The sequence below is a fragment of the Oncorhynchus keta genome, unplaced genomic scaffold (genome assembly GCF_023373465.1).
Source record: "Oncorhynchus keta strain PuntledgeMale-10-30-2019 unplaced genomic scaffold, Oket_V2 Un_contig_6020_pilon_pilon, whole genome shotgun sequence".
Classification (NCBI taxonomy): domain Eukaryota; kingdom Metazoa; phylum Chordata; class Actinopteri; order Salmoniformes; family Salmonidae; genus Oncorhynchus; species Oncorhynchus keta.
In genome coordinates, this window is record NW_026288636.1 from 94,276 (window position 1) to 165,788 (window position 71,513).

General features: G+C 45.9%; 1 protein-coding gene and 1 long non-coding RNA gene across 4 annotated transcripts; one reads left to right on the forward strand and one right to left on the reverse strand.

Annotated features, from left to right (window-relative positions):
- Positions 1 to 38,414: 38,414 nt before the first annotated feature.
- Positions 38,415 to 38,940, forward strand: LOC127925644 (uncharacterized). Of its 3 annotated transcripts, XR_008121692.1 has the most exons (4): positions 38,415 to 38,561; positions 38,603 to 38,684; positions 38,767 to 38,807; positions 38,849 to 38,940. It is a non-coding gene; the product is annotated as an uncharacterized LOC127925644 (long non-coding RNA). The 3 variants fall into 3 exon arrangements; XR_008121693.1 differs by lacking the exon at positions 38,767 to 38,807; XR_008121691.1 differs by having other exon boundaries at positions 38,767 to 38,860.
- Positions 38,941 to 39,147: 207 nt separating this feature from the next.
- Positions 39,148 to 55,379, reverse strand: LOC118382218 (cdc42 effector protein 4-like). The gene is made up of 2 exons (XM_052510653.1): positions 55,083 to 55,379; positions 39,148 to 40,634 (listed from the first exon to the last, which is right to left on the reverse strand). The coding sequence occupies exon 2, from the start codon at positions 40,436 to 40,438 to the stop codon at positions 39,329 to 39,331; it is 1,110 nt and encodes a 369-aa protein (XP_052366613.1). The 5' UTR covers positions 40,439 to 40,634; positions 55,083 to 55,379; the 3' UTR covers positions 39,148 to 39,328.
- Between the last annotated feature and the right edge of the window lie 16,134 nt (positions 55,380 to 71,513).

Sequence of the window (71,513 nt, forward strand, 5' to 3'; positions counted from 1 at the left end):
ACACACATCATCATATGTAGAGTCATTAAACACACATCATCATATGTAGAGTCATTAAACACACATCATCATATGTAGAGTCATTAAACACACATCATCATATGTAGAGTCATTAAACACACATCATCATATGTAGAGTCATTAAACACACATCATCATATGTAGAGTCATTAAACACACATCATCATATGTAGAGTCATTAAAACACATCATCATATGTAGAGTCATTAAACACACATCATCATATGTAGAGTCATTAAACACACATCATCATATGTAGAGTCATTAAACACACATCATCATATGTAGAGTCATTAAACACACATCATCATATGTAGAGTCATTAAACACACATCATCATATGTAGAGTCATTAAACACACATCATCATATGTAGAGTCATTAAACACACATCATCATATGTAGACATTAAACACACATCATCATATGTAGAGTCATTAAACACACATCATCATATGTAGAGTCATTAAACACACATCATCATATGTAGACATTAAACACACATCATCATATGTAGAGTCATTAAACACACATCATCATATGTAGACATTAAACACACGTCATCATATGTAGTCATTAAACACACGTCATCATATGTAGACATTAAACACATCATCATATGTAGTCATTAAACACACATCATCATATGTAGAGTCTTAAAACACACATCATCATATGTAGACATTAAACACACGTCATCATATGTAGAGTCATTAAACACACATCATCATATGTAGAGTCATTAAACACACATCATCATATGTAGACATTAAACACACATCATCATATGTAGAGTCATTAAACACACATCATCATATGTAGACATTAAACACACATCATCATATGTAGAGTCATTAAACACACATCATCATATGTAGAGTCATTAAACACACATCATCATATGTAGAGTCATTAAACACACATCATCATATGTAGAGACATTAAACACACATCATCATATGTAGACATTAAACACATGTCATCATATGTAGTCATTAAACACACATCATCATATGTAGAGTCATTAAACACACGTCATCATATGTAGTCATTAAACACATCATCATATGTAGAGACATTAAACACACATCATCATATGTAGAGACATTAAACACACATCATCATATGTAGAGTCATTAAACACACATCATCATATGTAGAGTCATTAAACACACATCATCATATGTAGACATTAAACACACATCATCATATGTAGAGTCATTAAACACACATCATCATATGTAGAGTCATTAAACACACATCATCATATGTAGAGTCATTAAACACACATCATCATATGTAGAGTCATTAAACACACGTCATCATATGTAGAGTCATTAAACACACATCATCATATGTAGACATTAAACACACATCATCATATGTAGTCATTAAACACACGTCATCATATGTAGACATTAAACACACATCATCATATGTAGACATTAAACACACATCATCATATGTAGACATTAAACACACATCATCATATGTAGTCATTAAACACACATCATCATATGTAGAGTCATTAAACACACGTCATCATATGTAGAGTCATTAAACACACGTCATCATATGTAGTCATTAAACACACGTCATCATATGTAGTCATTAAAACACATCATATGTAGTCATTAAACACACGTCATCATATGTAGAGTCATTAAACACACATCATCATATGTAGAGTCATTAAACACACATCATCATATGTAGACATTAAACACACGTCATCATATGTAGAGTCATTAAACACACGTCATCATATGTAGAGTCATTAAACACACGTCATCATATGTAGAGTCATTAAACACACATCATCATATGTAGAGTCATTAAACACACATCATCATATGACATTAAACACACATCATCATATGTAGTCATTAAACACACATCATCATATATAGACATTAAACACACGTCATCATATGTAGACATTAAACACACGTCATCATATGTAGAGTCATTAAACACACATCATCATATGTAGAGTCATTAAACACACATCATCATATGTAGACATTAAACACACATCATCATATGTAGAGTCATTAAACACACATCATCATATGTAGACATTAAACACACGTCATCATATGTAGAGTCATTAAACACACGTCATCATATGTAGAGTCATTAAACACACGTCATCATATGTAGAGTCATTAAACACACGTCATCATATGTAGAGACATTAAACACACATCATCATATGTAGAGTCATTAAACACACATCATCATATGTAGAGTCATTAAACACACATCATCATATGTAGAGTCATTAAACACACATCATCATATGTAGAGTCATTAAACACACGTCATCATATGTAGAGTCATTAAACACACATCATCATATGTAGAGTCATTAAACACACATCATCATATGTAGAGTCATTAAACACACATCATCATATGTAGAGTCATTAAACACACATCATCATATGTAGAGTCATTAAACACACATCATCATATGTAGAGTCATTAAACACACATCATCATATGTAGACATTAAACACACGTCATCATATGTAGAGACATTAAACACACATCATCATATGTAGAGTCATTAAACACACATCATCATATGTAGAGTCATTAAACACACATCATCATATGTAGAGTCATTAAACACACATCATCATATGTAGAGTCATTAAACACACATCATCATATGTAGACATTAAACACACATCATCATATGTAGAGTCATTAAACACACATCATCATATGTAGAGTCATTAAACACACATCATCATATGTAGACATTAAACACACATCATCATATGTAGAGTCATTAAACACACATCATCATATGTAGAGTCATTAAACACACATCATCATATGTAGAGTCATTAAACACACATCATCATATGTAGAGTCATTAAACACACATCATCATATGTAGTCATTAAACACACATCATCATATGTAGTCATTAAACACACATCATCATATGTAGAGTCATTAAACACACATCATCATATGTAGAGTCATTAAACACACATCATCATATGTAGAGTCATTAAACACACATCATCATATGTAGAGTCATTAAACACACATCATCATATGTAGAGTCATTAAACACACATCATCATATGTAGAGTCATTAAACACACATCATCATATGTAGACATTAAACACACGTCATCATATGTAGAGACATTAAACACACATCATCATATGTAGAGACATTAAACACACATCATCATATGTAGAGTCATTAAACACACATCATCATATGTAGAGTCATTAAACACACATCATCATATGTAGAGACATTAAACACACATCATCATATGTAGACATTAAACACACATCATCATATGTAGAGACATTAAACACACATCATCATATGTAGTCATTAAACACACATCATCATATGTAGAGTCATTAAACACACATCATCATATGTAGAGTCATTAAACACACGTCATCATATGTAGAGTCATTAAACACACATCATCATATGTAGAGTCATTAAACACACATCATCATATGTAGTCATTAAACACACGTCATCATATGTAGACATTAAACACACATCATCATATGTAGAGTCATTAAACACACATCATCATATGTAGACATTAAACACACATCATCATATGTAGAGTCATTAAACACACATCATCATATGTAGAGTCATTAAACACACGTCATCATATGTAGACATTAAACACACATCATCATATGTAGAGTCATTAAACACACATCATCATATGTAGAGTCATTAAACACACATCATCATATGTAGACATTAAACACACATCATCATATGTAGAGTCATTAAACACACATCATCATATGTAGAGTCATTAAACACACATCATCATATGTAGACATTAAACACACATCATCATATGTAGTCATTAAACACACATCATCATATGTAGAGTCATTAAACACATCATCATATGTAGAGTCATTAAACACACATCATCATATGTAGTCATTAAACACACATCATCATATGTAGTCATTAAACACACATCATCATATGTAGACATTAAACACACGTCATCATATGTAGACATTAAACACACATCATCATATGTAGAGTCATTAAACACACATCATCATATGTAGTCATTAAACACACATCATCATATGTAGACATTAAACACACGTCATCATATGTAGACATTAAACACACATCATCATATGTAGAGTCATTAAACACACGTCATCATATGTAGAGTCATTAAACACACATCATCATATGTAGACATTAAACACACGTCATCATATGTAGACATTAAACACACATCATCATATGTAGAGTCATTAAACACACATCATCATATGTAGAGTCATTAAACACACATCATCATATGTAGAGTCATTAAACACACATCATCATATGTAGAGACATTAAACACACATCATCATATGTAGAGTCATTAAACACACATCATCATATGTAGAGTCATTAAACACACATCATCATATGTAGAGTCATTAAACACACATCATCATATGTAGAGTCATTAAACACACATCATCATATGTAGAGTCATTAAACACACATCATCATATGTAGAGTCATTAAACACACATAATCATATGTAGACATTAAACACATCATATGTAGAGTCATTAAACACACATCATCATATGTAGAGTCATTAAACACACATCATCATATGTAGAGTCATTAAACACACGTCATCATATGTAGACATTAAACACACATCATCATATGTAGTCATTAAACACACATCATCATATGTAGAGTCATTAAACACACATCATCATATGTAGAGACATTAAACACACATCATCATATGTAGTCATAAAACACATCATCATATGTAGAGTCATTAAACACACATCATCATATGTAGTCATTAAACACACGTCATCATATGTAGAGACATTAAACACACATCATCATATGTAGTCATTAAACACACGTCATCATATGTAGAGTCATTAAACACACATCATCATATGTAGAGTCATTAAACACACATCATCATATGTAGACATTAAACACACATCATCATATGTAGAGTCATTAAACACATCATCATATGTAGAGTCATTAAACACACGTCATCATATGTAGAGTCATTAAACACACATCATCATATGTAGAGTCATTAAACACACATCATCATATGTAGAGACATTAAACACACGTCATCATATGTAGAGTCATTAAACACACATCATCATATGTAGTCATTAAACACACGTCATCATATGTAGAGTCATTAAACACACATCATCATATGTAGAGTCATTAAACACACATCATCATATGTAGACATTAAACACATCATATGTAGAGTCATTAAACACACATCATCATATGTAGAGTCATTAAACACACGTCATCATATGTAGAGTCATTAAAACACATCATCATATGTAGAGACATTAAACACACGTCATCATATGTAGTCATTAAACACACATCATCATATGTAGTCATTAAACACACATCATCATATGTAGACATTAAACACACATCATCATATGTAGTCATTAAACACACGTCATCATATGTAGAGTCATTAAACACACATCATCATATGTAGAGTCATTAAACACACATCATCATATGTAGAGTCATTAAACACACATCATCATATGTAGAGTCATTAAACACACGTCATCATATGTAGACATTAAACACACATCATCATATGTAGTCATTAAACACACGTCATCATATGTAGACATTAAACACACATCATCATATGTAGTCATTAAACACACATCATCATATGTAGAGTCATTAAACACACATCATCATATGTCATTAAACACACGTCATCATATGTAGACATTAAACACACATCATCATATGTAGAGTCATTAAACACACATCATCATATGTAGAGACATTAAACACACGTCATCATATGTAGAGTCATTAAACACACATCATCATATGTAGAGTCATTAAACACACATCATCATATGTAGACATTAAACACACATCATCATATGTAGTCATTAAACACACATCATCATATGTAGACATTAAACACACATCATCATATGTAGTCATTAAACACACGTCATCATATGTAGAGTCATTAAACACACATCATCATATGTAGAGTCATTAAACACACATCATCATATGTAGAGACATTAAACACACGTCATCATATGTAGTCATTAAACACACATCATCATATGTAGTCATTAAACACACGTCATCATATGTAGAGTCATTAAACACACATCATCATATGTAGAGACATTAAACACACATCATCATATGTAGAGACATTAAACACACATCATCATATGTAGTCATTAAACACACATCATCATATGTAGAGACATTAAACACACATCATCATATGTAGTCATTAAACACACATCATCATATGTAGAGACATTAAACACACGTCATCATATGTAGAGTCATTAAACACACATCATCATATGTAGAGTCATTAAACACACATCATCATATGTAGAGTCATTAAACACACATCATCATATGTAGAGTCATTAAACACACATCATCATATGTAGAGTCATTAAACACACATCAACATATGTAGTCATTAAACACACGTCATCATATGTAGAGTCATTAAACACATCATCATATGTAGAGTCATTAAACACACATCATCATATGTAGAGTCATTAAACACACGTCATCATATGTAGAGTCATTAAACACACATCATCATATGTAGAGTCATTAAACACACATCATCATATGTAGAGTCATTAAACACACATCATCATATGTAGAGTCATTAAACACACATCATCATATGTAGAGTCATTAAACACACATCATCATATGTAGACATTAAACACATCATATGTAGAGTCATTAAACACACGTCATCATATGTAGAGTCATTAAACACACATCATCATATGTAGAGTCATTAAACACATCATCATATGTAGAGTCATTAAACACACGTCATCATATGTAGAGTCATTAAACACACATCATCATATGTAGTCATTAAACACACGTCATCATATGTTAAACACACATCATCATATGTAGAGTCATTAAACACACATCATCATATGTAGACATTAAACACACATCATCATATGTAGAGTCATTAAACACACATCATCATATGTAGAGTCATTAAACACACATCATCATATGTAGTCATTAAACACACATCATCATATGTAGAGTCATTAAACACACGTCATCATATGTAGTCATTAAACACACATCATCATATGTAGAGTCATTAAACACACATCATCATATGTAGTCATTAAACACACATCATCATATGTAGAGTCATTAAACACACATCATCATATGTAGAGTCATTAAACACACATCATCATATGTAGAGTCATTAAACACACGTCATCATATGTAGACATTAAACACACATCATCATATGTAGAGTCATTAAACACACATCATCATATGTAGAGTCATTAAACACACATCATCATATGTAGAGTCATTAAACACACATCATCATATGTAGAGACATTAAACACACATCATCATATGTAGAGTCATTAAACACACATCATCATATGTAGAGTCATTAAAACACATCATCATATGTAGTCATTAAACACACATCATCATATGTTGAGTCATTAAACACACGTCATCATATGTAGACATTAAACACACATCATCATATGTAGAGTCATTAAACACACATCATCATATGTAGAGTCATTAAACACACATCATCATATGTAGAGTCATTAAACACACGTCATCATATGTAGAGTCATTAAACACACGTCATCATATGTAGAGTCATTAAACACACATCATCATATGTAGAGTCATTAAACACACATCATCATATGTAGACATTAAACACACATCATCATATGTAGAGTCATTAAAACACATCATCATATGTAGAGTCATTAAACACACGTCATCATATGTAGAGTCATTAAACACACATCATCATATGTTGAGTCATTAAACACACATCATCATATGTAGAGACATTAAACACACATCATCATATGTAGAGTCATTAAAAACATCATCATATGTAGAGTCATTAAACACACATCATCATATGTAGAGTCATTAAACACACATCATCATATGTAGAGTCATTAAACACACATCATCATATGTAGAGTCATTAAACACACATCATCATATGTAGAGTCATTAAACACACATCATCATATGTAGAGTCATTAAACACACATCATCATATGTAGAGTCATTAAACACACATCATCATATGTAGAGTCATTAAACACACGTCATCATATGTAGACATTAAACACACATCATCATATGTAGAGTCATTAAACACACATCATCATATGTAGAGTCATTAAACACACATCATCATATGTAGAGTCATTAAACACACGTCATCATATGTAGAGTCATTAAACACACATCATCATATGTAGAGTCATTAAACACACATCATCATATGTAGAGTCATTAAACACACATCATCATATGTAGAGTCATTAAACACACATCATCATATGTAGACATTAAACACACATCATCATATGTAGACATTAAACACACATCATCATATGTAGAGTCATTAAACACACATCATCATATGTAGAGTCATTAAACACACATCATCATATGTAGAGTCATTAAACACACATCATCATATGTAGACATTAAACACACATCATCATATGTAGAGTCATTAAACACACGTCATCATATGTAGTCATTAAACACACGTCATCATATGTAGAGTCATTAAACACACATCATCATATGTAGAGTCATTAAACACACATCATCATATGTAGACATTAAACACACATCATCATATGTAGAGTCATTAAACACACATCATCATATGTAGAGTCATTAAACACACGTCATCATATGTAGTCATTAAACACACGTCATCATATGTAGACATTAAACACACATCATCATATGTAGAGTCATTAAACACACATCATCATATGTAGACATTAAACACACGTCATCATATGTAGAGTCATTAAACACACGTCATCATATGTAGTCATTAAACACACGTCATCATATGTAGACATTAAACACACATCATCATATGTAGTCATTAAACACACATCATCATATGTAGAGTCATTAAACACACGTCATCATATGTAGAGTCATTAAACACACGTCATCATATGTAGAGTCATTAAACATATGTATCATATGTAGACATTAAACACACATCATCATATGTAGAGTCATTAAACACACATCATCATATGTAGAGTCATTAAACACACATCATCATATGTAGAGTCATTAAACACACGTCATCATATGTAGAGTCATTAAACACACATCATCATATGTAGAGTCATTAAACACACATCATCATATGTAGAGTCATTAAACACACATCATCATATGTAGAGTCATTAAACACACATCATCATATGTAGAGTCATTAAACACACGTCATCATATGTAGAGTCATTAAACACACGTCATCATATGTAGAGTCATTAAACACACATCATCATATGTAGAGTCATTAAACACACATCATCATATGTAGAGTCATTAAACACACGTCATCATATGTAGAGTCATTAAACACACATCATCATATGTAGAGTCATTAAACACACATCATCATATGTAGAGTCATTAAACACACATCATCATATGTAGAGTCATTAAACACACGTCATCATATGTAGAGTCATTAAACACACGTCATCATATGTAGACATTAAACACACATCATCATATGTAGACATTAAACACACATCATCATATGTAGAGTCATTAAACACACATCATCATATGTAGACATTAAACACACATCATCATATGTAGACATTAAACACACATCATCATATGTAGAGTCATTAAACACACGTCATCATATGTAGACATTAAACACACGTCATCATATGTAGAGTCATTAAACACACATCATCATATGTAGTCATTAAACACACATCATCATATGTAGAGTCATTAAACACACGTCATCATATGTAGACATTAAACACACATCATCATATGTAGAGTCATTAAACACATCATCATATGTAGAGTCATTAAACACACGTCATCATATGTAGACATTAAACACACATCATCATATGTAGAGTCATTAAACACACGTCATCATATGTAGACATTAAACACACATCATCATATGTAGAGTCATTAAACACACATCATCATATGTAGAGTCATTAAACACACATCATCATATGTAGAGTCATTAAACACACATCATCATATGTAGAGTCATTAAACACACATCATCATATGTAGAGTCATTAAACACACATCATCATATGTAGAGTCATTAAACACACATCATCATATGTAGAGTCATTAAACACACATCATCATATGTAGAGTCATTAAACACACATCATCATATGTAGAGTCATTAAACACACATCATCATATGTAGAGACATTAAACACACTAGCATTGGATGTGCTCGTGGGAAGCAGAACAACTTGTGTGGTCGACAGGTGCAGGTGTAGTATTGCTGGTAGTAGCAGTACTACCAGTAGAGCTGGTATGTGTCTCTATGGAAGCAGGGCCTTACTTTTTTAAAACCTTAATTGGTTTTAGGTGAGTAACGGTTAATGTGATTGGGTGAGTAACGGTTAATGTGATTGGGTGAGTAACGGTTAATGTGATTGGGTGAGTAACGGTTAATGTGATTGGGTGAGTAACGGTTAATGTGATTGGGTGAGTAACGGTTAATGTGATTGGGTGAGTAACGGTTAATGTGATTGGGTGAGTAACGGTTAATGTGATTGGGTGAGTAACGGTTAATGTGATCGGGTGAGTAACGGTTAATGTGATCGGGTGAGTAACGGTTAATGTGATCGGGTGAGTAACGGTTAATGTGATCGGGTGAGTAACGGTTAATGTGATTGGGTGAGTAACGGTTAATGTGATTGGGTGAGTAACGGTTAATGTGATCGGGTGAGTAACGGTTAATGTGATTGGGTGAGTAACGGTTAATGTGATTGGGTGAGTAACGGTTAATGTGATTGGGTGAGTAACGGTTAATGTGATTGGGTGAGTAACGGTTAATGTGATTGGGTGAGTAACGGTTAATGTGATTGGGTGAGTAACGGTTAATGTGATCGGGTGAGTAACGGTTAATGTGATTGGGTGAGTAACGGTTAATGTGATTGGGTGAGTAACGGGTTAATGTGATTGGGTGAGTAACGGTTAATGTGATTGGGTGAGTAACGGTTAATGTGATTGGGTGAGTAACGGTTAATGTGATTGGGTGAGTAACGGTTAATGTGATTGGGTGAGTAACGGTTAATGTGATTGGGTGAGTAACGGTTAATGTGATTGGGTGAGTAACGGTTAATGTGATTGGGTGAGTAACGGTTAATGTGATTGGGTGAGTAACGGTTAATGTGATTGGATGAGTAACGGGTAATGTGATTGGATGAGTAACGGGTAATGTGATTGGGTGAGTAACGGGTAATGTGATTGGATATTCATTATTTGACTAGGTTACCTGTATTTGACATTCTCGCTGAACACTAGATGGTTGCTTTTTATTTTTGGCAGTAAAACGAGGATACTCAGGTGAGACAAACACCTCACCCAGACAGTAAAACAAGGATACTCAGGTGAGACAAACACCTCACCCAGACAGTAAAACGAGGATACTCAGGTGAGACAAACACCTCACCCAGACAGTAAAACGAGGATCACCTCACCCAGACAGTAAAACGAGGATACTCAGGTGAGACAAACACCTCACCCAGACAGTAAAACGAGGATCACCTCACCCAGACAGTAAAACGAGGATACTCAGGTGAGACAAACACCTCACCCAGACAGTAAAACGAGGATCACCTCACCCAGACAGTAAAACGAGGATACTCAGGTGAGACAAACACCTCACCCAGACAGTAAAACGAGGATCACCTCACCCAGACAGTAAAACGAGGATACTCAGGTGAGACAAAACCCTCACCCAGACAGTAAAAAAAAGAAAAAAGTGAATCACATTTTTATTTGGCGTACCCACGATGGCATTGTACATACCCCAGTTTAGGAATACCTGAACTAGAGAGAGAGAGGGAGGAACAGAGAGGGAGGGACAGACAGACAGAGACAGACAGGTAGAGAGAGAGGGCAGGAAAGAGAGAGAGGGGGGACAGAGACAGACAGGTAGAGAGAGAGGGGGGGACAGACAGACAGCGGGTCAGAGAGGGAGGGACAGAGGAGAATAAGACAGTCAGAATGTGTTTGTGTAATATAATATATTATAATAATCACCCAGGTCTCTCTCATCTGCTGCTGTCTCTCTTCTCCTCCTTCCTCAGAACAGAAAAGAAGAGTGGAGCAATGGAGAAGTGGAGAGGAACGGGTGAAGGAGAGTTGTGGAGTGGTGTAGGAACGGAGGAGAGGATGAGTGTGACGGGTGTAGGAGAGGATGAGTGTGACGGGTGTAGGAGAGGATGAGTGTGACGGGTGTAGGAGAGGATGAGTGTGACGGGTGTAGGAGAGGATGAGTGTGACGGGTGTAGGAGAGGATGAGTGTGACGGAGAGGGGTGTAGGAGAGGATGAGTGTGACGGAGAGGGGTGTAGGAGAGGATGAGTGTGACGGAGAGGGGTGTAGGAGAGGAGGATGTGATGTAGAGGGGTGTAGAAGAGGAGGAGTGTGATGTTGAGGGGTGTAGAAGAGGAGGAGTGTGATGTAGAGGGGTGTAGGAGAGGAGGAGTGTGATGTAGAGGGGTGTAGGAGAGGAGGAGTGTGATGTAGAGGGGTGTAGGAGAGGAGGAGTGTGATGTTGAGGGGTGTAGAAGAGGAGGAGTGTGATGTTGAGGGGTGTAGAAGAGGAGGAGTGTGATGTAGAGGGGTGTAGAAGAGGAGGAGTGTGATGTAGAGGGGTGTAGAAGAGGAGGAGTGTGATGTTGAGGGGTGTAGGAGAGGAGGAGTGTGATGTAGAGGGGTGGAGGCAGCATGGTGAAGTCACACTGTTATGGGCCCCTGGGATGGGAGGAGAGGACACACATGCACGCACAAAACCCAGTGTTACAACCTCTTCCCACTATTCATCTCTCTCTCTCCCCCTGACCCCCACACACATCCGTACCCAGTGATAGGGAGTCACACATGTGGTGAGCAGGGCAGGGTGTGTTTATGTAGCTGTGAGAGCAGAGATCTAGGTTCTGCTGCATGCCTGAGATGCCTGGGCTGTGACATGCTTGAGGGGTTTGGCCTCAGGGACTGGGGTGGCCCCTGTGTGTGTGTGTGTGTGTGTGTGTGTGTGTGTGTGTGTGTGTGTGTGTGTGTGTGTGTATGTAAAACTACTTTCTGGGCCTCCCGAGTGGCGCAGCTGTCTAAGGCACTGCATCACAGTGCTAAAGGCGTCACTACAGACCTGGGTTGGATCCCAGGCTGTGTCACAACCAGTAATCAGGAGTCCCCTAGGGCGGCACACAATTGTCCCAGTATCGTCCAGGTTAGGGGAGGGTTGGGCCGGGGGGGGCTTTACTTGGCTTATCGCTCTCTAGCGACTCCTTGTGGCGGGCCGGGCTCCTGCAGGCTGATCACGGTGTTTCCTCTGACAAATTGGTGTGGCTGGCTTCTGGGTTAAGCGAGTGGGCGTTAAGAAGCACGGTTTGGCGGGTCATGTTTCTAAGGACACATGACTTGACCTTCACCTCCCGAGCCTGTTGGGGAGTTGCAGCGATGAGACGAGAGGTAACAGCGCTCACTGTTTCCTCTAGTGGCCACTTTCCACAACATCTCCCGACATGGATGAACGTAGAATACTGACTTGTATCGCGGGTGACCTGCCTGCTCCCCTTGGGGTGGGACCAGGGGTGACCTGCCTGCTCCCCTTGGGGTGGGACCAGGGGTGACCTGCCTGCTCCCCTTGGGGTGGGACCAGGGGTGGCCTCTCTGTGTCTTATGGTCCCACCAGCTGGATGTTGTCTGGAGACCTACAGGGTTATGGCTATCATCAGTCTGTCTACCCAGGGTTATGGCTATCATCAGTCTGTCTACCCAGGGTTATGGCTATCATCAGTCTGTCTACCCAGGGTTATGGCTATCATCAGTCTGTCTACCCAGGGTTATGGCTATCGTCAGTCTGTCTACCCAGGGTTATGGCTATCGTCAGTCTGTATACCCAGGGTTAGAGCTATAATCAGTCTGTATACCCAGGGTTAGAGCTATCATCAGTTTGTCTACCCAGGGTTAGAGCTATCATCAGTTTGTCTACCCAGGGTTAGAGCTATCATCAGTCTGTATACCCAGGGTTATGGCTATCATCAGTTTGTCTACCCAGGGTTGTAGTTATCATCAGTCTGTCTACCCAGGGTTATGGCTATCATCAGTCTGTCTGTCTGTATACCCAGGGTTAGAGCTATCATCAGTCTGTCTGTATACCCAGGGTTAGAGCTATCATCAGTCTGTCTACCCAGGGTTAGAGCTATCATCAGTCTGTCTACCCAGGGTTATGGCTATCGTCAGTCTGTCTACCCAGGGTTATGGCTATCGTCAGTCTGTCTACCCAGGGTTAGAGCTATCATCAGTCTGTCTGTATACCCAGGGTTAGAGCTATCATCAATCTGTCTACCCAGGGTTAGAGCTATCATCAATCTGTCTACCCAGGGTTAGAGCTATAATCAGTCTGTATACCCAGGGTTATGGCTATCATCAGTCTGTCTGTATACCCAGGGTTAGAGTTATCATCAGTCTGTCTACCCAGGGTTAGAGCTATCATCAGTCTGTCTACCCAGGGTTAGAGCTATCATCAGTCTGTATACCCAGGGTCAGAGCTATCATCAGTCTGTATACCCAGGGTTAGAGCTATCATCAGTCTGTCTACCCAGGGTTAAAGCTATAATCAGTCTGTATACCCAGGGTTAGAGCTATCATCAGTCTGTATACCCAGGGTTAGAGCTATCATCAGTCTGTCTGTATACCCAGGGTTAGAGCTATCATCAGTCTGTATACCCAGGGTTAGAGCTATCATCAGTCTGTCTACCCAGGGTTATGGCTATCGTCAGTCTGTCTACCCAGGGTTAGAGTTATCATCAGTGTCTACCCAGGGTTAGAGCTATCAGTCTGTCTTCCCAGGGTTAGAGCTATCATCCGTCTGTATACCCAGGGTTAGAGCTATCATCCGTCTGTCTACCCAGGGTTAGAGCTATCATCAGTCTGTCTACCCAGGGTCAGAGCTATCATCCGTCTGTCTACCCAGGGTTAGAGCTATCATCAGTCTGTCTACCCAGGGTTAGAGCTATCATCAGTCTGTATACCCAGGGTCAGAGCTATCATCAGTCTGTATACCCAGGGTTAGAGCTATCATCAGTCTGTATACCCAGGGTTAGAGCTATCATCAGTCTGTCTACCCAGGGTTAGAGCTATCATCAGTCTGTCTACCCAGGGTTAGAGCTATCATCAGTCTGTCTACCCAGGGTTAGAGCTATCAGTCTGTCTTCCCAGGGTTAGAGCTATCATTCAGTCTGTCTACCCAGGGTTAGAGGTATCATCCAGTCTGTCTACCCAGGGTTAGAGCTATCATCAGTCTGTCTGTATACCCAGGGTTAGAGCTATCATCAGTCTGTATACCCAGGGTCAGAGCTATCATCAGTCTGTATACCCAGGGTTAGAGCTATCATCAGTCTGTATACCCAGGGTTAGAGCTATTATCAGTCTGTCTACCCAGGGTTAGGCTATCATCAGTCTGTCTACCCAGGGTTAGAGTTATCATCAGTCTGTCTACCCAGGGTTAGAGCTATCATCAGTCTGTCTTCCCAGGGTTAGAGCTATCATTAGTCTGTATACCCAGGGTTAGAGCTATCATCAGTCTGTATACCCAGGGTTAGAGCTATCATCAGTCTGTCTACCCAGGGTCAGAGCTATCATCAGTCTGTCTGTCTACCCAGGGTTAGAGCTATCATCAGTCTGTCTACCCAGGGTTAGAGCTATCATCAGTCTGTATACCCAGGGTCAGAGCTATCATCAGTCTGTATACCCAGGGTTAGAGCTATCATCAGTCTGTATACCCAGGGTTAGAGCTATCATCAGTCTGTCTACCCAGGGTTAGAGCTATCATTAGTCTGTATACCCAGGGTTAGAGCTATCATCAGTCTGTATACCCAGGGTTAGAGGTATCACCAGTCTGTCTACCCAGGGTTAGAGCTATCATCAGTCTGTCTGTATACCCAGGGTTAGAGCTATAATCAGTCTGTCTGTATACCCAGGGTTAGAGCTATCATCAGTCGGTCTGTATACCCAGGGTTAGAGCTATCATCAGTCGGTCTGTATACCCAGGGTTAGAGCTATCATCAGTCTGTATACCCAGGGTTAGAGCTATCATTAGTCTGTCTACCCAGGGTTAGAGCTATCATCAATCTGTCTACCCAGGGTTATATTATTAGTCTGTCTGTCTACCCAGGGTTAGAGGTATCAGTCAGTCTGTCTACCCAGGGTTAGAGGTATCATCAGTCTGTCTTCCCAGGGTTAGAGTTATCATCAGTCTGTATACCCAGGGTTAGGCTATCATCTGTCTGTCTACCCAGGGTTAAGGTATCACCAGTCTGTCTACCCAGGGTTAGAGGTATCATCAGTCTGTCTTCCCAGGGTTAGAGCTATCAGCAACCTGGTTCATCCTGTCTGTCTACCCAGGGTTAGAGCTATCATCATCGGCCCTTCTGTAGCTCAGTTGGTAGACAACCTGGCATCTGTTGTAGACAACCAGGGTAGTCTGTTCGGGACAACCTGGTTCATCTGTTCTAGAATGTATGCATCATGACTAGACAAGTCATCTGTTGGACAAAAGCATCTGTTCTAAATGGCATCTATTATTATTAATATATTATTATCACCAGTCTGTCTTCCCAGGTTCATCTGTTTAGACAGCTGGTTCAGTCTGTTTGTCTACTAGATCATCTGTTCTAGATAAGTCTCTTTCTGCTATTTGACATCACTAGGACAACCTAATTCATCTGTTCTAGACAACCTGGTTCATCTGTTCTAGACAACCTGGTTCATCTGTTCTAGACAACCTGGTTCATCTGTTCTAGACAACCTGGTTAATCTGTTCTAGACAACCTGGTTCATCTGTTCTAGACAACCTGGTTCATCTGTTCTAGACAACCTGGTTCATCTGTTCTAGACAACCTGGTTCATCTGTTCTAGACAACCTAATTCATCTGTTCTAGACAACCTAATTCATCTGTTCTAGACAACCTAATTCATCTGTTCTAGACAACCTAATTCATCTGTTCTAGACAACCTAATTCATCTGTTCTAGACAACCTGGTTCATCTGTTCTAGACAACCTGGTTCATCTGTTCTAGACAACCTGGTTCATCTGTTCTAGACAACCTGGTTCATCTGTTCTAGACAACCTGGTTCATCTGTTCTAGACAACCTGGTTCATCTGTTCTAGACAACCTGGTTCATCTGTTCTAGACAACCTGGTTCATCTGTTCTAGACAACCTAATTCATCTGTTCTAGACAACCTAATTCATCTGTTCTAGACAACCTAATTAATCTGTTCTAGACAACCTAATTCATCTGTTCTAGACAACCTAATTCATCTGTTCTAGACAACCAATTCATCTGTTCTAGACAACCTGGTTAATCTGTTCTAGACAACCTGGTTCATCTGTTCTAGACAACCTGGTTCATCTGTTCTAGACAACCTAATTCATCTGTTCTAGACAACCTGGTTCATCTGTTCTAGACAACCTGGTTCATCTGTTCTAGACAACCTAATTCATCTGTTCTAGACAACCTGGTTCATCTGTTCTAGACAACCTAATTCATCTGTTCTAGACAACCTAATTCATCTGTTCTAGACAACCTAATTCATCTGTTCTAGACAACCTAATTCATCTGTTCTAGACAACCTAATTCATCTGTTCTAGACAACCTGGTTCATCTGTTCTAGACAACCTGATAACATACAGTACAAGACCTCTCACCAACATACAGTACAAGACCTCTCACCAACATACAGTACAAGACCTACTCAAGACCAACATACAGTACAAGACCTCTCAAGACCAACATACAGTACAAGACCAACATACAGTACAAGACCAACATACAGTACAAGACCAACATACAGTACAAGACCAACATACAGTACAAGACCAACATACAGTATACTATTCCCTCTAACAGATATGCATCATTTTTACATGTACATTGTAGCTGACACTCTTATCCAGAGAGACTTACAGTAGTGATTTATGTACATTTGACTATCTGTTCATACTGGTCCCCCGTGGGAATCAAACCCACCACCCTGGTGTTGCATGTGCCATGCTCTACCAACTGAGCCACACAGGACCATGTGAGTATATTCGGTCATAGACACTGAATGTGTAGCAGACCCTGGGAAAATCTGTCTGGAGTACATTCAGATCTTCCTTCTCTCACCCCAACCTCAAACACACACACCCCTCTCTCCCTCCCTCAGTAAAATCTGTCTGGAGTACATTCAGATCTTCCTTCTCTCACCCCAACCTCAAACACACACACCCCTCTCTCCCTCCCTCAGTAAAATCTGTCTGGAGTACATTCAGATCTTCCTTCTCTCACCCCAACCTCAAACACACACACCCCTCTCTCCCTCCCTCAGTAAAATCTGTCTGGAGTACATTCAGATCTTCCTTCTCTCACCCCAACCTCAAACACACACACCCCTCTCTCCCTCCCTCAGTAAAATCTGGATTGCAGCAGAAACGGTATGTTTTTGAGCCATAAAACAGCACCCACAAACTCTGCAGGCAGCCAAGACAAAATAGGATCTGCTATGGGTGGAGGGGATTTTGGGGAGTGGTTCAGTTAGGTCTAGTATGGAGGAAGAGAATTGCACTCTAGCGAATGTAACATGCGTGTGTGTGTGTCTGTGTGTGTGTGCGTGCATGTAGGAGCGGAGGAGAGGGAACAACAGCCAGGCTAAAAACAGTTGTAAACTATCAATCATTTTGTTCCCCCATCCCCCACCTCCAACTCCAATCCCTTTCTCCTTCCTTCCCTTCATCCTTTCATCCCTCTCCTTCCTTCCTACCTCTCTCACCTCATTCCCTTCATCCTTCCATCCCTCTCCCTCTCCTTCCTTCCTACCTCCTTCCCTTCATCCTTCCATCCCTCTCCCTTTCCTTCCTTCCTACCTCCTCTCTCACCTCCTTCCATCCCTCTCCCTTTCCTTCCTTCCTACCTCCTCTCTCACCTCCTTCCATCCCTCTCCCTTTCCTTCCTTCCTACCTCCTCTCTCACCTCCTTCCATCCCTCTCCCTTTCCTTCCTTCCTACCTCCTCTCTCACCTCCTTCCATCCCTCTCCCTTTCCTTCCTTCCTACCTCCTCTCTCTCACCTCCTTCCATCCCTCTCCCTTTCCTTCCTTCCTACCTCCTCTCTCTCACCTCCTTCCATCCCTCTCCCTTTCCTTCCTTCCTACCTCCTCTCTCACCTCCTTCCATCCCTCACCCTTTCCTTCCTTCCTACCTCCTCTCTCACCTCCTTCCATCCCTCTCCCTTTCCTTCCTTCCTACCTCCTCTCTCACCTCCTTCCATCCCTCTCCCTTTCCTTCCTTCCTACCTCCTCTCTCACCTCCTTCCATCCCTCTCCCTTTCCTTCCTTCCTACCTCCTCTCTCACCTCCTTCCATCCCTCTCCCTTTCCTTCCTTCCTACCTCCTCTCTCACCTCCTTCCCTCCCTCCTTTCCCAGTTCCTTTGACCAGCAGGTTGTTTAATGTTTTCCAGATGTCAGCACGCCGTCGCCCTGGAAGCATTGCAACGTCCCAAATAACACCCTAGTCCCTATATAGTGCACTACTTTTGCCCAGGGCCCATAGGAACTCAGCCCAAGTTTGATCATGGAATTTGGCAAAAAATTCTGTTGCGTCCCACCAGGGGTTCCATAGGGGAACTCACTGGAAGGATGTGATCGCCCCCTAGTGGTGGAAAGAGAGAATAACAGTTCTGGGAGTGATGAAAAAAATGGCAATTAAAATTTTCCCCGTGTACTTTTACAGGTGGATGTCGAACACAACAAATATGTCAACGTTGCAATTACAACCAAATGTGATTTCCTGAGATCAGTCTGTCCCCCAAGAAGAGATCATAGCCTAAGCAGAATTATATAATAACCAATTCATTTACATTTACATTTAAGTCATTTAGCAGACGCTTGGAATTAAAATGTTTGCAACAGATCATCAGGGAGAAAAACAGTCAAACAACTCTAACATCCTGTAGACTGATCTAATGTTTCCATTGTTCCAGACACATCCCTATCCATGTATTTCCTCCAGAGTCCACTAGGTGGCAGAAGACAACAGTCAAACAACTCTAACATCCTGTAGACTGATCTAATGTTTCCATTGTTCCAGACACATCCCTATCCATGTATTTCCTCCAGAGTCCACTAGGTGGCAGAAGACAACAGTCAAACAACTCTAACATCCTGTAGACTGATCTAATGTTTCCATTGTTCCAGACACACCCCTATCCATGTATTTCCTCCAGAGTCCACTAGGTGGCAGAAGACAACAGTCAAACAACTCTAACATCCTGTAGACTGATCTAATGTTTCCATTGTTCCAGACACACCCCTATCCATGTATTTCCTCCAGAGTCCACTAGGTGGCAGAAGACAACAGTCAAACAACTCTAACATCCTGTAGACTGATCTAATGTTTCCATTGTTCCAGACACATCCCTATCCATGTATTTCCTCCAGAGTCCACTAGGTGGCAGAAGACAACAGTCAGAGAGGGAGGCTAAGGCCTGGGTGGAAGTTTTTATTTATTTTTAACCTTTAACTAGGCAAATAAGTTAAGAACAAATTCTTATTTACAATGACGGCCTACCCCAGGCAAACCCTAAGCCGGACGACACTGGGCGCCGCCCTATGGGACTCACAATCACAGCCGGTTGTGATACAGCCTGGAATCGAACCAGGTCTGTAGTGCTTCTAGCACTGAGATGCAGTGCCTTAGACCGCTGCGCCACTCAGGAGCATGTAGAGGCTGGAGGTTGATTTTGAATTCAACTTGATGATGATAATGATGGAATGTGAATTCAGTGACTTGGAGAACACCTGTAGAAATGCAGACACAAAAAGATGGTGAGAATTTAGAATTGCATGTATCTGCATCACAGGTGGCTGGTGGCACCTTAATTGGGGAGGACAGGCTCAAAGTAATGCCTCCTGTGATCTGCATGCCCAAACACACATACATTAAACCAAAATGACCTAAATACATACAGTAACCACCAATGGTTTATAAACAGTCAGACAGAACAAGGATCAATTAAGGCACTCCGTTTAGTATTGATTGCCATCGTCAATAACCATAATCAATACTAAATGTGTTTTAACTCAGGTCGTCAGAAAAAGGGCACCCTGTTCCCTATTTGACCAGGCCCCGAAAGTAGTGTACTACGTAGGGAATAGGGAGCAATGGAGGTTGTTGTCCTGATTAAAGAAGCAATAAAACTGGCCTTCTATTGACTAGTTGAGTGTCTGGAGCATCAACATTTATGGGTTTGATTACAGGCTTGAAACAGACTCAATCGGGGACATGTTAAAAATGTCAGTGAAGACACCTGACAGCTTGTCAGCACATGCCCGGAGCACACGTCCTGGTAATCGGTGATTTAGCTTGTCTGCTAGGCTCGTGTCACTGGGCAGCTCGCGGCTGTGCTTCCCTTTGTAGTCTGTAATAGTTTGCAAGCCCTGCCACATTAGACGAGCGTCGGAGCCAGTGTAGTATGATTCAATCTTAGCCCTGTATTGACGCTTTGCCTGTTTGATGGTTCGACGCAGGGCAGAGCAGGATTTCTTATAAGCTTCCGGGTTAGAGTTCCGCACCTTGAAAGCGGCCCTTCTCAGTGTAAATGTTGCCTGTAATCCATGGCTTCTGGTTGGGGTATGTACGTACAGTCACTGTGGTGACAATGTCCTCGATGCACTTATTGATAAAGCCAGTGACTGATGTGGTCCTCAATGCCATCGGAAGAATCCTGGAACATGTTCCAGTCTGTGCTAGCAAAACAGTCCTGTAGTTTAGCATCTGCTTCATCTGATCACTTTTTTATAGACCGAGTCACTGGTGCTTCCTGCTTTAATTTTTGCTTGTAAGCAGGAATCAGGAGGATAGAGTTCTGGTCGGATTTACCAAATGGAGGGCGAGGGTGAGCTTTGTACACGTCTCTGTGTGTGGAGTAAAGGTGATCTAGAATGTTTTTCCCTCTGGTTGCACATTTAATATGTTGATGTTTAACTGATTTAAGTTTCCCTGCATTAAAGTCTCCGGCCACTAGGAGCGCCGCCTCTGGATGAGGTTTCCTGTTAGCTTATTTCCTTATACAGCTGTCTGAGTGTGGTCTTTAGTGTCAGCCACGAAAAGTATAGCTGAGAACTCTCTAGGCAAGTAGTGTGGCCTGCAATTTATCACAAAGAGCAATATCCAGAGACTTCCTCAGATTCCGTACACCAGCTGTTTACAAATATGCACCCCCTCGTCTTACCGTAGTGTGCTGTTCTATAATGCCCCTGCATCCCGCTAGCTGAATATCCATGTCGTCCGTGAAATAGAGGATATTACAGTTTGATGTCCCGTTGGTAGGATATTCATGATCGTACCTCGTCTAATTTATTGTCCAATGATTGCATGTTGGCGAGTAATATTGACGCTAACCGCAGCTTTCCCACTCGCCTTCTGCAGGTCCTCCAGAGGCATCCCGCTCTGTCCCCCCCTGTACCTGCGTTTTTTCCTCTTGCAAATAACTGTGATGTTGGCCCTGTCGGGTGTTTGGAGAATGTCCTGTGCGTCCTGCTGCTTGGTCTAATCCGAGGTGAGTGATCGCGGTCCTGATATCCAGAAGCGCTTTTTTGCCGTTAGATACGATTGCAGAAACATGATGTACAAAATAAGTTACAAATAACGTGAAAAGCTGAGTTCACCCAGCCCTCAGAGCAGCAGCCTAACAAACAGCCATCACATCAGATCTGAGTTCATCCAGCCCTCAGAGCAGCAGCCTAACAAACAGCCGTCACATCAGATCTGAGTTCATCCAGCCCTCAGAGCAGCAGCCTAACAAACAGCCGTCACATCAGATCTGTGTTCATCCATCCCTCAGAGCAGCAGCCTAACAAACAGCCGTCACATCAGATCTGAGTTCATCCATCCCTCAGAGCAGCAGCCTAACAAACAGCCGTCACATCAGATCTGTGTTCATCCAGCCCTCAGAGCAGCAGCCTAACAAACAGCCGTCACATCAGATCTGAGTTCATCCATCCCTCAGAGCAGCAGCCTAACAAACAGCCGTCACATCAGATCTGTGTTCATCCATCCCTCAGAGCAGCAGCCTAACAAACAGCCGTCACATCAGATCTGTGTTCATCCAGCCCTCAGAGCAGCAGCCTAACAAACAGCCGTCACATCAGATCTGTGTTCATCCAGCCCTCAGAGCAGCAGCCTAACAAACAGCTGTCACATCAGATCTGTGTTCATCCAGCCCTCAGAGCAGCAGCCTAACAAACAGCCGTCACATCAGATCTGTGTTCATCCATCCAGCCTAACAAACCCTCACATCAGATCTGAGTTCATCCAGCCCTCAGAGCAGCAGCCTAACAAACAGCCGTCACATCAGATCTGAGTTCATCCATCCCTCAGAGCAGCAGCCTAACAAACAGCCGTCACATCAGATCTGAGTTCATCCAGCCCTCAGAGCAGCAGCCTAACAAACAGCCGTCACATCAGATCTGGTAGCCTCTGGAACTGCCAATCTGCGGCCAACAAGGCAGAGTTCATCTCAGCCTATGCCTCCCTCCAGTCCCTTGACTTCTTGGCACTGACGGAAACATGGATCACCACAGATAACACTGCTACTCCTACTGCTCTCTCCTCGTCCGCCCACGTGTTCTCGCACACCCCGAGAGCTTCTGGTCAGCGGGGTGGTGGCACCGGGATCCTCATCTCTCCCAAGTGGTCTTTCTCTCTTTCTCCCCTTACCCATCTGTCTATTGCCTCCTTTGAATTCCATGCTGTCACAGTTACCAGCCCTTTCAAGCTTAACATCCTTATCATTTATCGCCCTCCAGGTTCCTCGGAGAGTTCATCAATGAGCTTGATGCCTTGATAAGCTCCTTTCCTGAGGACGGCTCACCTCTCACAGTTCTGGGCGACTTTAACCTCCCCACGTCTACCTTTGACTCATTCCTCTCTGCCTCCTTCTTTCCACTCCTCTCCTCTTTTGACCTCACCCTCTCACCTTCCCCCTACTCACAAGGCAGGCAATACGCTTGACCTCATCTTTACTAGATGCTGTTCTTCCACTAACCTCATTGCAACTCCCCTCCAAGTCTCCGACCACTACCTTGTATCCTTTTCCCTCTCGCTCTCATCCAACACTTCCCACACTGCCCCTACTCGGATGGTATCGCGCCGTCCCAACCTTCGCTCTCTCTCCCCCGCTACTCTCTCCTCTTCCATCCTATCTTCTCTTCCCTCTGCTCAAACTTTCTCCAACCTATCTCCTGATTCTGCCTCCTCAACCCTCCTCTCCTCCCTTACTGCATCCTTTGACTCCCTATGTCCCCTATCCTCCAGGCCGGCTCGGTCCTCCCCTCCCGCTCCGTGGCTCGACGACTCATTGCGAGCTCACAGAACAGGGCTCCGGGCAGCCGAGCGGAAATGGAGGAAAAACTCGCCTCCCTGCGGACCTGGCATCCTTTCACTCCCTCCTCTCTACATTTTCCTCCTCTGTCTCTGCTGCTAAAGCCACTTTCTACCATTCTAAATTCCAAGCATCTGCCTCTAACCCTAGGAAGCTCTTTGCCACCTTCTCCTCCCTCCTGAATCCCCCCTCCCTCCTCCCTCTCTGCAGATGACTTCGTCAACCATTTTGAAAAGAAGGTCGATGACATCCGATCCTCGTTTGCTAAGTCAAACGACACCGCTGGTTCTGCTCACACTGCCCTACCCTATGCTCTGACCTCTTTCTCCCCTCTCTCTCCAGATGAAATCTCGCGTCTTGTGACGGCCGGCCGCCCAACAACCTGCCCGCTTGACCCTATCCCCTCCTCTCTTCTCCAGACCATTTCCGGAGACCTTCTCCCTTACCTCACCTCGCTCATCAACTCATCCCTGACCGCTGGCTACGTCCCTCCCGTCTTCAAGAGAGCGAGAGTTGCACCCCCTTCTGAAAAAACCTACACTCGATCCCTCCGATGTCAACAACTACAGACCAGTATCCCTTCTCTCTTTTCTCTCCAAAACTCTTGAGCGTGCCGTCCTTGGCCAGCTCTACCGCTATCTCTCTCAGAATGACCTTCTTGATCCAAATCAGTCAGGTTTCAAGACTAGTCATTCAACTGAGACTGCTCTTCTCTGTATCACGGAGGCGCTCCGCACTGCTAAAGCTAACTCTCTCTCCTCTGCTCTCATCCTTCTAGACCTATCGGCTGCCTTCGATACTGTGAACCATCAGATCCTCCTCTCCACCCTCTCCGAGTTGGGCATCTCCGGCGCGGCCCACGCTTGGATTGCGTCCTACCTGACAGGTCGCTCCTACCAGGTGGCGTGGCGAGAATCTGTCTCCTCACCACGCGCTCTCACCACTGGTGTCCCCCAGGGCTCTGTTCTAGGCCCTCTCTTATTCTCGCTATACACCAAGTCACTTGGCTCTGTCATAACCTCACATGGTCTCTCCTATCATTGCTATGCAGACGACACACAATTAATCTTCTCCTTTCCCCCTTCTGATGACCAGGTGGCGAATCGCATCTCTGCATGTCTGGCAGACATATCAGTGTGGATGACGGATCACCACCTCAAGCTGAACCTCAGCAAGACGGAGCTCCTCTTCCTCCCGGGGAAGGACTGCCCGTTCCATGATCTCGCCATCACGGTTGACAACTCCATTGTGTCCTCCTCCCAGAGCGCTAAGAACCTTGGCGTGATCCTGGACAACACCCTGACGTTCTCAACTAACATCAAGGCGGTGTCCCGTTCCTGTAGGTTCATGCTCTACAACATCCGCAGAGTACGACCCTGCCTCACACAGGAAGCGGCGCAGGTCCTAATCCAGGCACTTGTCATCTCCCGTCTTGATTACTGCAACTCGCTGTTGGCTGGGCTCCCTGCCTGTGCCATTAAACCCCTACAACTCATCCAGAACGCCGCAGCCCGTCTGGTGTTCAACCTTCCCAAGTTCTCTCACGTCACCCCGCTCCTCCGCTCTCTCCACTGGCTTCCAGTTGAAGCTCGCATCCGCTACAAGACCATGGTGCTCGCCTACGGAGCTGTGAGGGGAACGGCACCTCAGTACCTCCAGGCTCTGATCAGGCCCTACACCCAAACAAGGGCACTGCGTTCATCCACCTCTGGCCTGCTCGCCTCCCTACCACTGAGGAAGTACAGTTCCCGCTCAGCCCAGTCAAAACTGTTCGCTGCTCTGGCCCCCAATGGTGGAACAAACTCCCTCACGACGCCAGGACAGCGGAGTCAATCACCACCTTCCGGAGACACCTGAAAACCCCACCTCTTCAAGGAATACCTAGGATAGGGTAAGTAAGGGTAAGTAATCCTTCTCACTTCTCCCCCAACAAGATTTAGATGCAAGTGGCTGTTCCACTGGTTGTCATAAGGTGTATGCACCAATTTGTAAGTCACTCTGGATAAGAGCGTCTGCTAAATGACTTAAATGTAAATGTAAATGTGTTCATCCAGCCCTCAGAGCAGCAGCCTAACAAACAGCAGTCACATCAGATCTGTGTTCATCAGCCCTCAGAGCAGCAGCCTAACAAACAGCTGTCACATCAGATCTGAGTTCATCCATCCTCAGAGCAGCAGCCTAACAAACAGCTGTCACATCAGATCTGAGTTCATCCATCCCTCAGAGCAGCAGCCTAACAAACAGCCGTCACATCAGATCTGAGTTCATCCATCCTCAGAGCAGCAGCCTAACAAACAGCTGTCACATCAGATCTGAGTTCATCCAGCCCTCAGAGCAGCAGCCTAACAAACAGCTGTCACATCAGATCTGAGTTCATCCATCCCTCAGAGCAGCAGCCTAACAAACAGCCGTCACATCAGATCTGAGTTCATCCATCCCTCAGAGCAGCAGCCTAACAAACAGCCGTCACATCAGATCTGAGTTCATCCAGTCCTCAGAGCAGCAGCCTAACAAACAGCAGTCACATCAGATCTGTGTTCATCCAGCCCTCAGAGCAGCAGCCTAACAAACAGCCGTCACATCAGATCTGAGTTCATCCAGCCCTCAGAGCAGCAGCCTAACAAACAGCAGTCACATCAGATCTGTGTTCATCCATCCAGCCACCGCTGACAGGAGGTAGGACAAAGAGATTCCCAGTCCTGGTCTCCATGACTGCCTGCTCCTTCAACCCCTCCCCCATTACTGATCCTCCAGCCACCGCTGGCAGGAGGTAGGACAAAGAGATTCCCAGTCCTGGTCTCCATGACTGCCTGCCCCTTCAACCCCTCCCCCATTACTGATCCTCCAGCCACCGCTGGCAGGAGGTAGGACAAAGAGATTCCCAGTCCTGGTCTCCATGACTGCCTGCTCCTTCAACCCCTCCCCCATTACTGATCCTCCAGCCACCGCTGACAGGAGGTAGGACAAAGAGATTCCCAGTCCTGGTCTCCATGACTGCCTGCTCCTTCAACCCCTCCCCCATTACTGATCCTCCAGCCACCGCTGACAGGAGGTAGGACAAAGAGATTCCCAGTCCTGGTCTCCATGACTGCCTGCTCCTTCAACCCCTCCCCCATTACTGATCCTGCAGAATCATCGTTATTAGACAACTACATTTACATGTACCAGGAAATTGATCTGTTGAAATGGTGCGGATCACAGACAGACCGAACACATAGAAGTAAACACATAAAAGTACTGTCCTCCTCCCTCTGGTCCTCCCCCAGGGCCTGTCCTCCTCCCTCTGGTCCTCCCCCAGGGCCTGTCCTCCTCCCTCTGGCCCTCCTACCTCTGGTCCTCCCCCAGGGCCTGTCCTCCTCCCTCTGGCCCTCCTACCTCTGGTCCTCCCCCAGGGCCTGTCCTCCTCCCTCTGGCCCTCCTACCTCTGGTCCTCCCCAGGGCCTGTCCTCCTCCCTCTGGTCCTCCCCCAGGGCCTGTCCTCCTCCCTCTGGTCCTCCCCCAGGGCCTGTCCTCCTCCCTCTGGTCCTCCCCCAGGGCCTGTCCTCCTCCCTCTGGTCCTCCCCAGGGCCTGTCCTCCTCCCTCTGGTCCTCCCCCAGGGCCTGTCCTCCTCCCTCTGGTCCTCCCCCAGGGCCTGTCCTCCTCCCTCTGGTCCTCCCCCAGGGCCTGTCCTCCTCCCTCTGGTCCTCCCCCAGGGCCTGTCCTCCTCCCTCTGGTCCTCCCCCAGGGCCTGTCCTCCTCCCTCTGGTCCATGGTCCAGCCCAAGTCAACACCAACACTTTTAGTATGTCAGCTGAGACATGTACAGTACATGTAACGGTCTGAGTGGCTGACAAGGGGATGCTACTCTTCAAGAACCAATACAATCAAATGAAGACATCAGGGTCGAAACATTGACGACGAAGCACCTGGGAGAATAGGCTGCGTTTATACCAGGCAGACCTATTCTGAGCCTTCACCCAATTATTGGCAAAAGATCTGATCCGATTGGTCAAAAGACAAATTAGTGGAAGAAAAAAAATCTGAATTGAACTGCCTGTGTAAGCACAGCCTTAGAGACTTTGTTTACCTTTTGTAGAACATATTCTTTGATCCCGTAAACATCTGCTTCAAAACACGACCGGTGAATACAGTCGGTCAGAAAGCAAACACAGCAACATGACTCTGAAACATACCAGACGGGTGGAGTAAGGATGGTCAATGACTCTGAAACATACCAGACGGGTGGAGTAAGGATGGTCAATGACTCTGAAACATACCAGACGGGTGGAGTAAGGATGGTCAATGACTCTGAAACATACCAGACGGGTGGAGTAAGGATGGTCAATGACTCTGAAACATACCAGACGGGTGGAGTAAGGATGGTCAATGACTCTGAAACATACCAGACGGGTGGAGTAAGGATGGTCAATGACTCTCAAACATACCAGACGGGTGGAGTAATGATGGTCAATGACTCTGAAACATACCAGACGGGTGGAGTAAGGATGGTCAATGACTCTGAAACATACCAGACGGGTGGAGTAAGGATGGTCAATGACTCTGAAACATACCAGACGGGTGGAGTAAGGATGGTCAATGACTCTCAAACATACCAGACGGGTGGAGTAATGATGGTCAATGACTCTGAAACATACCAGACGGGTGGAGTAATGATGGTCAATGACTCTCAAACATACCAGACGGGTGGAGTAATGATGGTCAATGACTCTGAAACATACCAGACGGGTGGAGTAAGGATGGTCAATGACTCTGAAACATACCAGACGGGTGGAGTAATGATGGTCAATGACTCTGAAACATACCAGACGGGTGGAGTAAGGATGGTCAATGACTCTGAAACATACCAGACGGGTGGAGTAAGGATGGTCAATGACTCTGAAACATACCAGACGGGTGGAGTAAGGATGGTCAATGACTCTGAAACATACCAGACGGGTGGAGTAAGGATGGTCAATGACTCTGAAACATACCAGACGGGTGGAGTAAGGATGGTCAATGACTCTGAAACATACCAGACGGGTGGAGTAATGATGGTCAATGACTCTGAAACATACCAGACGGGTGGAGTAAGGATGGTCAATGACTCTGAAACATACCAGACGGGTGGAGTAAGGATGGTCAATGACTCTGAAACATACCAGACGGGTGGAGTAGGATGGATGGAAACATCAACGGGTGGAGTAAGGACAATGACTGAAACATACCAGATGGGTGGAGTAAGGATGGTCAATGACTCTGAAACATACCAGACGGGTGGAGTAAGGATGGTCAATGACTCTGAAACATACCAGACGGGTGGAGTAAGGATGGTCAATGACTCTCAAACATACCAGACGGGTGGAGTAAGGATGGTCAATGACTCTGAAACATACCAGACGGGTGGAGTAAGGATGGGAAATGACTGAAACATACCAGACGGGTGGAGTAAGGATCAATGACTCTGAAACATACCAGACGGGTGGAGTAAGGATGGTCAATGACTCTGAAACATACCAGACGGGTGGAGTAAGGATGGTCAATGACTCTGAAACATACCAGACGGGTGGAGTAAGGATGGTCAATGACTCTGAAACATACCAGACGGGTGGAGTAAGGATGGTCAATGACTCTGAAACATACCAGACGGGTGGAGTAAGGATGGTCAATGACTCTGAAACATACCAGACGGGTGGAGTAAGGATGGTCAATGACTGAAACATACCAGACGGGTGGAGTAAGGATGGTCAATGACTCTGAAACATACCAGACGGGTGGAGTAAGGATGGTCAATGACTCTGAAACATACCAGACGGGTGGAGTAAGGATGGTCAATGACTCTGAAACATACCAGACGGGTGGAGTAAGGATGGTCAATGACTCTGAAACATACCAGACGGGTGGAGTAAGGATGGTCAATGACTCTGAAACATACCAGACGGGTGGAGTAAGGATGGTCAATGACTCTGAAACATACCAGACGGGTGGAGTAAGGATGGTCAATGACTCTGAAACATACCAGACGGGTGGAGTAAGGATGGTCAATGACTCTGAAACATACCAGATGGGTGGAGTAAGGATGGTCAATGACTGAAACATACCAGACGGGTGGAGTAATGATGGTCAATGACTCTGAAACATACCAGACGGGTGGAGTAAGGATGGTCAATGACTCTGAAACATACCAGACGGGTGGAGTAAGGATGGTCAATGACTGAAACATACCAGACGGGTGGAGTAATGATGGTCAATGACTCTGAAACATACCAGACGGGTGGAGTAAGGATGGTCAATGACTCTGAAACATACCAGACGGGTGGAGTAAGGATGGTCAATGACTCTGAAACATACCAGACGGGTGGAGTAAGGATGGTCAATGACTCTGAAACATACCAGACGGGTGGAGTAAGGATGGTCAATGACTCTGAAACATACCAGACGGGTGGAGTAAGGATGGTCAATGACTCTGAAACATACCAGACGGGTGGAGTAAGGATGGTCAATGACTCTGAAACATACCAGACGGGTGGAGTAATGATGGTCAATGACTCTGAAACATACCAGACGGGTGGAGTAATGATGGTCAATGACTCTGAAACATACCAGACGGGTGGAGTAAGGATGGTCAATGACTCTGAAACATACCAGACGGGTGGAGTAAGGATGGTCAATGACTCTGAAACATACCAGACGGGTGGAGTAAGGATGGTCAATGACTCTGAAACATACCAGACGGGTGGAGTAAGGATGGTCAATGACTCTGAAACATACCAGACGGGTGGAGTAAGGATGGTCAATGACTCTGAAACATACCAGACGGGTGGAGTAAGGATGGTCAATGACTCTGAAACATACCAGACGGGTGGAGTAAGGATGGTCAATGACTGAAACATACCAGACGGGTGGAGTAAGGATGGTCAATGACTCTGAAACATACCAGACGGGTGGAGTAATGATGGTCAATGACTCTGAAACATACCAGACGGGTGGAGTAAGGATGGTCAATGACTCTGAAACATACCAGACGGGTGGAGTAAGGATGGTCAGCTTGTATTTTATTACAAAATAGAGCAGTTATTTGGGAGAGTAAGGAGAGCTTGTAAACATACATTATTCATACAAAGACAAAGAATAGCAAGAGATAATATACAGCTTCAACACAAATATAGGAATATACGTAAGAAACAGCAACAGTATCCTCCATTTTGCTTTCATTGCAGCCTCATGGTTTTAAACGTGGGTAACTGTGAATACTTGACTTTTAGTGCTAAAGGAGAGAGAGAACTGTGAATATAGTCTCATCAGCCAGACTACTATGACTATACTGTAACAAATACATTCTATGTTTTTACCATTTTCTTTTCTAGGAGATAAAATGTTGAAACAATTACAGTATTTATTTCTGGTTCGACTGAAATCAGACAGGGAGCCTTTAATAACCGATTGAAAAAAGTACAATGATTAAAATCAACAAAGAAGCAGAGCCAGAATATTTGACCTTTACCTGGATATCTACATTGATTAACCAACCAAGGAGGAAGGACCAGAAGTCTGGCAGGCTCTCATAACTCTGAGCTCCATAACCAAATTATTTGTGATTACATTACTGATGCTCATTGGTCAGTTTAGGAGTCGTCCAAAATGGCACCATATTCCCTTTACAGCACCCTACTTCTGGTCCCTAGTGCACTATATAGGGAAAGGGTGTCATTTGGGGAATGTTATTCCCCATGGATTATGGTAAAAAGTGAATAGGGAATAGGGTGCCATTTGGGATGAATGGACCCGGGTTATTCCCTATGGATTATGGTAAAAAGTAGGTCAGTATATAGGAAATATGTTGCGATTTGGGACGTAGACTGAGTTATGACTGAGAATTAATATAGACGTCACTATTAAGATACCTGGAATAAGGTCTGTTCACTGGCATATTCACTCACTGCTGACCCACACTAGAAACATCTCACACAGGGTAAAAAAAAAAGAAACAGTCAGCCACCTTAATGCATCCCTGTACAGATAAGATACCTGTGAAGAAGTCGTCTTCTTCAATAATGCTTTTCTTTCTGAAGCCAGACACACATATTTATAACACAGGGGCGAATCTTTGGTTTTAGAAGTTGGGGGGACATATCAAAAACAAAATGAATCCAGTCAGATAAACACTCTAAACAGCCCACCCAACCTCGGAGGCGTTAGCATGGTCCTAAAGCACACCGTGGCCTCGTTTAGTATCACGTTCCAATGATAAAACTGGGGGGTTATCCGAATGTGGGGACATGTCCCCCCCTGTTCCCAGTGAAAGTTGCGCCCCTGTTTATACACGTCTTTCATTAACACTTTGTGTAATTAAATAGTCATTTTAACAGATATTCTCTGTCTGTGTGTCCAGACAGAAAGCATCATCAACATGTTACAGACCACAACACAGTGCGCGTCTGGTTTAAACACAGCAGAGCTTGCTGCTGCGTCGGTGTGGTTCAACAACAACACAACATTTAAATGGAGAGATTTTACCTCGAACGTCTCCAATAACAACACAAATGTTAATTTTCTATTGCAAAACATTTTGCTACGGTGTGCCCTAATGAACACTAAAAAGGTCCAGTTCAATAGTGAGACAGCTGGACTGTCCTAGTGAGGGCCCTAGAGGTGAGTGAGAACCGCATCCCAAATGGCACCCTATCTTGGACCCGGGCCTACAGGGCCCAATGTAGGGAACAGGGTGCCATTTGGAATGCAATGGACATGTTGATGCAGTCAGGCCAGGTGCACTACACTACCGCAGCTATGAACAGTTTCTACCTCTCTTTTAAGTGGGGAAGGAAGGAAGTGGTTAGCTGTTATTATCAGACACTCTGTAGCCTGTCAGCTCTGACATGATTGCAGAACCTGACTGACACACACTTGCAGAAGGATTTTCATTGCAGAGAAATATGGACAAATCATAGGCAAATAGAAGCAGAGAATTTGCATCTGAATTTCACAAAACGGATCTAACCTGATCTGCAGGTGGAGAAAGAGGAACACACACACACACACACCTCTACCCTCTTCAGTTTGGTGTACACACACACCTCTCCCTCTTCAGTTTGGTGTACACACACCTCTACTCCCCTCTTCAGTTTGGTGTACACACACACCTCTCCCCTCTTCAGTTTGGTGTACACACACCTCTCCCTCTTCAGTTTGGTGTACACACACACCTCTCCCCTCTTCAGTTTGGTGTACACACACACCTCTCTGCTCTAAACCTCTTCAGTTTTGATAATGGCCACAAGGTCCTATGCTTCCATCTCTTCAGTTTGGTGTGGGAGAGTTAAGGCTAAACTCTCAACACACAGGCTGGGAGACCTCTCCCCTCTTCAGTTTGGTGTACACACACACCTCTCTGCATCAGGCTCTAAACAATCAGCATCAGGCTGTAACTCAGTGTTAACCAATCAATCAGGCCAGAGTTAAGGTCCTCAACGCTGGTTAACCAATCAGCATCAGGCTGGGAGAGTTAAGGCTAAACTCAACGCTGGTTAACCAATCAGCATCAGGCTGGGAGAGTTAAGGCTAAACTCTCAACGCTGGTTAACCAATCAGCATCAGGCTGGGAGAGTTAAGGCTAAACTCTCAACGCTGGTTAACCAATCAGCATCAGGCTGGGAGAGTTAAGGCTAAACTCTCAACGCTGGTTAACCAATCAGCATCAGGCTGGGAGAGTTAAGGCTAAACTCTCAACGCTGGTTAACCAATCAGCATCAGGCTGGGAGAGTTAAGGCTAAACTCTCAACGCTGGTTAACCAATCAGCATCAGGCTGGGAGAGTTAAGGCAATCAAATCAGGCTGGGAGAGTTCAACTCTCAACTGGTTAACCAATCAGCATCAGGCTGGGAGAGTTAAGGCTAAACTCTCAACGCTGGTTAACCAATCAGCATCAGGCTGGGAGAGTTAAGGCTAAACTCTCAACGCTGGTTAACCAATCAGCATCAGGCTGGGAGAGTTAAGGCTAAACTCTCAACGCTGGTTAACCAATCAGCATCAGGCTGGGAGAGTTAAGGCTAAACTCTCAACGCTGGTTAACCAATCAGCATCAGGCTGGGAGAGTTAAGGCTAAACTCTCAATCAGCATCAGGCTGGTTAACCAATCAGCATCAGGCTGGGAGAGTTAAGGCTAAACTCTCAACGCTGGTTAACCAATCAGCATCAGGCTGGGAGAGTTAAGGCTAAACTCTCAACGCTGGTTAACCAATCAGCATCAGGCTGGGAGAGTTAAGGCTAAACTCTCAACACTGGTTAACCAATCAGCATCAGGCTGGGAGAGTTAAGGCTAAACTCTCAACACTGGTTAACCAATCAGCATCAGGCTGGGAGAGTTAAGGCTAAACTCTCAACACTGGGTAAACAGAGGAGCATCTCCTCCCACCCACAGTCCACTTTATTACAGGAAATGGCAAGAGGTTGAGGCACAAACACCAACAGACAAATAGGTTACTTTGTCACAGTAATGAACGTGTGTACCATGTCACAGTAATGAACGTGTGTACCATGTCACAGTAATGAACGTGTGTACCATGTCACAGTAATGAACGTGTGTAAGATGACACTGATAATGTGAGGAAAATGTCAGTTAAAATGTGAAACAGAACTGGTGTTGATGTAACAATGAACTAACTAGATTATCTATCGTTCTGACAGGTAGCAGGCTCTAGTCAAGATGCTATAGCTAGCAGGCTCTAGTCACAATGTTGTTATAGGTAGCGGGCTCTAGTCAAGATGCTATAGCTGGCATGCTCTAGTCAAGATGCTATAGCTAGCAGGCTCTAGTCACGATGTTACAGGCAGCAGGCTCCAGTCAAGATGTTATAGGGAGCAGGCTCTAGTCAAGATGCTATACACTACTGTTCAAAAGTTTAATGGAATATCTACATAGGCGTACAGAGCCCCATTATCAGCAACTATCACTCCTATGTTACATTTACATTTAAGTCATTTAGCAGACGCTCTTATCCAGAGCGACTTACAAATTGGTGCATTCACCTTATGACATCCAGTGGAACAGCCACTTTAAAATAGTGCATCTAAATCTTTTAAGGGGGTGAGAAGGATTACTTTATCCTATCCTAGGTATTCCTTAAAGAGGTGGGGTTTCAGGTGTCTCCGGAAGGTGGTGATTGACTCCGCTGTCCTGGCGTCGTGAGGGAGTTTGTTCCACCATTGGGGGGCCAGAGCAGCGAACAATGGCGCGTTTTGTTAACTAATTCAGGTTTATAGATTTTAAAAAGTCTAATTGATCATTAGAAAAGCCTTTTGCAATTATGTTAGCACAGCTAAAAACTGTTGTCCTGATTAAAGAAGCAATAAAACTGGCCTTCTAGACTAGTTGAGTATCTGGAGCATCTGCACTTGTGGGTTCGATTACAGGCTCAAAATGGCCGGAAACAAAGGACTTTCTTCTGAAACTCGTCAGTCTATTCTTGTTCTGAGAAATGAAGCAATGGCTCTTCATGAAGGCCATGCGAGAAATTGCCAAGAAACTGAAGATCTCGTACTATGCTGTGTACTACTCCCTTCACAGAACAGTGCAAACTGGCCCTAACCAGAATAGAAAGAGGAATGGGAGGCCCCGGTGCACAACTGAGCAAGGGGACAAGTACATTAGAGTGTCTAGTTTGAGAAACAGATGCCTCACACGTCCTCAACTGGCAGCTTCATTAAATAGTACCCGCAAAACACCAGTCTCAACATCAACAGTGAGGAGGCGACTCCAGGATGCTGGTCTTCTAGGCAGAGTTGCAAAGAAAAAGCCATATCTCAGACTGGCCAATAAAAATAAAAGATTAAGATTGGGAAAATAACAGACACTGGACAGAGGAAGATTTGAAAAAAAGTGTTATGGACAGATTAATCTAAGTTTGAGGTGTTCGGATCACAAAGAAGAACATTCATGAAATGCAGAAAAAATGAAAAGATGCTGGAGGAGTGCTTGACGCCATCTGTCAAGCATGGTGGAGGCAATGTGATGTGTTGGTGGTGGTAAAGTGGGAGATTTGTACAGGGTAAAAAGGATCTTGAAGAAGGAAGGCTATCACTCCATTTCTCAACGCCATGTCATACCCTGTGGACAGCACTTAATTGGAGCCAATTTCCTCCTACAACAGGACACTGACCTAAAGCACAGCTCCAAACTATGCAATAACTATTTAGGGAAGAAGCAGTCAGCTGGTATTCTATCTATAATGGAATGGCCAGCGCAGTCACCAGATCTCTACCCTATTGAGCTGTTCTGGGAGCAGCTTGACCGTATGGTACGTAAGAAGTGCCCATCAAGCCAATCCAATTTGTGGGAGGTGCTTCAGGAAAATGGGGTTACCTCAACAAATTGACAACTAGAATGCCAAAGGTCTGCAAGGCTGAAATTGCTGCAAATGGAGGATTCTTTGACAAAAGCAAAAGGACACTATTTTTTCAATTAAAATCATTATTTATAACCTTGACTATATTTCCTATTAACTTTGCAACTCATTTCAGGTATGTTTTCATGGAAAACAAGGACATTTCTAAGTGACCACAAACTTTTTAACAGTAGTGTAGCTAGCAGGCTCTAGTCACAATGTTGTAGCTAGCAGGCTCTAGTCACAATGTTGTAGCTAGCAGGCTCTAGTCACAATGTTGTAGCTAGCAGGCTCTAGGCACAATGTTGTAGCTAGCAGGCTCTAGGCACAATGTTGTAGCTAGCAGGCTCTAGGCACAATGTTGTAGCTAGCAGGCTCTAGGCACAATGTTGTAGCTAGCAGGCTCTAGGCACAATGTTGTAGCTAGCAGGCTCTAGGCACAATGTTGTAGCTAGCAGCCTCTAGTCACAATGCTATAGCTAGCAGGCTCTAGGCACAATGTTATAGCTAGAAGGCTCTAGTCACGATGTTATAGGTAGCAGGCTCTAGTAAAGATTCTCTACCAGGCTCTAGCATGGAAAAAGCCTCATCACAGCTGGTGGAGTGATACACACAACACAAGCCTTTTATTGTGACAGACAGGCAGCCAGGTCCCCATCACCGCGGTAACAGTAGCTCTCTGTTCCGGCCAGACCACTTGATTACACCAACACAGTTCCACTTAACAGGCAGAGAGGAGCACAGAACAAGAGAGGAGCTACATCATATGAAATGGCACAGATTATCAAGGAAGAAAAGCCCTTATTATTATTATGACACAAGTAAAGGGAATGAATAGCACTGGACAGAGGCTTAATAAAGTCATGTTGTTTATCAAAATGTTATTTTGGGTCTCTCCTAAATTCACGAGTTCACACACTTGGACTGCTCTTCCATGCGAGTTCTCTCAGTGTACAGACAGACAGACAGTAGCTGTAATGTGGTGTGTGTGAGGGAGAAGTTAGCAAGCTGTTCTGTATGTAACAGATGGAGTTTCTATTCATCCAGAAGGAGCCAGTGTCCTACAGACTGTCTTCCCCTTTCTCCCTGAAGCAGGATCCCAGTCCACAGATCCCAGTCCACAGATCCCATGTCCACAGATCCCATGTCCACAGATCCCAGTCCACAGATCCCAGTCCACAGATCCCAGTCCTCAGATCCCAGTCCACAAGTCCAGATGTTTGTATTCTCACAGGAAGGACAGAGGGAGCAGTTTCTTCTTCTATTTAATTCAACACGTCCACACTACCAGAGGAGGTGCTGTACCACAACCCTTCTATCCAGACTAGACAGAGGAGGTGCTGTACCACAACCCTTCTATCCAGACTAGACAGAGGAGGTGCTGTACCACAACCCTTCTATCCAGACTAGACAGAGGAGGTGCTGTACCACAACCCTTCTATCCAGACTAGACAGAGGAGGTGCTGTACCACAACCCTTCTATCCAGACTAGACAGAGGAGGTGCTGTACCACAACCCTTCTATCCAGACTAGACAGAGGAGGTGCTGTACCACAACCCTTCTATCCAGACTAGACAGAGGAGGTGCTGTACCATAACCCTTCTATCCAGACTAGACAGAGGAGGTGCTGTACCACAACCCTTCTATCCAGACTAGACAGAGGAGGTGCTGTACCACAACCCTTCTATCCAGACTAGACAGAGGAGGTGCTGTACCATAACCCTTCTATCCAGACTAGACAGAGGAGGTGCTGTACTACAACCTTTCTATCCAGACTAGACAGAGGAGGTGCTGTACCACAACCCTTCTATCCAGACTAGACAGAGGAGGTGCTGTACTACAACCCTTCTATCCAGACTAGACAGAGGAGGTACTGCTACTGCACTGTGATCCATATCCACCCAGTATAGACTGTACATCTCTGTCATAATATGAGCCTTTATAGAGTAGTTTCATCCACACCAGTAGTAATTACTGCTATTCCTGTATAAACCAGACTGTACATCTCTGTCATAACAGCCTCATGTAAGCCATCCAGTCTATATGTCTCTGTTGTGATGTGGGCCTTTATAGAGTTGTTTTATACAGTAGTGAATCTATCCATCTGTACTAAATCCATATCCAGCCTCAGTATAGAATCTATGTCCATCTGTACTGGGGCTTTCCATATCCACTCAGTATAGAATCTATCCATCTGTACTCATCCATATCCACTCAGTATAGAATCTATCCATCTGTACATATCCATATCCATCTGTACTCATCCATATCCACTCAGTATAGAATCTATCCATCTGTATTAATCCACACTCATCCGCTCCATATATAGGTTGAGCTTGTACGTCTCGTTTCATACACGGATCTCATCATCCTCGTCCTCCAAGAAGGAAGAAAACTTTCCCAGCTCCTCTTCCTCAGGTGGTGCGCTGAAAGTGGCGCTGTTCGTATCTCCCCCGTGGAGCTGTCCGGCTGGTTTCTCTTGCTCCACGTGGGCGGAGCCAGAGGCGGAGCTGGACACAGAACAGGTATCTAATCGGTGCTGCAGGTGTTTAGGGCGGGGCTCTGGGGTGTACTCTGGGGTGTAGGGTGCACCCTCGTCCTCTCCCACCTCAGGTTCTACAGAGCTGGTTGGACTCACAGGTACAGGGACCGCCTCCTCCTGCAGCTGCAGTAGCTCAGCTTCCGGTTCCTCTTCTTCTCCCTCCTCCTCTCCTCCCACCTCCCTCCCCAGGAGTAGTGTAGGAGAGGCCCGTCCCTCACTGCTCTTCCCCTCCTCGTATCCCAGATCATCATCCTCCTTCTCCATCACCCCCAGGATGTCCCCCAACATGGAGGGCCCCAGGTCGATGTGGAACGACATGACCGACACCGCGTGCTTCATCCCCCCTCCGTAGTACCCGTGGCTGGGGCTTGGCAGGTCAGTCAGCTCCCCAAAGCTCCTCTCATCCAGCTCCAGAGATCGGGCCCCAGCAGCGTCCCCATTAGACGGCCTGGTACCTCCACCTCCATCCTGCTCATTCAGTTGTTTCAGTGGGCTGGACGAGAGGCTCTTAGGCACCCTGTGTCCTCCATCAACATGGTCACCGTTTTCATCATTGAGGAAGGGGAGAGACATGGCGTTCTTCACCAAGGTGGGCGAGCCACCGGGTGGCGCCAGCGAGCAGTCTCTCTGGTCCACTCTGGTGACGGACTGGGAGCGTTTGCTGCTGCGGAAGGTTCTGGATAAAAGCCCTGGGCGGGGGGAGTGGGGAGGGGCCTGGGGTTCGGCCTGGTGGGGGGCCTCCCCGGAGTGGGTGGAGAGGAAAGAGGTGTCCCCGAAGGCGTCCCCGCTGCGACCCACGTGCATGGTGTGGCGGAAGTCCCCCAGGGGAGCGCTGATCATCTCCCGGGTCAGGTCCATCCGGGAGCGGCGCTGTTTGGTCTGGGACGAACCAGATACCAGCTGCTTTAGGATGGGCATGGTTGCTGATGGAGATCACACACCTCGGACACTCACAGAGTCTGTCACACAGACGCACACAGTCAGTCAGTCAGTCAGTCAGTAGCCCACAAGGACAGATCTCTCTCTTTGGGAAGTCTTCAAGGTAGATCCGTGTCACACTCATTGCAGTCCCCAGAAACAATAACACATGTCTTCAGTTCCAGGGTGGCTCAATCTGAAAAGAAAGGAGGGGAAAACAACATTAGATATATATGATCATGACAAGACATTGTTTCATACCATGTCATCGTATCATTGCTCTGAAACAAGTGTGGATAACAATGTGTTTTTGATCAAAACAAACTCTGATTTGACACCACTTTATAATGGACCAGTGGTCCAGTCCGGTCTCCTGATGCATCCCCAAACACCCCTCTATAATGGACCAGTGGTCCAGTCCAGTCTCCTGATGCATCCCAAACACCCCTCTATAATGGACCAGTGGTCCAGTCCGGTCTCCTGATGCATCCCAAACACCCCTCTATAATGGACCAGTGGTCCAGTCCAAACACCCCTCTATAATGGACCAGTGGTCCAGTCCGGTCTCCTGATGCATCCCAAATACCCCTTTATAATGGACCAGTGGTCCAGTCCAGTATCCTGATGCATCCCAAACACCCCTTTATAATGGACCAGTGGTCCAGTCCGGTCTCCTGATGCATCCCAAATACCCCTTTATAATGGACCAGTGGTCCAGTCCAGTCTCCTGATGCATCCCAAACACCCCATTATAATGGACCAGTGGTCCAGTCCAGTATCCTGATGCATCCCAAATACCCCTTTATAATGGACCAGTGGTCCAGTCCAGTATCCTGATGCATCCCAAACACCCCTTTATAATGGACCAGTGGTCCAGTCCGGTCTCCTGATGCATCCCAAATACCCCTTTATAATGGACCAGTGGTCCAGTCCAGTCTCCTGATGCATCCCAAATACCCCTTTATAATGGACCAGTGGTCCAGTCCAGTATCCTGATGCATCCCAAACACCCCTCTATAATGAACCAGTGGTCCAGTCCAGTCTCCTGATGCCAGAGAGAGATCCCTCCGGGTCAGTCAGACAGACAGGAACACAAACAAAGACAGTTCACTCAGTAATCCTGATATCCGTGCTGCAGTGGAACAGAACCCATCCGGGAGGATAGTTTAGGCTACTAACTTATTCATCTGTAGTTTAACCTTCATTTTGCAATGAAATAACAAATGTAAACAGATCGTACCTTTAAAAGAACAGCAGTCATTATCCTATATTGTGCCTTTAACATTATTTATTGCAGTGAAATGACCAATCAAACAAGAGCCGTACCGATCTCAGATTTAATGTTTAAAAGAACGTTTCACAGCCACCACAAAATGTATTAAACCAATAACCGACATTAAACCAATAACCGACATTAAACCAATAACCGACTTTAATCTAAGAAGCTAAAACATCCGTCTAATTACAAGAAGCATAAGCATTCATGGTTCAACCCTGGAATGATAACTAATACCGCTCTGGCATCTAAATTTGACATGACACGTGGCCCTAATGGCACCCAGGTCCTTAGATAGGGCCCTGGTCTAAAGTAGTGCACTATGGCACCCTATTCCCTACATAGTGCACTACTTTAGACCATTGGGCTCTGCACAAAATAAGTGTACTATTATAGTGTATATTTGGGGCACATCCATGGGTTTTTTAAAGTCCATTGAAAATGACATTGAACTGTAGGGGAGTATACTGCCACCATGCAGACCACAGTACTATATGAACACAGTAAGGACCAAACTGTTAAACCCCAGACCACAGTACTATATAAACACAGTAAGGACCAAACTGTTAAACCCCAGACCACAGTACTATATAAACACAGTAAGGACCAAACTGTTAAACCCCAGACCACAGTACTATATAAACACAGTAAGGACCAAACTGTTAAACCCCAGACCACAGTACTATATGAACACAGTAAGGTCCAAACTGTTAAACCCCAGACCACAGTACTATATAAACACAGTAAGGAATGTTAAACAGACCACAGTACTATATGAAACAGTAAGGACCAGTCTGTTCAACCCCAGACCACAGTATTTGAACACTTGTAGCTCGGGGCCAAAGTTAAAAGACCACAGGGTTAAACACAGTAAGGACCAAACTGTTAAACCCCAGACCACAGTACTATATAAACACAGTAAGGTCCAAACTGTTAAACCCCAGACCACAGTACTATATGAACACAGAAAGGTCCAAACTGTTAAACCCCAGACCACAGTACTATATAAACACAGAAAGGACCAAACTGTTAAACCCCAGACCACAGTACTAGTACCACTAGGCCACCCTGCCGCCTCTACACTCTAACCACTAGGCCACCCTGCCGCCTCTACACTCTAACCACTAGGCTACCTGCCGCCCCTACACTCTAACCACTAGGCCACCCTGCCGCCTCTACACTCTAACCACTAGGCCACCCTGCCGCCTCTACACTCTAACCACTAGGCCACCCTGCCGCCTCTACACTCTAACCACTAGGCCACCCTGCCGCCTCTACACTCTAACCACTAGGCTACCCTGCCACCTCTACACTCTAACCACTAGGCTACCCTGCCGCCTCTACACTCTAACCACTAGGCCACCCTGCCGCCTCTACACTCTAACCACTAGGCCACCCTGCCGCCTCCCTCTAACCACTAGGCTACCCTGCCACCTCTACACTCTAACCACTAGGCTACCCTGCCGCCTCTACACTCTAACCACTAGGCCACACTGCCACCTCTACACTCTAACCACTAGGCCACCCTGCCGCCTCTACACTCTAACCACTAGGCCACCCTGCCGCCTCTACACTCTAACCACTAGGCTACCCTGCCGCCTCTACACTCTAACCACTAGGCTACCCTGCCGCCTCTACACTCTAACCACTAGGCTACCCTGCCGCCTCTACACTCTAACCACTAGGCTACCCTGAACTGTCTTTGTTAGGCTACCCTGTCTGTCTGACTGACCATGGAGGGATCTACACTCTCTGGCACCTGGTGGTGCACCACTAGGGCCACCTCAGGACTCTAACCACCACCCTGCCACCTCTATTAACCAGAGGCTGTTTGGGATGCATCACCACTAGGACCCTGCCACTAGGAAAGGCCAAACTGTTAAACCCCAGGACCAGGCCTACACTGAACCCTAGGCTAGAGAAAGAGCCAACTGTTAAACCAGACCAGGCCAACCCTGCCACTCTACACTCTAAACCACCAGACCAGTCCTATATGAACCCAGAGAGAAAGAGACACACTGTTAAACCCCAGACCAGGCCTATATGAACCCAGAGAGAAAGCCGAACACTGTTAAACCCCAGACCAGTCCTATATGAACCCAGAGAGAAAACCACAGGCCACACTGTTAAACCCCAGACCAGTCCTATATGAACCCAGAGAGAAAGAGACACACTGTTAAACCCCAGACCAGTCCTATATGAACCCAGGAGAAAACCACTAACCCTGTTAAACCCCAGACCAGTCGCCCTACACTGAACCCTAGGAGAGCCTCTACACTCTAACCACTAGGCCACACTGTTAAACCCCAGACCAGTCCTATATGAACCCAGAGAGAAAACCAAACTGTTAAACCCCAGACCAGCCGCCCTATATGAACCCAGAGAGAAAAGCCTAAACTCTAAACCCTAGACCAGTCGCCCTATATGAACCCAGAGAGAAAGACCAAACCCTGTCGTTACAAACCCCAGACCAGGCCTATATGAACCCAGGAGAAAGAGCCTCACACTGTTAAACCCCAGACCACTCTAACCACTAGGCTATGAACCCAGACTCTAACCAGAGGCACCCTGCCTCTACTCTAACCCTAGGACCAGTCGCCTCTACACTATAGTGAACCCAGGAGAAAGAGACACACTGTTAAACCACCAGACCCTGCCACCCTATATGAACCCAGGAGAAAGAGACACACTGTTAAACCCCAGACCAGCCTCTATATGAACCCAGGAGAAAGAGACACACTGTTAAACCCCAGACCAGTCCTATATGAACCCAGAGAGAAAGAGACACACTGTTAAACCCCAGACCAGTCCTATATGAACCCAGAGACTCTAAAAGCCACACTGTTAAACCCCAGACCAGTCCTATATGAACCCAGAGAGAAAGAGGCACACTGTTACACTCTAACCACTAGGACCCAGAGAGAAAGCCGCCTCCACTCTAACCACTAGGCTACCCAGGCCTCTACACTCTAACCACTAGGCCACACTGCCTCTACACTCTAACCCAGAGACTCTAACCACAGCCACCCTGAGCCTCTACAAACCAAACTGTTAAACCCCAGACCAGGCCTCTATGAACCCAGAGAGAAAGAGACACACTGTTAAACCCCAGACCAGGCCTATATGAACCCAGAGAAAAGCCGAACACTGTTAAACCCCAGACCAGCCGCCTCTGAACCCAGAGAGAAAGAGCCAAACTGTTAAACCCAGACCAGTCGCCCTATATGAACCCAGAGGCCAAAGAGACACACTGTTAAACCCCAGACCAGGCCTATATGAACCCAGAGAGAAAAGCTCTAACCACTATGCACCCTGCCTTAAACCCCAGACCAGCCGCCCTATATGAACCCAGAGAGAAAGAGACACACTGTTAAACCCCAGACCAGGCCTATATGAACCCAGAGACACTCTAAAGAGACACACTGTTAAACCCCAGACCAGCCCTATATGAACCCAGAGAGAAAGAGACACACTGTTAAACCCCAGACCAGGCCTATATGAACCACAGAGAGAAAGAGCCAAACCCTGTTAAACCCCAGACCAGTCCTATATGAACCCAGAGAGAAAGAGACACACTGTTACCCTGACCAGTCCTATGAACCCTAGACCACTAGGCAGACCCAGGCCTATATGAACCCTAGAGAGAAAGAGCCAAACTGTTAAACCCCAGACCAGTCCTATATGAACCAGAGAGAAAGAGACACACTGTTAAACCCCAGACCAGTCCTACATGAACCCAGAGAGAAAGAGACACACTGTTAAACCCCAGACCAGGCCTATATGAACCCAGAGAGACCCTGAGCCAAACTGTTAAACCCCAGACCAGCCACCTATGAATCCAACCAAAGAGACACACTGTTAAACCCTAGACCAGTCCTATATGAACCCAGGAGAAAGAGACACACTGTTAACCACTAGAAGGCCCTACACTCTAACCCTAGGCTACCCTGCCGCCTCTACACTCTAACCACTTTTCGCCTCTACATGAACCCAGAGAGAAAGAGACACACTGTTAAACCCTAGACCCAGGCCTCTATATGAACCCAGGAGAAAGAGACACACTGTTAGGCTACCCTGGTCTTCTAAATAGTACTTAATGGTGGAAGAAGGATAAATGTTCTATTTTGACTTTGAAAACTGTCCTCGTCATCTTGTAGACACTAACCACTAGGCATAATGTAGTGTCAACAGTGAACCACAGCCACACTCGGTCTACACTCTAACCACAAAACATCCGCCTCTACACTCTAACCACTAGGCTACCCTTCTACACTCTTTTTAGAAAACTGTCCACTAGGCTACCCTTAAGCCTTTTACATTTTTATTTATGTTCTACACTCTAACCAAGGCTACCCTGTTTATTACAGTTTTAACCACTAGGCACACACACACACACACACACACACACACACACACACTCACACTAGCCTACCCTGCCGCCTCTACACTCTAACCACTAGGCACCCACAGCAATCTAACCATAATATGCCGCCTCTAACTAGAAAAAACCACTATAAAGACGAAATAGCTTTAAAGATAGGCTACCCTTTAGACATGTTAACCACTAGGCACCCAGGCAGACAGGCTACCAGAGGTTAAAGCCTCAATCTCTAAGTACTAGGGACCCAGAGCAAACACTCCTAACCATAGGTACCCTGCCTCAACAGTCAAGGGATAAGGGTGGAGCCTCTGCACCACCACTAGGCAGATGGCCCTGCCGCCACTATACAATTCTTTACTTACTCTAACCACTAGGCTACCTTCGCCTCTAATAAACCACTAGGCTGATTGTTCCTCTACACTCTAACCACTAAATGTAAAACCATAACCCTGTGGGAAAACAAGCTCACTGCCGCCTCTACACTCTAACCACTAGGCTGCCCTGGGCAAGATCTAACAAGACATACCCTATTTTTATTTATTTAACCACTTTTTTATTTCACCTTACATTTAACCAGGTAGGCTAGTTGAGAACAAGTTCTCATTTGCCACTGCGACCTGGCCTCAAGATAAACCATAGGCAGTGTGAACAGACAACCACAGAGTTACACATGGAGTAAACCAATTAGCAAGTCAACTCTAAAATAACCACTAGAAAAATGGGCAGTCTATATACCACTGGCACCCTGGCATGACTAGGCTAGGCGAATACCATACAATTTTGCAGATTAACACTGGAGTGATAAATGGCCAGATGGGCATGTACACTCTAACCATATTGGTGTGCAAAAGAGGCAGAAAAGTAAATAAACTAAAAACAGTATAAAACCAGTATGGGAATGAGGTAGGTCTAACCAAAGGCCACCCTGAGCTATTAACCACTAGGACCCTATGCCTCTACAGCTCTAACCACTAGGCTACCCTGCCTCTACACTCGGATAGGCTACCCTGTCGCCTCTGACACTTAACCACTAGGCTAAAGTCGCCTCTACACTCTAACCACTAGGCTACCCTTCGCCTCTTCTAACCACAGGCCACACTGCCGTACTGGAACCACTAGGCTACCCTGGCCTCTACACTCTAACCACTAGGCTACCCTGCCGCTTTGGGATAACCACTAGGATACACTCTAACCACTAGGAGCCGCCCTACACTCTAACCACTAGGCTGTTGCGCATCGTGACCAGTAACCACTAGACTACCCTGCGGCCTTACACTCTACCATGGCTACCTTGCCACCTGACCTCTAACCACTAGACTACCCTGCCACCTCGAACCACTAGGCTACCCTGCCACCTCACACTCTATTTTTGACTAGAGCATGCCACCTCTAACTCTAACCAGTGGCTGGGTGGTATAACCAAGGCTACCCTGCGTCTACACTCTAACCACTAGGCTACCCTGTAGCCTCTACACTAACCACTAGGCTACCCTGAGCCCCTGCATCCAACCACTAGGTGGTTGGAAGCCATTTAGATGACATCTAACCACTAGCCTACCAGGATCTACACTCTAACCACTAGTCAGTTTTACTCTAACCACTAGACTACCCTGGCCACCGTATGACTGATTGAACTGGCTTTGTTCCTTCTGTCTGACTGACATGGAGGGATCTGACTCTGGTTGGTGAGCAGGGGAGACTGTTTGAGGGTGTGAGTCTGGAGAGGCCAAACTGTTAAACCCCAGACCAGGCCTATATGAACCCAGAGAGAAAACACAAACTGTTAAATAGAGACCAGTCCATATGAACCCAGAGAAAGAGACACACTGTGGAACCCCAGACCAGGTGATGAACCCAGAGAGAAAGTGCAAACTGTTAAACCCCAGACCAGGCCTATATGAACCCAGAGAGAAAGAGACACACTGTTAAACCCCAGACCAGGCCTATATGAACCCAGGAGAAAGAGACAAACTGTTAAACCCCAGACCAGTCCTATATGAACCCAGAGAGAAAGAGACACACTGTTAAACCCCAGACCAGTCCAATGAACCCAGAGAGAAAGAGACAAACTGTTAAACCCCAGACCAGGCCTATATGAACCCAGAGAGAAAGAGACACACTGTTAAACCCCAGACCAGTCCATATGAACCCAGAGAGAAAAGCCAAACTGTTAAACCCCAGACCAGGTCCTATTGAACCCAGAGAGAAAGAGCCAAACTGTTAAACCCCAGACCAGGCCTATATGAGGACCCAGAGAGAAAGAGACACACTGTTAAACCCCAGACCAGGCCTGTATGAACCCAGAGAGAAAGAGACACACTGTTAAACCCCAGACCAGGCCTATATGAACCCAGAGAGAAAGAGCCAAACTGTTAAACCCCAGACCAGTCCTATATGAACCCAGAGAGAAAGAGACACACTGTTAAACCCCAGACCAGGCCTATATGAACCCAGAGAGAAAAGCCAAACTGTTAAACCCCAGACCAGTCCTATATGAACCCAGAGAGAAAGAGACACACTGTTAAACCCCAGACCAGTCTTATACCCGAAAGAGACAAACTGTTAAACCCCAGACCAGTCATTATGAACCCAGAGAGAAAGAGACACTGTTAAACCCCAGACCAGGCCTATCGGAACCCAGAGAGAAAGAGACAACTGTTAAACCCCAGACCAGGCCTATATGAACCCAGATGGAAAGTGACACTGTTTGTTGACCAGTCCTTATGAACCCAGATAGAAAGGACAGGACTGTTAAACCCCAGACCAGGCCTATATGCAGTTTGAAAGAGCCAAACTGTTAAACCCCAGACCAGTCCTTATGAACCCAGAGAGAAAGGATGACTGTTAAACCCCAGACCAGTCCTAATGAACCCAGAGAGGAGCCAAACTGTTAAACACCAGACCAGTCCTATATGAACCCAGAGAGAAAAGAGACACACTGTTAAACAGACCAGTCCTGGTGAATAGGGAGTTGAGACACATGTTAAACCCCAGACCAGGTTTCATGAAAGAGCGAAAGGCCAGACTGTTAAAGCCCAGCAGGCCTATATGAACCCAGAGAGAAAGAGACAGCACTTTCAGACCAGTCCTATCTGAACCCAGGAGAAAGAGACACACTGTTAAACCCCAGACCAGTCCTGATGAACCCAGGAAAGGCCAAACTGTTAAACCCCAGACCAGGCCTATGGATGAAGCCAGGAGGAAGAGCATGGCCACGGCTTCTAATAGTGCTTAATGGTGGAAGAAGATAAATGTTCTATTTTGACATTTTGAAAATGTTTCATCGTTGTAGACACAACAGTAGCATAATGTAGTGCAGTGGGCAGCTGGTCGGAGGGGAAACAAAACATCCCTACTTTTCTTTAAAACTGTCCTTGTCATCTTTTTATTTTTATTTATTTTTTAAACTGTTTATGGAGTTTAAACACAGGATGCAAACACACACACCGACAACACAAAGCTTTCCTGACTATGCAAATGGTTATGACTTCCCTAGAACAAAAAAATATCACGGAAATAGCTTTAAAGATAGCATACTTTAGACAGTTAAACCACCAGGCAGGCTATAGAGGTTAAAGGGCAATTTGTACAGGGACAGAGCAAACAGTCATTGTTCCTGTAAACAGTCAAGGGATAAGGGCTGGAGTATCTGACAGTCTTGGTTCAGACCGATTTTTCCACTGGGATACATGCTTTAAAAATAAATACAAAATAGAATGATTGTTCATGGAGTGAACAAAATGTAAAAATAAGTGAAAACAAGCTCCTCAACTGGGCAAGATGAACAAGGCATACCTTCCAGTGATGTAACCAGTGAGAAACAGCCTTGACCAGAGGGAACAGACCAGATCAGGCTGATATAGAGGCCATGCTGCTTATAGGGAACAGACCAGATCAGGCTGATATAGAGGCCATGCTGTTTATAGGGAACAGACCAGATCAGGCTGATATAGAGGCCATGCTGCTTATAGGGAACAGACCAGATCAGGCTGATATAGAGGCCATGCTGCTTATAGGGAACAGACCAGATCAGGCTGGTCATGAATAGGGAACAGACCAGATCAGGCTGATATAGAGGCCATGCTGCTTATAGGGAACAGACCAGATCAGGCTGATATAGAGGCCATGCTGCTTATAGGGAACAGACCAGATCAGGCTGATATAGAGGTCATGCTGCTTATAGGGAACAGACCAGATCAGGCTGATATAGAGGTCATGCTGCTTATAGGGAACAGACCAGATCAGGCTGATATAGAGGCCATGCTGCTTATAGGGAACAGACCAGACAGGCTGATATAGAGGCCATGCTGCTTATAGGAACAGACCAGATCAGGCTGATATAGAGGCCATGCTGCTTATAGGGAACAGACCAGATCAGGCTGATATAGAGGCCATGCTGCTTATAGGGAACAGACCAGATCAGGCTGATATAGAGGCCATGCTGCTTATAGGGAACAGACCAGATCAGGCTGATATAGAGGCCATGCTGCTTATAGGGAACAGACCAGATCAGGCTGATATAGAGGCCATGCTGCTTATAGGGAACAGACCAGATCAGGCTGATATAGAGGCCATGCTGATCAGGCTTATAGAGGCCATGGAACAGACCAGATCAGGCTGATATAGAGGCCATGCTCAGGCTTATAGAGGCCATGGGAACAGACCAGATCAGGCTGATCGAGGCCATGCTGCTTATAGGGAACAGACCAGATCAGGCTGATATAGAGGCCATGCTGCTTATAGGGAACAGACCAGATCAGGCTGATATAGAGGCCATGCTGCTTATAGGGAACAGACCAGATCAGGCTGATATAGAGGCCATGCTGCTTATAGGGAACAGACCAGATCAGGCTGATATAGAGGCCATGCTGCTTATAGGGAACAGACCAGATCAGGCTGATATAGAGGCCATGCTGCTTATAGGGAACAGACCAGATCAGGCTGATATAGAGGCCATGCTGCTTATAGGGAACAGACCAGATCAGGCTGATATAGAGGCCATGCTGCTTATAGGGAACAGACCAGATCAGGCTGATATAGAGGCCATGCTGCTTATAGGGAACAGACCAGATCAGGCTGATATAGAGGCCATGCTGCTTATAGGGAACAGACCAGATCAGGCTGATATAGAGGCCATGCTGCTTATAGGGAACAGACCAGATCAGGCTGATATAGAGGCCATGCTGTTTATAGGGAACAGACCAGATCAGGCTGATATAGAGGCCATGCTGCTTATAGGGAACAGACCAGATCAGGCTGATATAGGGAACAGACCAGATCAGGCCATGCTGCTTATAGGGAACAGACCAGATCAGGCTGATATAGAGGCCATGCTGTTTATAGGGAACAGACCAGATCAGGCTGATATAGAGGCCATGCTGCTTATAGGGAACAGACCAGATCAGGCTGATATAGAGGCCATGCTGCTAGGGAACAGACCAGATCAGGGAACAGACCAGATCAGGCTGATATAGAGGCCATGCTGCTTATAGGGAACAGACCAGATCAGGCTGATATAGAGGCCATGCTGCTTATAGGGAACAGACCAGATCAGGCTGATCAGGCTGATATAGAGGCCATGCTGCTTATAGGGAACAGACCAGATCAGGCTGATATAGAGGCCATGCTGCTTATAGGGAACAGACCAGATCAGGCTGATATAGAGGCCATGCTGCTTATAGGGAACAGACCAGATCAGGCTGATATAGAGGCCATGCTGCTTATAGGGAACAGACCAGATCAGGCTGATATAGAGGCCATGCTGCTTATAGGGAACAGACCAGATCAGGCTGATATAGAGGCCATGCTGCTTATAGGGAACAGACCAGATCAGGCTGATATAGAGGCCATGCTGCTTATAGGGAACAGACCAGATCAGGCTGATATAGAGGCCATGCTGCTTATAGGGAACAGACCAGATCAGGCTGATATAGAGGCCATGCTGCTTATAGGGAACAGACCAGATCAGGCTGATATAGAGGCCATGCTGCTTATAGGGAACAGACCAGATCAGGCTGATATAGAGGCCATGCTGCTTATAGGGAACAGACCAGATCAGGCTGATATAGAGGCCATGCTGCTTATAGGGAACAGACCAGATCAGGCTGATATAGAGGCCATGCTGTTTATAGGGAACAGACCAGATCAGGCTGATATAGAGGCCATGCTGCTTATAGGGAACAGACCAGATCAGGCTGATATAGAGGCCATGCTGCTTATAGGGAACAGACCAGATCAGGCTGATATAGAGGCCATGCTGCTTATAGGGAACAGACCAGATCAGGCTGATATAGAGGCCATGCTGCTTATAGGGAACAGACCAGATCAGGCTGATATAGAGGCCATGCTGCTTATAGGGAACAGACCAGATCAGGCTGATATAGAGGCCATGCTGTTTATAGGGAACAGACCAGATCAGGCTGATATAGAGGCCATGCTGCTTATAGGGAACAGACCAGATCAGGCTGATATAGAGGCCATGCTGCTTATAGGGAACAGACCAGATCAGGCTGATATAGAGGCCATGCTGCTTATAGGGAACAGACCAGATCAGGCTGATATAGAGGCCATGCTGCTTATAGGGAACAGACCAGATCAGGCTGATATAGAGGCCATGCTGCTTATAGGGAACAGACCAGATCAGGCTGATATAGAGGCCATGCTGCTTATAGGAACAGACCAGATCAGGCTATGATATAGAGGCCATGCTGCTTATAGGGAACAGACCAGATCAGGCCGATGCAGAGGCCATGCTGCTTATAGGGAACAGACCAGATCAGGCCGATATAGAGGCCATGCTGCTTATAGGGAACAGACCAGATCAGGCCGATATAGAGGCCATGCTGCTTATAGGGAACAGACCAGATCAGGCCGATATAGAGGCCATGCTGCTTATAGGGAACAGACCAGATCAGGCCGATATAGAGGCCATGCCTTATAGGAGACCAGATCAGATAGAGGCCATGCTGCTTGAACAGACCAGATCAGGCCTGATGCCTGAACAGAGGCCGATATAGACATTACTGCATCAGGCTGTTATGACCTGCAGTGAACAGACCAGATCACCGATATAGAGGCCATGCTTATAGTGAACAGACCAGATCAGGCCGATATAGAGGCCATGCTGCTAGAGGAACAGACCAGATCAGGCCGATATAGAGGCCATGCTGCTTATAGTGAACAGACCAGATCAGGCCGATAGAGGCCATGCTGTTTATAGGGAACAGACCAGATCCCGATATAGAGGCCATGCTGCTTATAGGGAACAGACCAGATCAGGCTGATATAGAGGCCATGCTGTTTATAGGGAACAGACCAGATCAGGCTGATATAGAGGCCATGCTGCTTATAGGGAACAGACCAGATCAGGCTGATAGAGGCCATGCTGCTTAGAGGGAACAGACCAGATCAGGCCGATTTAGAGGCCATGCTGCTTATAGTGAACAGACCAGATCAGGCCGATATAGAGGCCATGCTGCTTAGAGGGAACAGACCAGATCAGGCTGATATAGAGGCCATGCTGCTTATAGTGAACAGACCAGATCAGACTGATATAGAGGCCATGCTGCTTATAGGGAACAGACCAGATCAAGCTGAAACAGAGGCCATGCTGTTTATAGTGAACAAACAGAACTATGCCCTTCAGCTAGGGAAGGCAGGTGATGCAGTAGGAGGGTGTGTGTGTGTGTGTGTGTGTGTGTGTGTGTGTGTGTGTGTGTGTGTGTGTGTGTGTGTGTGTGTGTGTGTGTGTGTGTGTGTGTGTGTGTGTGTGTGTGTGTGTGTGTGTGTAGTGTCACCCCCAGTGCGTGCGTGCGTGCGTATGCGTGCGGTCACCCCAGGCGTGCGTGCGCTGCTATAGGTCACCGTGCCAGGCCGCTGCGTATGCGTGCGTGCGTGCGTGCGTGCGTGCGTGCGTGCGGCGTGCGTGCGTGCGTGCGTGGTCACCCCGTGGCGTGCGTGCTCGGAGCATTCCTCCAGGAGAGAGATGAGTCCTGACAGGCACCTGACCTGACAACGCACATTACTGCATCACTGTTCACCCCAGGACCTGCTAGTGTTCAGCCTATAGGTCACCCCAGACCACTGCTATAGGTCACCCCAGGCCGCTGCTATAGGTCACCCCAGGCCGCTGCTATAGGTCACCCCAGGCCGCTGCTATAGGTCACCCCAGGCCGCTGCTATAGGTCACCCCAGGCCGCTGCTATAGGTCACCCCAGGCCGCTGCTATAGGTCACCCCAGGCCGCTGCTATAGGTCACCCCAGGCCGCTGCTATAGGTCACCCCAGGCCGCTGCTATAGGTCACCCCAGGCCGCTGCTATAGTCACCCCAGGACGCTGCTATAGGTCACCCCAGGCCGCTGCTATAGGTCACCCCAGGCCGCTGCTATCAGTCACCCCAGGCCTCTGCTATAGGTCACCCCAGGCCTCTGCTATAGGTCACCCCAGGCCGCTGCTATAGGTCACCCCAGGCTGCTGCTATAGGTCACCCCAGGCCGCTGCTATAGTCACCCCAGGCTGCTACTATACGTCACCCCAGGCTGCTACTATAGTCACCCCAGGCTGCTACTATAGTCACCCCAGGCTGCTGGGGTGCAATAGAAAACAGGCAGTACAATAGAAAACAGGTTGGCTAATAGAAAGAGCTGCAGTGCTTCAGCGAAACATGTGAAAGTCAACCAGGAAACATAGTCACACATGAAAATGATGCAACATGCAATGCTGAAAGCTCATCCTAATAAGAGTCCCTACAAATCAATATGTACCACATACAGACCTACATACATAGTACACAAATACTGCCTCAACCCATCACCCATCACCCAGCAGGTACTGACCTCCTCAACTACGTCAACCCATCAAACATGTACTGACCTGCACCAACCCATCACCCATGTACTGACCTGCTCCAATACATCACCCATGTACTGACCTGCTCCAATACATCACCCATGTACTGACCTGCTCCAATACATCACCCATGTACTGACCTGCTCCACTGACAATCCCTGTATCTGATCTGATGACGCAGCTGTCTTTTCCTGTGTACTCCAGTCAGGCTTCACTCCTCACTCCTTCCAGATCTCTCTCCTCCTAGCTCTGCTCTCATAACACATTTATTAAGTCTCTGTTTAGGATGGGTGGTGGAGGGGAAAACCACAGATTTTGACTGCCGAGGTTTCCTGGTAGCAGGCAGCAGTGTTCAGCCCAGCAGAGTCGTCGACCTCGTTCTCTCCGAGGCTCCGCCCCTCTGCCAGTCGAGGCACAGCCTCAATCCACTTCCTGTTTATAATGCCCTCACCTGCTGTTGTCTCCACGGCAACCACACTCTTGCTGCTTATGTCTCCGTGGTTACCAACCCCCCCGTGAGGCAAGCGGACGACACTACTTCCTGTCTGTGTGAATGTCTGAGGGCTGCAGAGGCATCAAGCGTGTGTGTGTGTGTGTGTGTGTGTGTGTGTGTACATTGCAGAGGCATCTAGTGTGTGTGCTGCAAAATGCATCAGCCTTCAACCAAAAAGGTTTGCACGCATGCTAACACATGTCCCCTCCCGGGCCCGCACCACGCGTCCCCTCCCTGGCCCGCACCACGCGTCCCGTCCCTGGCCCGCACCACGCGTCCCCTCCCTGGCCCGCACCACGCGTCCCCTCCCTGGCCCGCACCACGCGTCCCGTCCCTGGCCCGCACCACGCGTCCCGTCCCTGGCCCGCACCACGCGTCCCGTCCCTGGTCCGCACCACGCGTCCTGTCCACACCACGCGTCCTGTCCACACCACGCGTCCGTCCACACCACGCGTCCTGTCCCTGGTCCACACCACGCGTCCTGTCCCTGGTCCACACCACGCGTCCTGTCCCTGGTCTACACCACGTGTCCTGTCCCTGGTCTACACCACGCGTCCTCTCCCTGGTCTACACCTAGGGTTGCACATTTTGGGGAATATTCAGAGGTGGAAATGTTCCGTGGGAATTAATGGGAATTAACTGGAATACATGGGAATTAACAGAAAAATATGCAAACATTTTTTTTAAATCTGAATTTAGTTATGAATTTAACTTTAGTTAAATGAGTTGACTCTTCACATGGGATGATTTCACTGAACAACAATAGAAAGGGAATATTGAATGATCCCCAATGATCCAATGCATCTCCCAAAAACGTTTTCAACATGCATCTGTAAAATGATAGTCTAGAAACTAAAGGTTGTCTTCTTCTCAGGCTTCCATGTCTTCTCCCTGGACCTACTCAATGTCCACCTCTTGAACATCAGACTCTGAGGCCTCATCTTCACTGTCACTTTCCAACCTTGTTGAGGATGGCTCGTTGTCAGGCTCAAAATGCCTCAAAATTGCCCGGATGGCCACCAATTTTTCAACCCTTGTATTGGTCAGCCTGTTGCGTGCTTTGGTGTGTGTGTTCCCAAACAAGGACCAGCTGAGCTCCGAGGCGGCTGATGTTGGTGAGATTTGGAGAATGATATAGTCAACAGGAAAGAGCCTCATATCCACAAAGTCCCTTCCTCCAGGTGGCTGACATGTTGGCACGAATGCCATATTGTATCTCCATCACAAAGCCCTTGATTAGAAGTGTACTTCGCCAGACTGCCAAGAACCATGCCCTCACCCACGTCAAGGTGGCAAGACACGGTAGTGATGACACCATAGGCCTTGTTGATCTCTGCACCAGACAGGATGCTCTTGCCAGCATACTTGGGGTCCAACATGTACACTGCTCCGTGTATGGGCTTCAGGCAGAAGTCTTCATGCTTCTTGATGTATTTCAGAACTGCAGTTTCCTCTGCTTGGAGCAACAGTGAAGTGGGCAGGGCAGTACGGATTTATTCTCTTACATCTGCAAGCAGAGTCCGAACATCAGACAGGATGACATTGCACGGATTGAGGGAGACAATGGCTACTGCTATAGGTTTCAGGAGTTTCAGGCTGCTTACCACTCTCTCCCAAAATACATCATCCAGGAGGATCCTCTTGATGGGGCTGTCCATATCGGCAGACTGTGACACGGCCATTTCTTGGAGAGACTCCTTCCCCTCCAGAAGACCGTCAAACATAATGACAACACCACCCCAACAGGTGTTGCTGGGCAGCTTCAATGTGGTGCTCTTATTCTTCTCACTTTGCTTGGTGAGGTAGATTGCTGCTCTAACTTGATGACCTTTCACATACCTAACCATTTCCTTGGCTCTCTTGTAGAGTGTATCCATTGTTTTCAGTGTCATGATTTCCTTGAGGTGCAGATTCAATGCATGAGCAGCGCAGCCAATGGGTGTGATGGGAGGGTAGGACTCCTCCACTTTAGACCAAGCAGCCTTCATGTTCGCAGCATTGTCGGTCACCAGTGCAAACTCCTTCTGTGGTCCAAGGTCATTGATGACTGCCTTCAGCTCATCTGCAATGTAGAGATCGGTGTGTCTGTTGTCCCTTGTGTCTGGACTATGAGCTGTTGCTATCGATAAGGAGTCTGATTCATCATTTTCATCTCGAATAGAAGTAGAGGAACTTTTGTCAGAGGTTGTGAGCCCTGGTGGAACTTTATGCACTTGGCCAGATGATTATGCATCTTTGTTGTATTCTTCACATATGAAGTGGCACAGTATTTGTCCAGTTGGTAGTGTAATCTTACCAAGAACTCGTCACAATTCCAAGTGCAGATAAATTGTTAAGGAGTTAAATTAAAACAACTCCTCTGTAAGGTACATTTTTTAAATTTTAACATGTATGGAAACAGGTGAATTAACACTCCTCAGTTAACAGGCTCAAGCAAGCTAAAACCCACATGGTAGCAAAAACTAACTAGCAGAAATTGTTAACAAGTTAGAAATGATTTAAACACAGTATGCTATAGGCAAAACCTACCAGAAAGCATGTAGTTGTTGGCTCAGACAGTGTAGTAGTGTGGGCTCAATAGCATCTCATTAATGTGCAAGATCTTGAGAACCAGAAGTACATGTGATGGAAGAATGCACTGTGCAGAAGGAAAGGTTAACTCAAATATGCCACAAGAATCCCTTATGTGAATCCCACAAAAGAAGGTCCACTGTTATTTTTTTATTTGACCTTTATTTAACCAGGCAAGTCAGTTAAGAACTACTTCTTATTTTCAATGATGGCCTAGGAACAGTGGGTTAACTGCCTTATTCAGGGGCAGAATGATCGATTTTTACCTTGTCAGCTCGGGGATTCGATCTTGCAACCTTCAGGTTACTACTCTAACCACTAGGGTACCGGCTAATTCATCAACATCAAGTTCGCTTCCCGATCGACGCAAGTAATACATTAGATAAGATACCCACTTCACCTTGACCTGCTTTCCTTGGTACACACTGTGCAGCATGTGACAAATCCTGACTAATATAGTGAAAGTATATCAGTAGTTTCCTGATGTCAGACAAATCCAATCCAACATAGGTTGGCAGCCAAATAGCTTGATCTAATAACACCAGCCATGTTACGGAACAACATCCGTCCAGCTGTAGTGAGTAAATAAGTCTGTTTTAGTTTCCATGACAAGTGATGTGTCTGTTGATAGGCTGGTCTAAAACACACAAACACAGGGGCTGCAGCGGATACATACCCAAACATGTTTGTTATTACCCAGCATCCTCCACTGAATGCTTGTATGGAAAGAAAATGGAAGCAGGAATAATTCAAAGCCAGACAAAGAGAGCTGTATATTTATGAGACGCTGCTTCTGGGTGGCATGATGATGATCTGACAGGAAAGCAACCAGTACATGAAAGATGTAGTAGTCCATTGGAAAGAAACTAAGAAAGCCCTCCCTCTGCTCCCACGAGCCCTCCCTCCCTCCCTCTGCTCCCACGAGCCCTCCCTCCCCTCCCTCTGCTCCCACGAGCCCTCCCTCCCTCCCTCCCTCTGCTCCCACGAGCCCTCCCTCCCTCCCTCCCTCTGCTCCCATGAGCCCTCCCTCCCTCCCTCCCTCTGCTCCCACGAGCCCTCCCTCCCTCCCCTCTGCTCCCACGAGCCCTCCCTCCCTCCCTCTGCTCCCACGAGCCCTCCCTCCCTCCCTCTGCTCCCCACGAGCCCTCCCTCCCTCTGCTCCCACGAGCCCTCCCTCCCTCTGCTCCCACGAGCCCTCCCTCCCTCTGCTCCCACGAGCCCTCCCTCCCTCCCTCCGCTCCCACGAGCCCTCCCTCCCTCCCTCTGCTCCCACGAGCCCTCCCTCCCTCTGCTCCCACGAGCCCTCCCTCCCTCCCTCTGCTCCCACGAGCCCTCCCTCCCTCTGCTCCCACGAGCCCTCCCTCCCTCCCTCTGCTCCCACGAGCCCTCCCTCCCTCCCTCTGCTCCCACGAGCCCTCCCTCCCTCCCTCTACTCCTCCTCTCAGGCCTCAAGCACACTGTCCCTCTCCATCTATGCCCCCACTCTCCCTTCCTCTCGCTCTCCCTCCACTCCACCCTTCAGGCCTCAAGCACGCGCTGCCTTAATGGCACCCGACATGGGGACCCAGATGTTAAGTTTACTACAAGCAGTACGCAAACTCCTTCCACAGACGTGGGGGAAGTGGTCGCTTCGTTCCTTGATCTGATCTATACAGTATATAGGCTATTCATCAAAGATGCCCATTTTGAATTAAAAACCAAATATAATCTCAGTGAATGTTCAAACAGTAAACCAAACAACAAGAACGTAACCTAGTGGTCAGAGCGTTGGACTAGTAACCGAAAGGTTGCAAGTTCAAATCCCCGAGCAGACATGGTACAGATCTGTCGTTCTGCCCTCGAACAGGCATTTAACCCACTGTTCCTAGGCCGTCATTGAACATAAGAATGAGTTCTTAACTGACTTGCCTGGTTGAATAAAAGGTCAAATAAAAAATAAAAAATGTATTTACTTATTTTGTACATAATGTTGCCACTACCGTCTTTTATGACCAAAAATAATTTCTAGACTGTGATTCTGGACTGTGATTCACCACGGACTAGCAGAATCCTCTTTTTACTTTCACGACTCTGACGAGCCCGACACGAAGGATATGCTGCTTCCTCAGGAACAGGCCCCGATCACCGTGATCTGCGTGAAGAGGAGGCGGAGAAAGAGGGGCTGAAGGTCCGGTTGCCTTCTGAGAATTCGCATAAACACCCACTTCCCTCCATTCTGCTAGTAAACATGCAATCTTTGGACAATAAAACCGACAAGTTATTGGGAAGATTAAACTACCAACTGGCCATTAAAAACTGTAACATCTTATGCTTCACGGAGTCGTGGCTGAACGACAACATCAACACACAGCTGTCTGGTTATACGATGTACCGGCAGGATAGAACAGCGGCGCCTGGTAAGACAAGGGGCGGCGGACTATGTATTTTTGTAAATAACAGCTGGTGCACGATATCTAAGGAAGTCTCAAGCTATTGCTCGCCTGAGGTAGAGTTTCTTATGATAAGCTGTAGACCACACTACCTACCGAGAGAGTCTGTTCTTTGTAATTGTTTTACATACCAACCACAGTCAGAGTCTGGCACTAAGACAGCATTGAATGAGCTGTATTCTTCCATAAGCAAACAAGAAAACACTCACCTAGAGGCGGCGCTCCTAGTAGCCGGGGACTTTAATGCAGGGAAACTTAAATCCATTTTACCTCATTTCTATCAGCATGTTAAATGTGCAACCAAATAACTCTGGACCATCTATACTTCACATACAGCTCTCCCCCGCCTCCATTTGGCAAATCTGACCATAATTCTGTCCTCTTGATTCCTGCTTACAAGCTAAAATTAAAGCACGAAGCACCAGTGACTAGATCAATAAAAAAGTGGTCAGATGAAGCAGATGCTAAACTACAGGACTGTTTTGCTAGCACAGACTGGAACATGTTCCGGGATTCCTCCGATGGCATTGAGGACCTCATCAGTCACTGGCTTCATCAATAAGTGCATCGATGATGTCATCCCCACAGTATTATTCATTGACTACAGCTCAGCGTTCAACACCATAGTGTCCTCAAAGCTCATCAATAAGCTCAGGACCCTGGGACTAAACACCTCCCTCAGCAACTGGATCCTGGACTTCCTGACGGGCTGCCCCCAGGTGGTAAGGGTAACAAATCTGCCACGCTGATCCTCAACACAGGTGCCCATCAGGTGCTCAGTCCCCTCATGTACTCCCTGTTCAATCATGAATGCAAGGCCAGGCACGTCTCCAACACCATCATTACATTTGCCGATGACACAAGTGGTAGGCCTGATCACCAACAGCGATGAGACAGCCTATAGGGAGGAGGTCAGAGACCTGGCCGTGTGGTACAAAAACATCAACCTCATCGACAGGGCTGCAGTGGAGCAGGTTGAGAGCTTCAAGTTCCTTGGTGTCCACATCACCAACAAACTAACATGGTCCAAGCACACCAAGACACTTGTGAAGAGGGCACAACAAAACCTATTCCCCCTCAGGAGACTGAAAAGATTTGGCATGGGTCCTCAGATCCTCAAAAGGGTCTTACAGTTGCACCATCGAGCGCATCCTGACTGGTTGCATCACTGCTTGGTATGGCAACTGCTCGGCTTCCGACCGCAAGACACTATAGAGGGTAGTGCGAATGGCCCAGTGCTTCACCGGGGCCAAGCTTCCTGTCACCCAGGACCTCTATACCAGGTGGTGTCAGAGGAAGGCCCTAAAAATTGTCAAAGACTGCAGCCACCCAGTCATTGACTGTTCTCTCTGCTACCGCATGGCAAGCATTACCGGAGCACCAAGTCTAGGTCCAAGAGGCTTGAAACAGCTTCTACCCCAAGCCTTAAGACTCCTGAACATCTAATCATATAGCTCCCCACACTATTTGCAGTCCCCCCCTCCCCTCTTTTACACCGCTGCTACTCTGTCATCATCTATGCATAGTCCCTATAATAAAACATGTACAAACTACCTCAAATAACTGGTACACCCTGTATATAGTCTGCACGTTGACTCTGTACCGGTACACCCTGTATATAGTCTGCACGTTGACTCTGTACCGGTACACCCTGTATATAGTCTGCACGTTGACTCTGTACCGGTACACCCTGTATATAGTCTGCACGTTGACTCTGTACCGGTACACCCTGTATATAGCCTCCACATTGACTCTGTACCGGTATCCCCTGTATATAGCCTCCACACTGACTCTGTACCGGTACACCCTGTATATAGCCTCCACATTGACTCTGTACCGGTATCCCCCTGTATATAGCCTCCACATAGACTCCGGTATCCCCTGTATATAGCCTCCACATTGACTCTGTACCAGTACACCCTGTATATAGCCTCCACATTGACTCTGTACCAGTACACCCTGTATATAGCCTCCACATTGACTCTGTACCGGTATCCCCTGTATATAGCCTCCACACTGACTCTGTACCAGTACACCCTGTATATAGCCTCCACATTGACTCTGTACCAGTACACCCTGTATATAGCCTCCACATTGACTCTGTACCAGTACACCCTGTATATAGCCTCCACATTGACTCTGTACCAGTACACCCTGTATATAGCCTCCACATTGACTCTGTACCAGTACACCCTGCATATAGCCTCCACATTGACTCTGTACCGGTATCCCCTGTATATAGCCTCCACACTGACTCTGTACCGGTACACCCTGTATATAGCTACCACATTGACTCTGTACCGGTACACCCTGTATATAGCCTCCACATTGACTCTGTACCGGTACACCCCTGTATATAGCCTCCACACTGACTCTGTACCGGTACACCCTGTATATAGCCTCCACATTGACTCTGTACCGGTATCCCCTGTATATAGCCTCCACATTGACTCTGTACCAGTACACCCTGTATATAGCCTCCACATTGACTCTGTACCAGTACACCCTGTATATAGCCTCCACATTGACTCTGTACCGGTACACCCTGTATATAGCCTCCACATTGACTCTGTACCAGTACACCCTGTATATAGCCTGCACGTTGACTCTGTACCAGTACACCCTGTATATAGCCTCCACATTGACTCTGTACCAGTACACCCTGTATATAGCCTGCATGTTGACTCTGTACCAGTACACCCTGTATATAGCCTCCACTCTTGACTCTGTATATAGCCTGCATGTACACCCTGTATATAGCCTCCACATTGACTCTGTACCAGTACACCCTGTATATAGCCTGCATGTTGACTCTGTACCAGTACACCCTGTATATAGCCTGCATGTTGACTCTGTACCAGTACACCCTGTATATAGCCTCCACATTGACTCTGTACCAGTACACCCTGTATATAGCCTCCACATTGACTCTGTACCAGTACACCCTGTATATAGCCTCCACATTGACTCTGTACCAGTACACCCTGTATATAGCCTGCATGTTGACTCTGTACCAGTACACCCTGTATATAGCCTCCACATTGACTCTGTACCAGTACACCCTGTATATAGCCTCCACATTGACTCTGTACCGGTACACCCTGTATATAGCCTCCACATTGACTCTGTACCGGTACACCCTGTATATAGCCTCCACATTGACTCTGTACCAGTACACCCTGTATATAGCCTCCACATTGACTCTGTACCAGTACACCCTGTATATAGCCTCCACATTGACTCTGTACCAGTACACCCTGTATATAGCCTCCACATTGACTCTGTACCAGTACACCCTGTATATAGCCTCCACATTGACTCTGTACCGGTACACCCTGTATATAGCCTCCACATTGACTCTGTACCAGTACACCCTGTATATAGCCTCCACATTGACCTCCACTGTATATAGCCTCCACATTGACTCTGTACCAGTACACCCTGTATATAGCCTCCACATGTTGACATCTGTACCGGTACACCCTGTATATAGCCTCCACATTGACTCTGTACCGGTACACCCTGTATATAGCCTCCACATTGACTCTGTACCAGTACACCCTGTATATAGCCTCCACATTGTACTGTACCGGTACACCTGTATATACTCCACTGTACCAGTACACCCTGTATATAGCCTCCACATTGTACCGGTACACCCCTGTATATAGCCTCCACATTGTACCGGTACACCCTGTATATAGCCTCCACATTTGACCTGTACCAGTACACCCTGTATATAGCCTCCACATTGTACCGGTACACCCTGTATATAGCCTCCACATTGTACCGGTACACCCCCCCTGTATATAGCCTCCACATTGTACCTGTACAGTACCCCTGTATATAGCCTCCACATTGTACCGGTACACCCCTGTATATAGCCTCCACATTGTACCGGTACACCCCTGTATATAGCCTCCACATTGTACCGGTACACCCTGTATATAGCCTCCACATTGTACCGGTACACCCCTGTATATAGCCTCCACATTGTACCGGTACACCCCCTGTATACCGGTACACTCTGTATATAGCCTCCACATTGTACCGGTACACCCCTGTATATAGCCTCCACATTGTACCGGTACACCCCTGTATATAGCCTCCACATTGTACCGGTACACCCCTGTATATAGCCTCCACATTGTACCGGTACACCCTGTATATAGCCTCCACATTGTACCGGTACACCCCTGTATATAGCCTCCACATTGTACCGGTACACCCCTGTATATAGCCTCCACATTGTACCGGTACACCCCTGTATATAGCCTCCACATTGTACCGGTACACCCCTGTATATAGCCTCCACATTGTACCGGTACACCCCTGTATATAGCCTCCACATTGTACCGGTACACCCCTGTATATAGCCTCCACATTGTACCGGTACACCCCTGTATATAGCCTCCACATTGTACCGGTACACCCCTGTATATAGCCTCCACATTGTACCGGTACACCCCTGTATATAGCCTCCACATTGTACCGGTACACCCCTGTATATAGCCTCCACATTGTACCGGTACACCCCTGTATATAGCCTCCACATTGTACCGGTACCCCCTGTATATAGCCTCCACATTGTACCGATCTGTACCACCCCTGTATATAGCCTCCACATTGTACCGGTACACCCCTGTATATAGCCTCCACATTGTACCGGTACACCCCTGTATATAGCCTCCACATTGACTCGGTACACCCCTGTATATAGCCTCCACATTGTACCAGTACACCCTGTATATAGTCCACGTTGACTCTGTACCGGTACACCCTGTATATAGCCTCCACATTGACTCTGTACCGGTATCCCCTGTATATAGCCTCCACACTGACTCTGTACCGGTACACCCTGTATATAGCCTCCACATTGACTCTGTACCGGTATCCCCTGTATATAGCCTCCACATTGACTCTGTACCAGTACACCCTGTATATAGCCTCCACATTGACTCTGTACCAGTACACCCTGTATATAGCCTCCACATTGACTCTGTACCGGTATCCCCTGTATATAGCCTCCACACTGACTCTGTACCAGTACACCCTGTATATAGCCTCCACATTGACTCTGTACCAGTACACCCTGTATATAGCCTCCACATTGACTCTGTACCAGTACACCCTGTATATAGCCTCCACATTGACTCTGTACCAGTACACCCTGTATATAGCCTCCACATTGACTCTGTACCAGTACACCCTGTATATAGCCTCCACATTGACTCTGTACCAGTACACCCTGTATATAGCCTCCACATTGACTCTGTACCGGTACACCCTGTATATAGCCTCCACATTGACTCTGTACCGGTACCCCCTGTATATAGCCTCCACACTGACTCTGTACCGGTACACCCTGTATATAGCTACCACATTGACTCTGTACCGGTACACCCTGTATATAGCCTCCACATTGACTCTGTACCGGTACACCCCTGTATATAGCCTCCACACTGACTCTGTACCGGTACACCCTGTATATAGCCTCCACATTGACTCTGTACCGGTATCCCCTGTATATAGCCTCCACATTGACTCTGTACCAGTACACCCTGTATATAGCCTCCACATTGACTCTGTACCAGTACACCCTGTATATAGCCTCCACATTGACTCTGTACCGGTATCCCCTGTATATAGCCTCCACACTGACTCTGTACCGGTACACCCTGTATATAGCTACCACATTGACTCTGTACCGGTACACCCTGTATATAGCCTCCACACTGACTCTGTACCGGTACACCCTGTATATAGCCTCCACATTGACTCTGTACCGGTACACCCTGTATATAGCTCCACATTGACTCTGTACCGGTATCCCCTGTATATAGCCTCCACACTGACTCTGTACCGGTACACCCTGTATATAGCTACCACATTGACTCTGTACCGGTACACCCTGTATATAGCTACCACATTGACTCTGTACCGGTATCCCCTGTATATAGCCTCCACACTGACTCTGTACCGGTACACCCTGTATATAGCTACCACATTGACTCTGTACCGGTACACCCTGTATATAGCCTGCACGTTGACTCTGTACCGGTACACCCTGTATATAGCCTCCACATTGACTCTGTACCGGTACACCCCTGTATATAGCCTGCACGTTGACTCTGTACCGGTACACCCTGTATATAGCCTCCACATTGACTCTGTACACCCCTGTATATAGCCTGCACGTTGACTCTGTACCAGTACACCCTGTATATAGCCTGCACGTTGACTCTGTATCCCCCTGTATATAGCCTGCACGTTGACTCTGTACCAGTACACCCTGTATATAGTCTGCACGTTGACTCTGTAGCCTCCCAGTACACCCTGTATATAGCCTCCACATTGACTCTGTACCAGTACACCCTGTATATAGCCTGCATGTTGACTCTGTACCAGTACACCCTGTATATAGCCTCCACATTGACTCTGTACCGGTACACCCTGTATATAGCCTCCACATTGACTCTGTACCAGTACACCCTGTATATAGCCTGCATGTTGACTCTGTACCAGTACACCCTGTATATAGCCTCCATGTTGACTCTGTACCAGTACACCCTGTATATAGCCTCCACATTGACTCTGTACCAGTACACTCTGTACCCCTGTATATAGCCTCCACATTGACTCTGTACCGGTACACCCTGTATATAGCCTACCCACATTGACTCTGTACCAGTACACCCTGTATATAGCCTGCATGTTGACTCTGTACCAGTACACCCTGTATATAGCCTCCACATTGACTCTGTACCAGTACACCCTGTATATAGCCTCCACATTGACTCTGTACCGGTACACCCTGTATATAGCCTCCACATTGATTGACCTCTGTATATAACATTGGTACACCCCTGTATATAGCCTCACATCTGTACCAGTACACCCCTGTATATAGCCTCCACATTGTAGCCGGTACACCCCTGTATATAGCCTCCACATTGACTCTGTACCAGTACACCCTGTATATAGCCTCCACACTGACTCTGAAACGGTACACCCCTGTATATAGCCTCCACATTGTACCGGTACACCCCTGTATATAGCCTCCACATTGTACCGGTACACCCCTGTATATAGCCTCCACATTGTACCGGTACACCCCTGTATATAGCCTCCACATTGTACCGGTACACCCCTGTATATAGCCTCCACATTGTACCGGTACACCCCTGTATATAGCCTCCACATTGTACCGGTACACCCCTGTATATAGCCTCCACATTGTACCGGTACACCCCTGTATATATAGCCTCCACATTGTCCACATTGGTACACCCCTGTATATAGCCTCCACATTGTACCGGTACACCCCTGTATATAGCCTCCACATTGTACCGGTACACCCCTGTATATAGCCTCCACATTGTACCCCTGTATATAGTTTCCATTGTACCGGTACACCCCTGTATATAGCCTGCACATTGTACCGGTACACCCCTGTATATAGCCTCCACATTGTACCGGTACACCCCTGTACACTCCTCGTATATAGCCTCCACATTGTACCGGTACACCCCTGTATATAGCCTCCACATTGTACCGGTACACCCCTGTATATAGCCTCCACATTGTGCCGGTACACCCCTGTATATAGCCTCCACATTGTACCGGTACACCCTGTATATAGCCTCCACATTGAAACCGGTACACCCCTGTATATAGCCTCCACATTGTGAACCGGTACACCCCTGTATATAGCCTCCACATTGTACCGGTACACCCTGTATATAGCCTCCACATTGTGCCATTGTACACCCCTGTATATAGCCTCCACATTGTACCGGTGCCTGTATATAGCCTCCACATTGTACCGGTACACCCCTGTATATAGCCTCCACATTGTACCGGTGCACCCCTGTATATAGCCTCCACATTGTACCGGTACACCCCTGTATATAGCCTCCACATTGTACCGGTACACCCCTGTATATAGCCTCCACATTGTACCGGTACTGTATATACCCCATTGTGTATATAGCCTCCACATTGTAGCTTTCCACATTGTACACCCCTGTATATAGCCTCCACATTGTACCGGTACACCCTGTATATAGCCTCCACATTGTGCCGTATATAGGTACACCCCTGTATATAGCCTCCACATTGTACCGGTACACCCCTGTATATAGCCTCCACATTGTACCGGTACACCCCTGTATATAGCCTCCACATTGTACCGGTACCCCTGTATATAGCCTCCACATTGTACCGGTGCACCCTGTATATAGCCTCCACATTGTACCGGTACCCCCTGTATATAGCCTCCACATTGTACCGGTACACCCCTGTATATAGCCTCCACATTGTACCGGTACACCCCTGTATATAGCCTCCACATTGTACCGGTACACCCCTGTATATAGCCTCCACATTGTGCCGGTACACCCCTGTATATAGCCTCCACATTGTGCCGGTACACACCCCTGTATATAGCCTCCACATTGTACCGGTACACCCCTGTATATAGCCTCCACATTGTACCGGTACACCCTGTATATAGTCTGCACGTTGACTCTGTACCGGTACACCCTGTATATAGCCTCCACATTGACTCTGTACCGGTATCCCCTGTATATAGCCTCCACACTGACTCTGTACCGGTACACCCTGTATATAGCCTCCACATTGACTCTGTACCGGTATCCCCTGTATATAGCCTCCACATTGACTCTGTACCAGTACACCCTGTATATAGCCTCCACATTGACTCTGTACCAGTACACCCTGTATATAGCCTCCACATTGACTCTGTACCGGTATCCCCTGTATATAGCCTCCACATTGACTCTGTACCAGTACACCCTGTATATAGCCTCCACATTGACTCTGTACCAGTACACCCTGTATATAGCCTCCACATTGACTCTGTACCAGTACACCCTGTATATAGCCTCCACATTGACTCTGTACCGGTATACCCTGTATATAGCCTCCACACTGACTCTGTACCAGTACACCCTGTATATAGCCTCCACACTGACTCTGTACCAGTACACCCTGTATATAGCCTCCACATTGACTCTGTACCGGTACACCCTGTATATAGCCTCCACATTGACTCTGTACCGGTATCCCTGTATATAGCCTCCACACTGACTCTGTACCAGTACACCCTGTATATAAGCTACCACATTGACTCTGTACCGGTACACCCTGTATATAGCCTCCACATTGACTCTGTGCCGGTACACCCCTGTATATAGCCTCCACACTGACTCTGTACCGGTACACCCTGTATATAGCCTCCACATTGACTCTGTACCCGGTATCCCTGTATATAGCCTCCACATTGACTCTGTACCAGTACACCCTGTATATAGCCTCCACATTGACTCTGTACCAGTACACCCTGTATATAGCCTCCACATTGACTCTGTACCGGTATCCCTGTATATAGCCTCCACACTGACTCTGTACCGGTACACCCTGTATATAGCTACCACATTGACTCTGTACCGGTACACCCTGTATAGCCTCCACACTGACTCTGTACCGGTACCCTGTATATAGCTACCACATTGACTCTGTACCGGTACACCCTGTATATAGCTACCACATTGACTCTGTACCGGTACACCCTGTATATAGCCTCCACACTGACTCTGTACCGGTACACCCTGTATATAGCTACCACATTGACTCTGTACCCGGTACACCCTGTATATAGCTACCACATTGACTCTGTACCGGTACACCCTGTATATAGCCTCCACACTGACTCTGTACCGGTACACCCTGTATATAGCTACCACATTGACTCTGTACCGGTACACCCTGTATATAGCCTCCACATTGACTCTGTACCGGTACACCCCTGTATATAGCCTGCACGTTGACTCTGTACCGGTACACCCTGTATATAGCCTCCACGTTGACTCTGTACCAGTACACCCTGTATATAGCCTGCACGTTGACTCTGTACCAGTACACCCTGTATATAGCCTGCACGTTGACTCTGTACCAGTACACCCTGTATATAGCCTGCACGTTGACTCTGTACCGGTACCCCCTGTATATAGCCTGCACATTGACTCTGTACCAGTACACCCTGTATATAGCCTGCATGTTGACTCTGTACCAGTACACCCTGTATATAGCCTGCATGTTGACTCTGTACCGGTACACCCTGTATATAGCCTCCACATTGACTCTGTACCAGTACACCCTGTATATAGCCTCCACATTGACTCTGTACCGGTACACCCTGTATATAGCCTCCACATTGACTCTGTACCAGTACACCCTGTATATAGCCTGCATGTTGACTCTGTACCAGTACACCCTGTATATAGCCTGCATGTTGACTCTGTACCAGTACACCCTGTATATAGCCTCCACATTGACTCTGTACCAGTACACCCTGTATATAGCCTCCACATTGACTCTGTACCGGTACACCCTGTATATAGCCTCCACATTGACTCTGTACCAGTACACCCTGTATATAGCCTGCATGTTGACTCTGTACCAGTACACCCTGTATATAGCCTGCACGTTGACTCTGTACCGGTACACCCTGTATATAGCCTCCACATTGACTCTGTACCGGTACACCCCTGTATATAGCCTCCACACTGACTCTGTACCGGTACACCCTGTATATAGCCTCCACATTGACTCTGTACCGGTATCCCTGTATATAGCCTCCACATTGACTCTGTACCAGTACACCCTGTATATAGCCTCCACATTGACTCTGTACCAGTACACCCTGTATATAGCCTCCACATTGACTCTGTACCGGTATCCCTGTATATAGCCTCCACATTGACTCTGTACCAGTACACCCTGTATATAGCCTGCATGTTGACTCTGTACCGGTACACCCCTGTATATAGCCTCCACATTGACTCTGTACCGGTACACCCTGTATATAGCCTCCACATTGACTCTGTACCGGTATCCCCTGTATATAGCCTCCACATTGACTCTGTACCAGTACACCCTGTATATAGCCTCATTGTACACATTGACTCTGTACCAGTACACCTCGTATATAGCCTCCACATTGTACCGGTACAATTCGTATATAGCTCTCCACATTGTACCGGTACACCCCTGTA

Coding starts and splice junctions, on each gene's coding strand:
- LOC118382218 (XM_052510653.1), bottom strand. CDS start 40,438: ATGCCCATCCTAAAGCAGCTGGTATCTGGTTCGTCCCAGACCAAACAG.